At 57.5% G+C, this 66,849-nt stretch overlaps 17 protein-coding genes across 17 annotated transcripts in view; 6 read left to right on the top strand and 11 right to left on the bottom strand.

The window, feature by feature from the left end:
• Positions 1 to 1,737: 1,737 nt before the first annotated feature.
• On the top strand, positions 1,738 to 2,778 carry SPBR_06062 (uncharacterized protein; the record flags this gene model as incomplete). The annotated part of the gene is made up of 1 exon (XM_040764324.1): positions 1,738 to 2,778. One exon carries the CDS (start codon positions 1,738 to 1,740, stop codon positions 2,776 to 2,778), a length of 1,041 nt encoding a protein of 346 aa, XP_040621943.1.
• A 5,034-nt stretch (positions 2,779 to 7,812) lies between these two features.
• Positions 7,813 to 11,291, bottom strand: SPBR_05541 (protein transport protein SEC24; the record flags this gene model as incomplete). The annotated part of the gene is made up of 4 exons (XM_040763804.1): positions 7,813 to 7,902; positions 8,130 to 9,761; positions 9,829 to 10,896; positions 10,962 to 11,291. 4 exons carry the CDS (start codon positions 11,289 to 11,291, stop codon positions 7,813 to 7,815), a joined length of 3,120 nt encoding a protein of 1,039 aa, XP_040621942.1.
• A 930-nt stretch (positions 11,292 to 12,221) lies between these two features.
• SPBR_05568 (cleavage and polyadenylation specificity factor subunit 2) lies at positions 12,222 to 15,395 on the top strand (the record flags this gene model as incomplete). The annotated part of the gene is made up of 1 exon (XM_040763831.1): positions 12,222 to 15,395. One exon carries the CDS (start codon positions 12,222 to 12,224, stop codon positions 15,393 to 15,395), a length of 3,174 nt encoding a protein of 1,057 aa, XP_040621941.1.
• A 3,018-nt stretch (positions 15,396 to 18,413) lies between these two features.
• Positions 18,414 to 18,683, bottom strand: SPBR_06298 (uncharacterized protein; the record flags this gene model as incomplete). Its single annotated transcript, XM_040764558.1, has 1 exon — positions 18,414 to 18,683. The coding sequence occupies one exon, from the start codon at positions 18,681 to 18,683 to the stop codon at positions 18,414 to 18,416; it is 270 nt and encodes an 89-aa protein (XP_040621940.1).
• Positions 18,684 to 18,801: 118 nt separating this feature from the next.
• Positions 18,802 to 22,745, top strand: SPBR_05512 (1-phosphatidylinositol-4-phosphate 5-kinase; the record flags this gene model as incomplete). The annotated part of the gene is made up of 2 exons (XM_040763776.1): positions 18,802 to 21,594; positions 21,672 to 22,745. 2 exons carry the CDS (start codon positions 18,802 to 18,804, stop codon positions 22,743 to 22,745), a joined length of 3,867 nt encoding a protein of 1,288 aa, XP_040621939.1.
• Positions 22,746 to 23,880: 1,135 nt separating this feature from the next.
• On the bottom strand, positions 23,881 to 24,406 carry SPBR_06231 (uncharacterized protein; the record flags this gene model as incomplete). Its single annotated transcript, XM_040764493.1, has 2 exons — positions 23,881 to 24,015; positions 24,149 to 24,406. The coding sequence occupies 2 exons, from the start codon at positions 24,404 to 24,406 to the stop codon at positions 23,881 to 23,883; spliced, it is 393 nt and encodes a 130-aa protein (XP_040621938.1).
• Positions 24,407 to 25,777: 1,371 nt separating this feature from the next.
• On the top strand, positions 25,778 to 26,455 carry SPBR_06190 (uncharacterized protein; the record flags this gene model as incomplete). Its single annotated transcript, XM_040764452.1, has 1 exon — positions 25,778 to 26,455. One exon carries the CDS (start codon positions 25,778 to 25,780, stop codon positions 26,453 to 26,455), a length of 678 nt encoding a protein of 225 aa, XP_040621937.1.
• Positions 26,456 to 26,966: 511 nt separating this feature from the next.
• On the bottom strand, positions 26,967 to 28,313 carry SPBR_05939 (uncharacterized protein; the record flags this gene model as incomplete). The annotated part of the gene is made up of 1 exon (XM_040764202.1): positions 26,967 to 28,313. The coding sequence occupies one exon, from the start codon at positions 28,311 to 28,313 to the stop codon at positions 26,967 to 26,969; it is 1,347 nt and encodes a 448-aa protein (XP_040621936.1).
• Positions 28,314 to 29,419: 1,106 nt separating this feature from the next.
• On the bottom strand, positions 29,420 to 31,206 carry SPBR_05780 (uncharacterized protein; the record flags this gene model as incomplete). The annotated part of the gene is made up of 3 exons (XM_040764043.1): positions 29,420 to 30,655; positions 30,717 to 30,997; positions 31,092 to 31,206. The coding sequence occupies 3 exons, from the start codon at positions 31,204 to 31,206 to the stop codon at positions 29,420 to 29,422; spliced, it is 1,632 nt and encodes a 543-aa protein (XP_040621935.1).
• Positions 31,207 to 32,848: 1,642 nt separating this feature from the next.
• Positions 32,849 to 34,192, bottom strand: SPBR_05942 (flap endonuclease-1; the record flags this gene model as incomplete). The annotated part of the gene is made up of 3 exons (XM_040764205.1): positions 32,849 to 33,932; positions 34,022 to 34,041; positions 34,094 to 34,192. 3 exons carry the CDS (start codon positions 34,190 to 34,192, stop codon positions 32,849 to 32,851), a joined length of 1,203 nt encoding a protein of 400 aa, XP_040621934.1.
• An 821-nt stretch (positions 34,193 to 35,013) lies between these two features.
• On the bottom strand, positions 35,014 to 38,385 carry SPBR_05550 (major facilitator superfamily transporter; the record flags this gene model as incomplete). The annotated part of the gene is made up of 1 exon (XM_040763813.1): positions 35,014 to 38,385. One exon carries the CDS (start codon positions 38,383 to 38,385, stop codon positions 35,014 to 35,016), a length of 3,372 nt encoding a protein of 1,123 aa, XP_040621933.1.
• Positions 38,386 to 42,692: 4,307 nt separating this feature from the next.
• SPBR_05544 (uncharacterized protein) lies at positions 42,693 to 46,151 on the bottom strand (the record flags this gene model as incomplete). Its single annotated transcript, XM_040763807.1, has 1 exon — positions 42,693 to 46,151. The coding sequence occupies one exon, from the start codon at positions 46,149 to 46,151 to the stop codon at positions 42,693 to 42,695; it is 3,459 nt and encodes a 1,152-aa protein (XP_040621932.1).
• A 3,666-nt stretch (positions 46,152 to 49,817) lies between these two features.
• On the bottom strand, positions 49,818 to 52,390 carry SPBR_05632 (uncharacterized protein; the record flags this gene model as incomplete). The annotated part of the gene is made up of 2 exons (XM_040763895.1): positions 49,818 to 50,127; positions 50,196 to 52,390. The coding sequence occupies 2 exons, from the start codon at positions 52,388 to 52,390 to the stop codon at positions 49,818 to 49,820; spliced, it is 2,505 nt and encodes an 834-aa protein (XP_040621931.1).
• Positions 52,391 to 55,836: 3,446 nt separating this feature from the next.
• On the top strand, positions 55,837 to 57,279 carry SPBR_05910 (transcription factor; the record flags this gene model as incomplete). Its single annotated transcript, XM_040764173.1, has 1 exon — positions 55,837 to 57,279. One exon carries the CDS (start codon positions 55,837 to 55,839, stop codon positions 57,277 to 57,279), a length of 1,443 nt encoding a protein of 480 aa, XP_040621930.1.
• A 353-nt stretch (positions 57,280 to 57,632) lies between these two features.
• SPBR_05670 (uncharacterized protein) lies at positions 57,633 to 59,941 on the bottom strand (the record flags this gene model as incomplete). Its single annotated transcript, XM_040763933.1, has 2 exons — positions 57,633 to 59,658; positions 59,709 to 59,941. 2 exons carry the CDS (start codon positions 59,939 to 59,941, stop codon positions 57,633 to 57,635), a joined length of 2,259 nt encoding a protein of 752 aa, XP_040621929.1.
• A 1,224-nt stretch (positions 59,942 to 61,165) lies between these two features.
• On the bottom strand, positions 61,166 to 62,836 carry SPBR_05824 (uncharacterized protein; the record flags this gene model as incomplete). The annotated part of the gene is made up of 2 exons (XM_040764087.1): positions 61,166 to 62,539; positions 62,648 to 62,836. 2 exons carry the CDS (start codon positions 62,834 to 62,836, stop codon positions 61,166 to 61,168), a joined length of 1,563 nt encoding a protein of 520 aa, XP_040621928.1.
• Positions 62,837 to 65,083: 2,247 nt separating this feature from the next.
• The window catches only part of SPBR_05733 (uncharacterized protein), a gene marked incomplete at both ends in the record, with an annotated part of 1,935 nt that continues 169 nt past the window's right edge, over positions 65,084 to 66,849 (top strand). Inside the window, 2 exons of the mRNA XM_040763996.1 lie at positions 65,084 to 65,251; positions 65,312 to 66,849. The exon at positions 65,312 to 66,849 is cut by the window's right edge and continues 169 nt beyond it. Coding sequence (XP_040621927.1) covers positions 65,084 to 65,251; positions 65,312 to 66,849 — 1,706 coding nt within the window. The remainder of the gene's footprint in view (positions 65,252 to 65,311) is intronic.

Here is a 66,849-nt window from a genome sequence, read left to right as displayed (position 1 = left end):
CCTTCCATCTTCTCCTGCACATCCCTTTCGTCCCATGCACCCAATCCACCCATACCCTCCCTCCCACCTCATCCTCGGCCTAGCGCCTCGCGGCCACAGCATTCCTCGAACGGCGGGTTCACCATCGCTTGTCCTGTTCCAGCGCAGAGTTCAGGTGTGTGCCGTTCGTGCTGTTCACTAGCCCGTGTTTTTCAAAGTGTCTGATCCTCTTGAGATCCGGCGCCTCGCTCTCCGCCCCTGCTAGTCAACTTCTAGTGTCCCTTGGTGACCCTTGTCTTGTCCCATCCAGCTGGAAATCTGCTACCAAGCATCGATCGCCCCCCTGCACCCCACAGCTTGAGAGGCTGTGGGTTCTGTGAAAATCTGTGGTTTGTGGTCTGTGGTCCGTAGTTCTGTGTTTCTGTCGTGCTGTGGTTCTGTAGTTTCGGTTCGTGGGATGACGGCTAATATCTCATTTGCAACTCGCCCCCCCGCTTGTCGTCCCTCGTTTCTTTCCCGTACGAACGTTCAGCGAGATACCCTAGTTTAAACGTTCTTGCTACTAAGAGAAGGAGGGCTCACTGACATTCTGGTCGCACAAGATGTCAACCACTCGCTTGGAGACCGCGAACCGTTTACAGACAACCCAGACAGAGACAGGCAGATAGAAAGACAAGGCTCACGTCGAGAAACAAATATGCAAGGGCAAAGACCTAAAAGAGAAGACGAAAAACCTCCGAACTAACGGTCCTTTCCCGACGCTGAGGCCGTATGTCGTCTGCCACCGGTCATTTGTCGTTTGTCGTTTTTCGTCTGTTCCTGCTCGGTACGATGCTATTTCTATTATGACAACGTCCTCGGCGTGTCTGTTTTTCTCGTTACGGGTGATTACGTTGAAGTTCTCGTACGGAGGAGCCCTTGATATTCCGAGCCAGGTGGAAAGGCGGCCTCCCTTTCTAAGACTGCCCCCTCGCTTGACTGCGCAATACAGACAAAATCGAGCTGGACGGTGGAGGCAACATGGACAGATAGACAGATCAGCCTGACCCGATAAGTTGGGCGACCTGAGAAGAACAGACACACACAGTGCGGAGCAGGAATGCACTGATAGATGGTGGCAGCGTTGTTGAGGCCAAAAGTGCATCTCTTTTCCCATTTAGGTCATTCTTGCCAGCTTCGGTCTCTTGCTTCTCGGCTTTTTCTTTTCCTTTGCCGTTTGTCTTACTGCCTTCACAACACTTTTTTTATCCTTATTTTCGTTTTCTCATTCGGGATACCTCTTGCTTTCTTTGCTTTTTCCTTTCTTTTTTAAGCTCGCTCACCCCCCCTCCTTCTCTCCCTTCCACGCTCTTGTCAGTTGTCAGTTTCTTTTTCATCCTTTCCATCAACCTTCAAGTATGGCCCCGTTGTGCCTGTAGCAAAGATACACACCCCTCCTCCACCCTCCCACATTTGTCACTCTTTTATTGTCTTCTTTCTCTTTTGTCTTGCATCCCTCTTGCTTCTATTGCCAGTTGCCTGCCTTGTCGTTGCCTGGCTCTAGCCGTCTTCGTCCGTTTCTTTGATATCATAGAGGAAAGGATCATCTCCAGGAACGCCTCGTCCGCTCTATAAAGAGTCATAAAGAGCCTCGTCTTTTCCTACCCTCGCCACTTGCTCATACTCCCATGCCATCTTCTTTACCTGTCACCTATCGCCCTCTCGTCTGCTCGCCTTTACAATATCTCCTCTAGTTCTACTCCTACCTCTTGTATAGCAATGCCTAGCTCAACGTCAAAGTCTAAGCCGAAGGCTTCTGAAGTGGCCGCCGACACGCGCCGCAACTACATCCCGCTCATCAAGAACAGCTACGCCCACATCTACAAGACGAGTTCGATCCTCTTCCCACAGCCTCTCGTCGAACTCTCGCTGGAGGGCTTCGGCCGTCCCTTTGGGCGCGTGCCCGTTTTCTATGTCCGCGACGGCGATCCGGCCTCGGTAGCCATGGACTGGGCCAGCCACATGTCCAGCGACGCCGGCGAGCCCGTGGTCGTGCCGTTCATCTGCTCCGCAAACGACAAGCGCCCCGGTGGTGACTGGGAGACGGGCGTGAACGGCAGCGAAGAGCGCCTGTGCCGCCGGAGCACGTTGTCGGCCACGCTGGCCACACCGGAGCCCGGTTCGGCCGGCAGCTACAGCCAGACCAACTACCCGATCCCCATCGAGGGCGGCATCCTGTCGGACGAGGTAGTCATCTTCCGTGCCCCGCACGACCGCTACGAGAAGCTCCCGCCCACCGAGTGGGGTGTACTGCCCGTCTGCTCGGTGCCACCGGTGCGGTGGCCCAAGCTGACGCAGATGGGCACCAAGTACTCCTTTGCCGAAGAACGCGACATGGTCAAGCGCAAGCTGCGTGCCGCCCTGTACATCTGCGTGGCCCGCGGCTACACGTCCGTTGTCGTTGGCGACTTCGGGCTCGGCAATGGCTACCGGAACCCGCCCCAGGAGATTGCCGAGCTGTGGCGCGAAGTCATTCTGTGGGACGCCGACCTCCGGGGCCGCCTCGAGGCGGTGGCCTTTGTCTTTGATGATACGCGACAGAGCACCCACCAGCTCATTCTCGACGACCTTTCCAAAAAGAGCCGGCACGGCAAGGCGTCGTCTTCCAAGGGATCGTCCTCATCGTCTTCCAATTCCTCGTCCTCCTCACCCGCCGATTTTGACATCTTCCAGTACGTCTTCAGCAGCGACGAGATCGAACGTGCTGTGTCGCAGCCCGATCCACGGTATGACCTCGAGACGTTGATGAGCCCAATGTAATTGAACGTTGGCAATGGCCATGTCTTCTCTTTTCTTTATTTTCTTCTTTTTTTTTTTTTTGGCAGGGACGGCAATTCGGCCGGGGGTATAAATGAGCAATGTTCGCGGGCACGCTTTCCTTTTCTTTCACAGGGAGTACATTTCGGTTAGATTCAACGGTCTGGAATATAGGATTGTTTTGTTTTATAAATTTTGAATTCTTTTATTTTATTTTGCCCTTTTGATGTTTGTTTATGCCCCCCTGATTCCCTCCTTCGTGCCTGCCTTTGCTCGTTCCTTCCGCTTTTCATCAGTGTCGGCACGGCGCGCTCCACTCGACATTACTTGGGATGATTGACTCTTTTCAGATGAAAAGTGCACACGAAACTGCCTCTTTGATAGCACGAAATAGTTTGCCGAACTATTCTTACTTTTGAACACGAATCGCATACTAGAGAGAGCATGATCGCTCCGGACTTGTGGATTCTGTAAGCTGTCTGTCGAATAGGAAACGCACCGTCTGTTTGTTGGAAGGGGCTAGATGCGGAAGGAACGAACAGGCAGTGACCTAACGCCACAACACTACCGAATGAGCATCCTAATCGCATCCAGTAATTGCCTGCTTCTTTCTGTCCCCCACTCAATGTTTGGAATAAGAAAAGTAAGGAAAAGCAAAAAGGAAACAAAAGTGGACCGTCGCTGGTCGGGCGCTACGGGTTAGTAGCCGCTGCAGGGCAATTCAAATACAACAACAGGCAATGCAACAACAGTTCGCGAGGCTGTCAGAGGCCGAGCCCCGTCCCAGCATGCGCCTTTGGCAAAGTGAGGCGTGCAGAACATTCCGATGGAAACGGACAAGTGAAGACAGACTGAGACAATGCATTCTGATATCACTATAGCACTATATCAAATAGAATGGACCAGCCGATGAATCCATTGTGAGAATCGACACGAGCAAAACGCAGATACACTGCTTTGTGCGGTGGGCTGTAAAAATATCGGAAGAGCCTGGTCTCAGCATCAAGGCCGGGTACCCTGGGTCAAGGCCGGAAAGTCGGAACGCCACAACTCTACAAGCGGAACACTGCAGGCTTCAGACCAAAGGGAAACAAAATAAGGAAGACCGGATGGGAGCCGAGACGAGGCGAGCGCGAAGCGAGTGCGAGACGAGGCGAGAAGACAGGGAAGACAGGCACAATCCTCTACCAGATTCGCGAGGCGAGACGGACATATGCCAAAAGCGTGAAGCGAGGGCGAAAGGGAAATAGTAATACGTAGTTTACAGGCTCGGGCAGTGTGGCTAGAAGAAGGGCGGCCGTCAGCTGGGTAGTCTGTGCTTGTCTCTCTTTCGTATTCCGCCCTCATCGTTGGTCGAGGTTGTGCGGCTGCAGGTTCAGCCAAGCCTTCGTAGCACACCCTCCTGTTCCGTATTTGTTTTGGAGCAGTCTGACAAACCATCCCACGCTTTCCTGTAAGTACACACCCACACCAAGTGATCTGATGCCCATTGTGGTGCCATTATTCACCAAGCAGGGTGCAGCGCTCATCACATGCCGGAGAGGGTGCGTCGCAGAGTTGTAAAGGAATGAACGAGAAGGAAAGCAAAAGAAAAAGAAAGTGCGCGGATCCGATGCCAGAGAGAGAGCCTTCCTACAATACAACGTAGAGGGTGCGAGACATGATACATATATTCAAAAAGAGAAAAAGGATGTCACCGAAAATACGTCGCCGTAGCCGCAAACCACGGAGAACCGCACGGCTCCTCAACAAGTAGAATAACCGCAAATATGCTTCCCGTGGATCTGGTACTGCTCCTTAACCGGGTGGGGGATTTTCTGAACCTGCAATGGCAGCATGCAATGGCAGTCTGCAATGGCAGTCTGCCGAGCCTGTGAACAGATCAGAAGTATAACTGGGAAGATGGGATCACATCGGGGGGCGGACTGTTGCATCTGTTGACGGCGTCCCAGTACGGCGTCCCAGTGTGCCAACAGACGCTTGGTACTCCAAATGGGATGGTATGGAAATGGGAGACAGAGCTGAAAAGCCATTTGCGCAGCTGACTTCGAATTGTGACGTGTCATATCGACAAAGACTGGTTGGTAAAATCCAAAATAATAAACCAGTTGGAGAGAACGAGATCCAGAGAATATGTTGATCTTTACTCCCGGAGTGTTGGGTCCTAGGCAATCCGAACCAAGATCTGTACCGACAATACTTTTTTTTAAAAAAAAAACTAAAAAAAAAAACTGCCACCGCCTTTCGTTGTTCTCAAGTTTGTCATATCCGTCGAACCAGCTATTCTTACACATAAGTAGCATCGTTAAAAGTGCAAAAATGGAGTGCATTTCGCATGATTGTATGAGTGTTTTATTTACATTGTGCATCCCTTGTTGCCCGATTTTGACCTTCTCACACCCTTTCACGAGTGTAAATTCCAAATAGGACGCATGGGTTTGAGGAATACTTTGAAAACTGCGAGAATAGGATGGAAATAAGCAAGCAGGATAAAGTAGCATTTTGAAAAGGAGGGTGAGCCTCGTTTGTAAATTAAAGACATCTTTCGTCTACAGCAGCACAGGAGTATTGTTTGTTTCTGGATATTAATAGTCGCTGTCAATCTGTTTTCTTGTCACATCACATCGTTTTCGGTTTGCTATTCGCTCTTTTTTCCCCCGGGCTGTTGAATTTTACATTTTCTCGTCAAGTCCCAAAACTTCAGCGGTCGCCATCGCTCTGTTCATCCCTCCCCTTCTCAGTCCCCTTCAACCTCATCATGGTGTCTCATTGGTGCCATTCCACGACAGCTTTCAGCTTACACCCTAAAAAGGTTTCAGCCGTATCCCACCACCCCTCGTTTCCCCTTTCCATATTTAAAATTCCCAAAACAATTCATGTGTCGTTTCTCTCATGCTTCCTTTTTCTGGTCCCCACGTAGGCCCAATGGCACCCTGACCCTTGATCATCCCTGGCCGGTGCCGTTGTCTGGAGCACTATATCCGTACGATTAATATGACACCCAGACGGGCGGGATTTTTTGGGGCACAAAACAATCTCGCAGTGTTACGACATCCTCGGCCTCTGGCTCCCTATTTGACACACATGTGGCTAAGATACCTGCTTAAATTCAGAGCAACACAAGCATATTCGATAGTACGGCTTTATGCGTCATTTCGGTCTCTCTGACACTACAGTATGTGTTTCCCATGTCCCCCTCCAGTGGGAGCCGTTTTGGCGCTCGCCGTTGAATGTCAGACAAAGTTGTTGTATCGTTGTATCTGCAGGCCTGGCACATGCGTCGTACTAGCATCTGTTATTCGCTAGGATTCCATTACCGAACCAATAGTGCAGCATCGACCCGTCAGGGGTACGTACACTCGTGGTCTTAAAATGGGCGGGTACGATATCGAACTGGTTTGCTAGGGATGGTTCGTCCATCACTATCAACAGAAAATAAAAAAGGAGGCAAAAAGAAACAAACATAAAAGTACGGACGGCCCTTCGCCACCCAACAGACAAAAAAAGGGCAGGCCAGGCGTCAGCTCACAATGGTACACGGCCACGGTGGTCGGCGATGAGAAAAACGCCGCGAGCAAGTTCTTTGGGTGCGAGACACGCCCAAAGGGTACCAGGATGCTGCGGCTGAGGTAGGCTGGATGCAGCGCTTGTTTATTTTAACCTTTTATTTTCATTTTTTTGGTCTTTCTTTAATCTTTCTTTCTCCTTGCCCAATTTCAGTCTTGCCGAAAATGGACCAACAGTCAACATGCAGGATCAGCAACGGGATCAGCATTACCGGGTAACGTTCACTTGCATTCCCCGGGAGCCAATGACGGCAGCAAGGGCTCTGCATCGAGCGTGTCCCATTACCCTCTGTACCTTCCATGAACTGATGGGGTTCGTGCAAGACATGGATTCATATATGCCTAGCCCTTGATTTAGTCCATCTGTTGGTCCCTTTTGCTGTCAGTCAAAGTTAGCTCCTCGGTCGGCAAACTAACTGTATCTTGCGTTGCATGTGAAATAGTTCACATAGAGGCATACGTGGGCGTGGGGGAGACCGTGGGGTCTGGATCATTCCATTTGTTTTTGTTCTGGATTTTGATATGTTCACCCCTTCTGTTGAATTCTGCAAGCCCTACTTAATTACTTTACATCGCCTTGATTTGATTAGGTAGTGGTGGGAGTCGGAGCCAATTCCATAAGAAGGACGAGTCAAGGGGAGAGAATAAAAATAAAATTGTGCACTTTTCTTTCCTTTTTTCAAGTTCTATCTTATTTCGGAGGCCGAAAGGCTGGGAGACCCGGGCATCCCGCACATGAACGGAGCATCTGACTGGTCGGTGTCCTGCTTGTCTATCCTGTTTATGTCATCATGGTGCCAAAGCGCGCAACATGGAGCTGTTTCTGTCTTATTTGGGGCCCCAAAGGCCTTGCCTGAGCCTATTATCCCTTCTTTCCTCCCTGCCATCTCCTCAGGCCGGAGATCTCAGCTGCATATCATGTCCCAGTGGCCGTTTCGAGCTTCAATGGATTTCTAAGTAAACATCTAAAGATAGTGGAGGACGTGGAGTCTGTTCGACATTGGACAGCATCATACGACATACAATATGTGCGTGTTGTTTAACCATCTGCCGCTTTTCCGCTCTACCTATTCTGCTATAATTATTGATTTTTGACTCCCCTGACTTTTGTTCTGGAAAATCACTATGTCGTCCGTCATTTGAATATGTATCTTATTGTTTTATCGTAAAGTATGTTGCCGAGTCGAAAAAGCAAATCAGGGGTAGATAAAATGACATCTGGAAATCAAATCAACAATAGAAAATGAGGACAAAAAAAAACAGACATGATACCCGCGACACAAACACAAAACGGCCCGTGTCTAACTCCTCTTCCACTGCACCACCTCCTTTGTATCGCCTCCTTTTGCGTCCCGTAACGAAGAAAGAAAACAATGCTTCTCCTACCCAATGTGAATGAAAACTGCAGTTTTTTGTTTTTGGACATCCCTGTCTACACCCCCACCCTCACCCCTTTTTGTCGAGTATTCCCTCAAAAGTATGCCGGCCGAAGACCGCCAAACGAGGAGCCCAGCACACTCGAGGCTTCACTGGACTCGTCCTTTCGTTTCTGGCCACCAAGCTGGGACGTGTTAGTAATGCAGAAAAAAAAGCGGACAGAAAAGACGGACAGAAAAGACGGACAGAAAAGACGGACAGAAAAGACGGACAGAAAAGACGGACAGAAAAGACGGACAGAAAAGACGGACAGAAAAGACGGACAGAAAAGACGGACAGAAAAGACGGACAGAAAAGACGACGAAGAGAACTGAGAACTGAGAACTGAGAACATTACGACGTTGTACATACCTCCATCTGCACGCCCTTGTGGATGTGCACGAGCCAGTCCACATAGCTCTGGGCCTCGTTGTTGCGGTCCTCCACCAGCATCCGCGCAAACTCGAACTCGGCGCCGTCCAGGCCCTGCCGCGCCAGCTGGATCGTCAGGCCCTTGGACCCGCGCAGCGTCTTCAAAAACTCAATCATGTTGCGCACCTGCGCGTTGAGGTGCGTCTCCAGCACGGGCAGCGACGACATGTACGGGTCGAGCGACTGCAGCTTGTCCTTGTCCTCGCCAAACAGGTCCTGGATCAGGTTGGGCGAGGTCTGCTTCTCGAGCCAAATCAGGCACTGCTGTCCATTGTCGACCAGGTAGACGCCGCCCGGTTCGACCTTGGCAAACGTGGCGCGCATCGCCGGCGGCATGCGCAGGTGGCCCGTCTCCGGGTCGGGGAAGCCCTCCTCGGGTTGCAGGTTGTGCAGCGGTAGGATGCGCGGGTAGAGGTAGAGGCTGAGCTCGAGCGCGCCCATGGACCGGAGCATGCGCAGCTCGTGAACGCGGCGGTCGCCCGTCTCGCTGCCGCCCTTGAACGCGCGGCACTTGAGCAGGCTGAGCATGTACATGCAGAACTCCTTGAGGCGCTCCGGCATGATCAGCTGGCTCGGCGGTACCGAGGCCGAGGCGTGGTGCTTGCGGTAGCCGGCCAGAATGTCAATCGTCTTTTCGGTCAGCCAGTTCCGCGTGTCCTTGAGGTTGGCCGACGTGCTCGCGAGCTTGGTGGCCGCCTCCTTTGCCAGGATGCCGTACACGGCGTCCTGGTCGACAAACTTGAGGCTCTCGCGCGTGCTCTCGCTGACGCTCGCAATGATGTTGCTGCAGCGCACGCGCCGCTGGCCGTCGGCCGTCGTGTACAGAAGCGCCGACTGGAAGTGCGCGTCCAGCTTCGTATCCAGCTTGCCATCGTAGCTAAACGTCACGCCAATGGCCTTGTCCGCGTCAATGGAGCCCACCTCCAGGTCCGCGCCCAGCGTGTGCTGCACAAAGTTGCCGTGGTAGTTGGACACCTGCAGGCCGTTGGAGCAGCGCACCTTGATGAGCGCCTGGAAGCCCGTCTCGCGTGTCACGGCGTTCTTGACCTCCATCGACAGCTTGGCGTTGTCACGGCCCGCGATAAAGTTGGGGTAGTAGAACGCCTCGCCGCCCGTCGTTGATGACACGTGGCCGATCGTGGCCACGTCGAGGTAGCCACCGGCGGGCGCCGCCAGGAAGAAGTCGATGCCGATGCCGGCCGACGTCATGCGCTCCGCGGCCTTGCGCCAGCCCGGGTGCTCGGTGGTGTACAGCTTCTTGTCCATCTCGCCACCTGTGTGCTTGCCGTCGTCGCGCATGAAGAGGCGACCCGGGCCCCAGGTCGACAGCGAGGACACGGCGCAGACCACCTTGCCGCCTGTGGCCTCGAGTGCCGAGATGGCTGCATTGAGCGTGGAAAGGAGCGCCGGCTCGGGGTTCTTGATGGTCGAGAACATTTGCGGCAGGCGCGTCAGGAGCGAGGTGATGACGGCCTTGGACTCGTAGGGGTCGACAAACAGGCCGTCGCTCAGGGGAACAAAGGGGTCCTCGATGTCGGGCATGATCATCATCTGCGCCTGTTCAAGACTGGACTACAATGGTGTTAATGCGTGAAACGCGGATGGATCTGTTACATTTTTCGGCAAGGTTGGGACTTACTGCCACGTTGTAAAAGTGCACTTCCTTGTCGTACGTGACGAAACCGACGCGCGCATTTTGCGGGATGCGGCGCTTGGGCTCGCCGTTGTCGTCCACCTCGTCCTCGCCGCCATACAGCGCGCCCAGAATGCCCTCGCAAAAGGCCTCGAGGAAGCCGCGGTTGTACGACTCCTGCGTGACGTCGATCAGGAAGAGCCAGCGCAGACCGACGGGCTCCTTGGTCCAGTACTCCTTGGGCACGACAAACTCGACGGTGCCGCGCGACAGCTCGGGCCGCTGGTCGCGGTCGCCGCGCACGCCCTGCGGGGAGGTGGCACAAAAGTACTCGGGCGGCGTGTCGTTGGGGTACGTGCACAAGTTGCAGACAAACTTGTTGCCGCCGGACCGGAAGACCATGAACGGGTTGATGTACGCGCGGCAGCGCCGACACCGCGGCGGGCCAGACTCGCCAAAGTCGAGCACGGGCACGGGCTGCTCGCCCGCCTGCAGGGGCGCCAGGGGCTGCACCAACAGACCGAGCGGCAGTCCGGTGCTGTGGAGCGCCTCGGCGGTGGAGGGGATGTTGTTCATGGTGAGACGGGTGTACTTGGGCGAGGAGTTGCCCTGGTCGTAGGCGACAAAGGAGATGGCGGCAGGCGGCGGCACGTGGCGCTCAAAGGTCGGGTAGACGTTGGTCAAGAAGTGCTGCTGCAACGAGTCGCGCGACAGAGGAACGCTGGGGATATCGTCGGCGGACACCTTCTGGTGGCCGGATGCGGGCACCATGGCAGGCACCGATCCTGCCTCGGCCACAGCACCACGGGCCCCAAAGCTGGCCGGGTCGGTGGGGTTGGCGGGCGTAAAGGGGGCGCTGGCAGCGGCCGGAAACTGGTTCATCTGGGGTGTGATGGGCCCGTTATCAAAGCCAAGTGCACCGGGAACGCCTGGGACGCCTGGGACGCCTGGTGCGCCTGGTGCGCCTGGCACAGGTCCTCCGGACATGGCAGCGGCCGAGAAGCCCATAGACGAGCCCACGGGTGCCTCGACATGGTGATACGCGTGCCGGTCCTTCTTCTTCTTCCGCGTGGTCTGGTGGCCGTCGGGACCCAGTGTCATGCCACCCATTTGCGCTGCAAGGCCACCGTCCTCGGCACCTGGCCCGGCTGCTGCTTGTCCAGCGACAGGTGGCGGCGCACCAAAGCCCTGCCCGGCGGGCGACGGTGTGCCCATATACGGAGCTTGACCGCCATAGGCAGGTTGTCCCAGACCGGCTGGTGGCACTCCATAGCCCGGCTGACCTTGCTGAGGCTGCCCATACGCCTGCTGGTACGGCTGCTGCTGCTGCTGCTGCTGCTGCTGCTGATACGGCTGGGGAGCAATGGGCGGGCAAAAGTCGGGGCTGCGGGCTGTGTCGTTCGGCGGGGGTCGTTGGGGTCGAGCTGCTCGCCCTGGCCGAGGGCGTGGAACATGGCGTAGTCGGCCATGGCAGCGGCAGAGACGGAGGCACTGTCGTGTGAGGCCGACGACGTCGAGAGGTCAGGACACAAAAACGACAGAGAGGGACACGGGGAGGATCGGGAGAGCGGGCGATCGGGAGCTATGAAAGCTCACAAAAAGAGGGTGGAGAGACAAAAGACAAAAGACAAAAGAAGAGAAAACAAAAAGCTCAACAGACGGTCGACAGACGTGTTGGAGCCGGTCTGTCCATGCTACTGAAGGAATTGGATATCGCGAGACAGTCGTTGCCGAGGGTAAAGTACGAAGCAGCTCTCTTCTCTTCGAACAGCCTGGTCAAGCGCGGTGGTGGTGGTGGCTAAAATGTGGTGGCAGAAGGTTGGACACGTTGCTCGCAGAAGCCCCTTTTAGGCCGTAGGACGTGATAGTGGTGGTTTTGAGTCTGTTAGGTGGTTTGGGTCAACGGATTAGCGGACTGCTAGTGGGGGAAAGAGCGACTGAACGGCGCAAGACAAGCCCCTGACTTCAGCGCGGGCGCGCCTGCCTTGCGGAGCAAAAAAAGAACAAAATGGCTCCTTCCAGCAGGGGCAAGTGGGGTCGTCCAGCGATCCAATTCAGGGACGAGAATGGAGGAAGGCGCGCCTGGGGCCTGGCCAGAGCGGCGCTGTTCTGGACACGATGTCGTCCCGAGGAGTTAATCCGCTCCGGGCGTTTGGGGCGGGAAGGCGCGCTGGGACGTCACAGCTGCCATTTGCCTGCGCTGGTGAGGCTGCGGCAGAAAATGCGCTAACGCAGAGCGGCGACGCGATCTGCCCTTGAAGCTTCACGTCCATCGTCTTCCGCGAACCGTCATTCAACGTATCCCGAGACACAACGCACACATACATCGACACCACGTCAACCGGCTTAATCCGTCGTACTGCACCGCAGAATGAGCTGGCGGTAACCCGCACCCCGCCATGTTCACGTTCTGCCCCCTGCAGGGGGCGCGGTCTGAGTCGACAGCCTCGCAGTCGCTGCTGGAGCTCGATGGCGGCGTCAAGGTGCTCGTCGACGTCGGCTGGGACGAGTCGTTTGACGCCGAGAAGCTGCGCGAGCTCGAGAAGCAGGTGCCGACCATTTCGCTGGTGCTGCTGACCCATGCCACCGTGTCGCACATCGCCGCCTTCGCCTACTGCTGCAAGAACTTCCCCCTGTTTGCGCGCATCCCTATTTTTGCCACGAGACCCGTCATCGACCTCGGCCGCACCCTGCTGCAAGACCTGTACGCATCGACGCCGCTCGCCGCGGCCATCATCCCCCGCACGTCTCTGACCGAAGTCGCCTACTCCTACGAGCAGTCCACCGCCGCCGAGCACAGCCGGTTCTTGCTGCCGGCGCCGACGCCCGACGAGATCACGCGCTACTTTTCCCTCATCCGCGAGCTCAAGTACTCGCAGCCACACCAGCCGCAGGCCCCGCCCAACCTGCCGCCGCTCAACGGCCTGACCATTACCGCATACAATGCCGGCCGCACGTTGGGCGGCACCCTGTGGCACATCCAGCTCGGCCTCGAGTCGATCGTCTACGGCGTGGACTGGGGCCAGTACAAGGAGAACGTGTTTGCGGGCGCTGCGTGGATCGGTGGTGCCCATGGCGGCGGGTCGGAGGTCATGGAACAGCTGCGTAAGCCGACAGCGCTCGTGTCCAGCAGCCGCACGCCGCAGGTGGACCGCCCGGGGCTGCGGGACGAGCATCTGCTCGAGACCATTCGCACCTGCGTCGTGCGCGGCGGCACCGTGCTGATCCCTGTGGACTCGACGGCGCGGATTCTCGAGCTCGCCTACTTCTTGGAGCACGCCTGGCGCCACGCGGCGGCGGCGGGCGGCGCGTCCGGCGACGAGAACCTGTCGCGGTCCAAACTGTACCTGGCCGGACGCACGTCCGGCAGCCTGGTGCGGCACGCGCGGACGCTCCTTGAATGGATGAACGACAGCATCGTGCAGGAATTCGAAGCCGTGGCCGACGGCGCCAAGCAGGCGAATGGCCGCGGCGGCAGTGGTGTTGGTGACGACGGCAAGACCAAAGAGGCTGGTCCGTTTGATTTTCGACACATGCGGCTTCTCGAGCGACGATCGCAAGTGGACCGCGTTCTCAGCCAGCCTCCAGCATCCGGCGGCGGCAAGGTCATTCTCGCCAGCGACGCCTCGCTTGAATGGGGCTTTTCCAAGGAGATTTTACGGAGAATCGCCGACGACCCACAAAACCTGGTTGTCCTGACAGACGTGCCAGGCCGCCTGGCCGACGACCGGCCGCCCTCTGTGGCGCGCACGCTCTGGGAGTGGTGGCGCGATGGCAGCAACCCCAACGCCGAGGACGCTGGCGACCGACTCGTCCACGGCGCTGGCCGCCCGCTCGAGTTCCGCGACACTCGCAAGGTGGCTCTTGAAGGTGCCGAGCTCGCGCTCTACCAGCAGTGGCTCGCCACGCAGCGCCAGCTGCAGGCCACGCAGCTCTCCACAACCGGCAGCGGTGGCCTCGGCGCCAGTCTACTCGGTGAAGGCGGCACGGGCCATTTAGGGGGTGGCATGGCGGCCTTGCTCGAGGACGGCGCCGACGACGTCTCGTCGGAATCGTCGTCGGACTCGGACGACGAGTCGGACGGCGACCGCCAGGGCAAGGTGCTCAACGTGTCGACGACGATTGGCCAGGCCAGCCGCAAAAAGGTGGTGTTGCGTGACGAGGACCTGGGCGTGACCATTCTCATTAAACGCAAGGGCCACTACGACTTTGATGTGCGCGGCAAGAAGGGCCGCGAGCGCATCTTCCCCGTGCCGGTGCGCCGCAAACGCAACGACGACTTTGGCGAGCTGATTCGGCCGGACGAGTACCTGCGTGAGGAGGAGCGCGAAGAAGAGGCGGCCCACGAGGCCACCAGCGGCAGGAACAGCGACGGAGCGACACTGCTCCCCGAGATGCTCGGCCGGAAGCGGAAGTGGGACGACGTCGGTGTCTCCACAGGACGTGGCCAGGGCGACAACAAGCGACCGAATCTGGACAACAGCAACCGCAACGGACACCACCGGGGCGATTCTACCGATGGGAAACGCCGCGGCCGTGGTGGCAACGGCAGTGACGACGAGGGGGGCGGCGCCGATCAGGACGGCGGCCTCTACGACAGCGATGTGGACGGCGACGACGGCGACGACGCGGCCGAAGCGGCCACGACGGCCAGCGTGCTGGGCCCGGCCAAGCTCATCTCCACCACGGAAACGGTTCCTGCGCGGCTGCGCATCGCCTACGTCGACTACTCGGGCCTGCACACGGCACGCAACCTCGAGATTCTGCTGCCGCTCGTCGAGCCGCGCAAGCTGATCCTGGTGGGCGGCAGCGAGGCCGAGACGGCTGCGGTCGCCGCGCACTACCGCAGCGTTGTCAGCACGAACCGCGGCGTCGCCGAGACGGACGTCGACGTGCTGCTGCCGCGCGTCGGCGGTCCGGCCGTCGATGCCAGCGTGGACACGCACGCGTGGGTCGTCAAGCTGGCCGACGCACTGGTCAAGAAGCTCAAGTGGCAGAATCTACGGGGCCTGGGCATCGTGACAATGACGGGCCAGCTGCGACCTGGGCTGGCGGCGCTGCCGCCTGCTGCCAATGCACCGGCCGCAAGCGAGGAGAGCACGGCCGACGCGGACAACCAGGAAGCCGACGACGCGAGCAGCGCCGGCGCCAACAAGCGGCAAAAGACCGATGCCAGCGGAAGTGCCCACGCGGTGGCAGCGCCCTCATCTGCACCCTCGTCCGCCGCGCCGGGAGATGCTCCCAACGCGCAGCTGCCGACGCTGGACGTGCTGCCGAGCAATGTTGCTCTGGCGGCAGCACGCGCCGGCACACAGCCCTTGCATGTGGGCGAGCTGCGGCTGGCAGATCTGCGGCGCACGATGCAGGCGTCCGGCCATACAGCCGAGTTCCGTGGCGAGGGCACGCTCGTGATTGACGGGTCCGTGGCTGTGAAGAAGACGACGACGGGCCGCGTCGAAGTCGAGAGCATTGGCCTGCCGTCTGACGGCGGCCCGGCGACCAAGGTGGGCGGGACGTTCTACGCGGTGAAGCGGATGATCTACGACGGGCTGGCCGTAGTGGCGGGCGGGTAATTGAAAGACTATGAAGGGCATTTGTACTTGTACCCGGATGGGTTCTTTTGCCGTGTAATACCAGACGATAATACCAGATAGTACGATGGTGTAGGATATGAATGCTATATCAAAACGTTTTATTTCCATATATAGACCACGATCCTGAACCGGAGTTTTCCGTTGCTAGTATGTGCTTTTTGTCGGCCTCTACTTTCTCAACTTTTAACGTGTTCTCGAGAGGTGAAACAAACGCTAGGCACGGTTTCTGTATCGTGTTTCTCATGTGGCACGTACGCTCGAGTGTAAAGTAGTCTTACTGTCTTACTTTAGACATTGCGAGGGGCACCGGTGTCCTTGTACATGAGGCGCACGAACTTTACCTGCCGCTCGTGTCCGACGGTCAAGTTAAGATACCATAGGCGATGCCGTGCACGCCTTTTCGTGAGACTGTCTGACTGGTGGCTTTAAGCTGAGTGTGAGCCGCGCTGTGGTTGCGTACATACTTGCCTCGTGCAGGTGCTTTTGATTTTCGTTCTTCGGCCACAGAATCGGCACCTGTCTCCTTGCCCACCCCTGCTGTCATTTGGCCTTTACAGCCCACCCATGCTATTTGCATCTTCCCGACGATACGGGCTGGCAGATCATTAGCGATCATCAGCAAGCGTCGCATTGCATTTATTGTTTTTCTGGTTCTTGTGTTATTTCTGGCTGTGCTTGCGTGAGAAACTTGCCGTGGTGGTGGCCGTGCCCGGGGATTTCATGATTGGCCTGTGCCCTGCGGGAGACAACACAGAGAAGATGGATGTTAAGATTATGAATTCCAGTCCCCAGCAAACATGCCGAAAGTGACAACTGATAACGGACGGTTGCCTGAGACGCAGGGAGAGCAAGAGGAGCGAATTAGACGCCAATGCAGAAATAACAAAATGAAAACGTTGCAGGACGTGCGCAAGACAGGAGTACTGTGTATGCAGGGCAGCGGGAACAAGAATAGAAACGTTCTCATAGAATACGACAACGAGCGCGAAATCGGCCACAACCACCGCACACACGCGTATTATCGTCCGACTCTCGTTTGGGGTCTAGGGTTTTCTCACTGGAGCCACCCGTCTGATTGCTTGGCAGTTGTCACGGCTGGGCCGGATTGGCTGGGGGAGCGCTCGGCAGGGGCTGACCGGGAAACGGGTGCCTTGACAGTGAAATGAGCTGTGGGGAGCATCGGGGAGGGCGCTTTACTGAAGAGGGCCATTGAGGTGACAGGCGGGACGTTCGGTGGTCGATACGAGGCCGAGAGATGAAGAATGATGGGCGATGGGGGGCTTTTGGACGTTTGGGAGGACATGGGGGGAGCACCTGACAAAAGATCAAGATTAAAATGAAGAGACGTGGCAGCGCAATGTGAGCACAGCATGAGACAGAAACGATGTATCTCACAAAGACACGCAAATAGGGAATATCGAATGGGAAACAACGCAACACGATGGGACAAAACAATACTGACTACTGCGTCAGACAGACTTGCATGCTCGTTTCTGTGCCAGCTCGTATTGACTCGGATAGTGCCAACACGCCTCAGGAACACGCGAGAAACATGGCCAAGCGAACAAACGCGTCGCGGCTAGGGTCACACATCCGGCAACTTTGCAAAGGACGGGGCGTCGGGGACTTGTTGGACCACGACCGACCCCCTGTTGTATCTCATGTGTACCTGACAGACAGTCGTGACGGTGAAAGCCGTGTGTCGCTCTGCCGACCGAGCTGGCTCCTGGGATAGCCACTGGAACCACTGGCTGAAGAGTAAGTGGAGAGTGACGACAGACGACAGGGGACCAAACAGACAGTGACTGATGGTTGTGGAATCGGCGGACCAAAGCGATAGCTCCAGGGCGCCCCTAGCCCGATTGAGCTGGGATCCATGGGGCTGGTGGAGTGGGCGAGGTGATGGTGGCAATGAATGGTGAGAGATGAAAAAACAGAAGAAAGGAAACATTCAAATGCGATGCAAGGGATTGAGGGAAGAGGAGGTATAAAAAGAAAGGGACAGAAAACAGAAGGAGCGACTCGAGAAAAACGATAAACACGAGAGAAAAGCAAGGAGGAAGGAGTGATGGGCTTGGTATGGGATGCTGTTGAAAACGGCAGCAGCGATCAACGCGACGGGAAGGAGCACTGTTGGTTGTCTTGCACGGCAAGAAACTGCGATAGGGACACGCCGAGCAGGGAAGGAACACAGTGCACAGCAAGCTCTGGAACCTGCAGCTTACGATGTAGTATGGAACAGACCTTGGCGATGTGCTGTCATACATCGTCCTCGTTTCTGGAGCTTCATTTCCTCCTGTCCCCAGACCGCAAAGTATCGCAGGGCGTAATTGCATCGTACGGTGCGATGGCATCAGCAAGTTTGCGGGAAGCACCAGCGCCCTGAAGTGTCTCACACTGTCCTCCGCACCACTGCGCACTGTGATTGGCCGTCTGCGCCTGCCTTTCCAAGCCAGGCGAGCCAGGCGAGCCAGGGAAGGAACCCACAGTGGTGGCCGCAGCCAAGCCAAGCCCAGCCCAGCCCAGCCCAGCCCAGCCGCCGCCTACCACAGCTGCACAGTAACTTAGTGTGGCTCTGCCCTGGGTCCTTTTTGGCTGGCGGGCCAGCATTGCGCTTGCCAACTTTTCCGACTCGCCCTTGGCTTCCCTGCCCTTCCATTCTCTCTCATTTCCCGCTTTGCTGCCGTCTGTTGCCTCACCTCCCCCCCTAAAACGCAAACCTGTGATCGTTGCGAACCTGAATATTGCCAACCCGCACACTCTGTGTACGACGACGTCAACGACGCCGACGACGCCGACGACACGCGAACTCGCTCTCTCCTTTCCTCTCGCTCCTCAGCGTCTTTTGTATCTTCACCTGCATCTCCATCGCCGCCGACCATTGTCCATCGCCGCCTGTAAATCTCGGCATCCACGCTTTACCATCGTCGTTTACACATCGCCAGAGTATCCATCCGTCGTTGCATTGCCGGCCATCGACAGAAGCCACGCTTCGCATCAAGCTGACGACGTGCCCGCTTGCCATCGACTTCGACCAGTCTCGTCTGGGTGGCTTTCCTCGGCACGCAGTGCGTGTCCGCCTTGACGATCAATCGACAACGTGCCCAGAGAACTGCCTTGAGCTTTGAGCCTCTCGCCGCGACACCATGACGACGAACCGCTGCCGTCCTTAGCTTCTTCCTTGTTTGTCTCGACCACCCTCGTTGCGAGTGTTTTTCTAGGGGGCTCGACCTTGATCCCCAGACCCTCCTCGGCCGTCAGCGCCATACCGAGTAGTCTCTACGATTTACAGATAGCCGCCGACCACATCATATTTTCGACATAGACAGGGCCTTTGAATCGACAGAGGATAGCGTCCCGTCATCCGGCCTTCCCGTTTGCTGCGATGCCCTCCTTTGCCCGCGACGAAGAGAACCGCCCAGTCCTGACCCAATCGCTCGCCTCGGCGACGCCGACGACCGCGTCCAACGCGGCACGAGACGGCCCGGCCACGGTCTTTGGCAAGGCCGTCGACTCGCGCATCACCAACCACGCGCTTGCGTCTGTTGACGGCAACGCTCCAGCTGTCAATGGCCGGCGCCCTGTCCGCTACTCGCCTCCGCCACCGACCTCGCCGCCTCCCTCTCCGCCGTCTCGGCTGGCTTCCCGGCCGCAGCTAACCGATGCCCGCCCTTTGTTCTCCCGTCGTAAACGCTCTTCCACGTTCTCTGACACCGACGACTACGACGACGACGACGATACCGACTCAGCCGCCTCGTCGGCCGACATGAACGGCCATGGCGGTAGTACGCGTCGCGGCGGCGGGAGCAGCAGCGTCGGTGCCGCCAGCTCCCAGACGACCACAGCACCGCCTGACGAAGACCTGCGTCTCGATGGCTACTATGAGAAGGACGACAAACTGAGCGGTGGCAACGACGATGGCGAAATGGACAATGTCGACGGCCGCACGGCCTCTCTCACAAGCTCGAACGCACCCGCAATACCCGAACGAGCGCCGCCGCCTCCTCCCCAACAGACAACACCACCACTCTCCTCGCAGCAAACCGCCCCCTCTTCACCGTCTCCCCTGCCCTCTGCTATCCCGACACAGAATATGAACCGGCCTGAAGCCCCCTCACAAGCACCGCCACCCCCCCCAAAGCCAGAGACGCTCCCGCGGAAAACAAAGCCGCTTTCTAACGGGGGCCCTATCTCCGTCCCCAACCCGATGGCCGACCGCACACGCATCGGCAATCCCCACCTCCAGAGCCAGTCGCTGCCTGCTCAGCACCAGAGCCAGAACCAACCGCAGAGTGCTTGGATAAACGGAACAAGCACCGAGGAGAGCGAATTGACAGACACCAGCCCAGACGACACGTTGCCCCGGCACTCTGTTGCGTCGACTGGTGCTAGCTCCGTCCAGCCGTCCATTGCCGACGTCTACAGTGGCCGCCAGGCAGGCAGCCGGAGCAGTGACGTGCATGCCTCGTCCTCGTCTAATGGTGGTCTGTCGACGGCCGCTGCGGCAGGACCTGCATCTGCTTCAGCATCAGTACCGCCCACGACAGCCACGACCGCAGCAACGCCCGAATCGACCTCGGCCAGCCAGATTTCTGCCCAGAGCCCAAACCCACAGCTTCTGCAGGCAGGACAGCCGTCTATCCTGCCGCACAGGTTCTCTTCGCCACCTGCCTATAACCCAGCGGCTGGCTCGTCGAGCTCTGTTGCTGGCACGCACCTCTCTCCGACCGCTGGCCTGAAGCACCGGCACACGCTCGAAGTTCCCAAAGCCACGCCAGCCAGGAACTCGCGCGAGGGCATCGACTCGTCTGGTGTCTATGCCTCAGGCCGCTTTTCGCCCACAGCGGCGGGCGGCGTAGGCAACGGCAGCATCAGCAGCATTGGCGGCCGGAGGGCGTCGTTGAGCCTCGTCCGTAGGAACACCCGGTCTCTGCACTCGGACCTGCCGCGCGACGAGGTGGTGCCCGACGAGGACGCCCTTAGGTGGGCCGAGGCCTACCGCCAGAAACGCGCCAGCAAGAAGCGGCGCATGGAGCAGGACGACGACCAGGTCCTGGTCGGCACCAAGGTGGACGAGACGCACCAGAACTGGGTGGCCGCCTACAACATGCTGACGGGCATCCGCGTGTCCGTTTCACGCACCAACGCCAAGCTCGACCGGCCTCTGACGGACGAAGACTTCCAAGCGAAGCAAAAGTCCACCTTTGATATCGCCGGCAATGAGCTGGTCCCCTCGGCCAAGTACGACTTCAAGTTCAAGGACTACGCACCGTGGGTGTTCCGCCACCTCCGCCAGCTCTTCCACCTCGACCCTGCCGATTACCTCATGTCTCTTGCGGGCAAGTACATTCTGTCGGAACTCGGCTCGCCCGGCAAGAGCGGCAGCTTTTTTTATTTTTCGCGGGACTACCGCTACATTATCAAGACCATCCACCACTCGGAGCACAAGTTCTTGCGCAAGATCCTCAAGGACTACTACAAGCACGTTACCGAGAACCCCAACACGCTCCTGTCGCAGTTTTTCGGGTTGCACCGCGTCAAAATGCCATATGGACGCAAGATCCACTTTGTCGTCATGAACAACCTGTTCCCGCCGCATCGCGACATCCACCAGACGTTTGACCTCAAGGGCTCGACAATCGGCCGCGACTACCCCGAAGAGCTGCTGTCGGACAACCCGCGCGCCACGCTCAAAGACCTGAATTGGCTGCGGCGGCACCAGCACCTCGAGCTGGGCATCATCAAGAAGCGCTTGTTTTTGGAGCAGCTCCATAAGGATGTCAAGCTGCTCCAGCGTCTCCAGATCATGGACTACTCGCTGCTTGTCGGCACACACGATCTCCGGCGCGGCAACGACGAAAACCTTCGCGGCAAGATCCTGCAAGTGTTCGAACCGCGCGGCGAAAAGCAAAACGCCGACGGACTCGGTACGCAGTCCGTGCTGATGCGCACCCCTAGCAAGCTCGAGCACCAGCGCAAGACGCGCGAGCTTCGCCAGATGCTCAAATCCGAGCGGCCGATTCCGATTGGCGAGAGCAGCAACAAAATGCCAGACGAGCTCGACGACAACAAGCAGTCCATCTTTTACAAGGACGACGGCGGCTTCCAGGCCACACACCTGGACAATACAGCTGCGGAAGAGGTCTACTACCTCGGAGTCATTGACTGTCTTACTCACGTAGGCTCCTCCCTTTTTCTCCCTCCCCCCTTTTCGTCTTTTCTCGAACACTCACTAACACATCTATCTCCCCTCAGTACGGCATTATCAAGAAGATCGAGCACTTCTGGAAAGGCCTATCCAATGATGCAACGCAGATATCGGCTTTACCACCCCAAGAATACGGTGACCGGTTCCTCAAGTTCATGTCGGGCATCACCATGTCGCCAGAAGATGCGGCCCGCGAGGCGCAAGACCGTGGCAAAGCGGCGGGAGCCGACGCAGCAGCGGCCTCGGCTTCTGCTGCACCAAATGCAGACACAAGCGGTCATGCGGGCGACGGTCCCGGATTCGGATTTGACGGCGTGGCCACGGCGAGCGGCCGCGATAAGGGTACAGACGCGGCCGGCCACCACCGGCACGGCGGTTGGTCAGGCAACCTACGGCACCGCGGAGGCGCCTCGGGCAGTGGTAGCAACCATGGTAACAGCAACGGTAACAACAGTGGCGTCGATAGCAGCAACGTGACGACGGCCCACCGCGCAGCTGAGTTTGAGGCTCAAAAGGCCTCAGCAGCCAACGAGACCGAAACAACACAAACTACGGTCCCCGTTGGCAACGGCACGCTTTTGCCTGGTCTCGTGGCCGGCCCCCCCAGCTCCAGTCAGTCGGCACCGGCGCTGCCGTCTCTCCCGTCTCTCCCCTTGTTGCCACCCATGTCCGCCTCGGTCCCGTCCATGCCGAACTCTCCGCCACCACCACCCCCGCACAGCGACCGCCGCGAGTCCATGCAGCAGCCTGTCCTGCCCATCGTCGACGAAGCCAACGAGAACTCGTCGACGGGCGGCCGCAGCCACAGCAGCCGGTTTAGCAGCCACACGGCCGCGAGCGACGATCGGCCGGCCACGCCTGCCAAAGACCTGCCGGTGAGGCTCAGTGGCGGGAGTGCAAGTGCGGCTGGCAGCCATGGAGATCCTAGCCCACCCACACCGCCGGCAACCGGCTACCTGAAACCCGAGAGCGCGGATAGTGGCTACGGCGTGTCGGGCACACGGTCACGGTCGGGGACAGTTGGCACGGTGGGTTCGGGCCACAAACTGAAGATGCAGCTGAGCCGGGACAGTCTCGACAAGGAGCTGCCGCCGCTGCCGAAACTGGACGGTGCAGCATGAGGAGGGGGGGGGGACATGCGAACGAACTGTTTTTGAGGAACTGCGGACGGCAAGGAAAGGGATGAAAGGAAGGTTGTCCCTGGAGAGGTGAAGTTTTTTTTTCTTTTTTTGGAATACGCGGTTGGATAGTGGTGATGAAAGGAGACTGGGGTCGGACCACCCTTTTCTCTTTTTGTGCTGCTGTTTTCTATTCTTCCTATTTCTGTTTGGGTGATTTCGATTTCCTTGTTTTTTTGTGCTTCTCTTACACTCCCTCTTTGTCATACCGAAAGCCTACCGAAAGCCGAATACATCTCCCTCCATCATGATACCACTTTACATTTTTCTCTTTTCTCTTTCTCGTTTCCCCTTTCTCTTTTCTTTCTTTTTCTCCCTCATTGCCTCTCTTGCCCTAGTTTCATCTTTTCCTAGTGTCAATTTCTTATGTCTAGTCTTTCCATCCTCTTGTCTCTTATAAAAGACCCAGCTGCATAAACACACGAGCCTCCTTTTCTATCATTGTTCTCTTTTTTGCGGGTTCTATTTCTTCTGTTTCTTTCCTAATTGCGAGAGCGGCCCTTTTCACGTCCTCCGTTTTTGGCTCCGTCTAGCTTAACCTCTTTCTTACATACGAAGACCGTTTCTTTCGTCTTTATACTTGTCTTCTCCTAAAACCTGTACACGTCGTGCGGGCGTGTTTTTGTTTCTTCCTCTATACTCCAATGATTTGTACTTTGTATGTGCTTGTCGTGAGCTGGCCATGTACCAATTTCTTTGATTAGACTATGTTGAAGAGAACATCGACCTTGGGTTCCCTCATACAGGCGGGATAACAACAAGGCTGAAAGAAGAGGCCGTGTGTTTTTTCCACCGAGGTACCGGGATCTGCAGACCACACATACATTATTAGAGCTCGCAATATAAATATCATCACCAAGAATATCATACTTTTTTCACTAGAGTTGAATTGTTTTGTTCACGTGGCGTGTATACTATGTACATCCTTTTGCGTATCATACCATGTTTTCCACCTCCGTCTCATGCACGTTCCGTGCCGTTTCCCTCCATTTCCGCCTTTTAACTGAATACCCTAGGACAAATAATATACAAAGCTGCGCCCTTCTACTGAAGCCGGCTGTTAGACCAGCCCACGCTCTTACTTCTTGTTGGCTGGCACCGAGTCGCCAGGGCCGTTGTTGATCTGCACCTCAAAGGCGCCCTGGGCCTTGAGGGCCGCCAGCCGCTGCTCCTTTTGGTGGTTGGCCAGGCGGAACTTTTTGAAATGCACGACCTGCCAGGTTAGCATCGACGGAAGCGAGACGATATGCGACCAGGGACACGACAAAGACGACCAAAAACAAGGGGTGAATGGTGCCAAATGGTGCCAAATGGTGCCAAATGGTTCCGAGGGTTGTTTTGCTTACCCACTCCGCGGCACAGTCGCGGTCCATCTGCTGACTCTCCTTGGCGCACGACTTTTGTGCAGCCGCGGCGCCGGCGGGCTCGAGAGCGTCATAGACGTTTATGCGGTCGAGGCAGCCAAAGTAGAGGTCACGCGAGTCCCAGCACTTTTTGCGCTCGGCACGGGAGGGGACGGCGGCACCGGAGCGGATGGCCTGGGCGCGGCGCTCTTCTTCGGTGGCCGGTGCTGAGGAGCCGCCCCAGAGCGAGGAGATGCCCATCGTGCAAGAGGGCTGGGGTTGGTGTGATGGCAGATGAGGTGAGAGATGAGAGAGGCGAGAGGAAGGGTGAGAAGTGAGTGGCAGGACGTTCAGGGGAGTGCTCCTGAGAGTGTCCCAGGCTGATATGAGGGTCAATTAAAAGGCGAATATCAGTGTCTGTTAAAGCGTCATAGGAATGCCTGATTGTCGTCTTGCTATTCGGTTCCCGGGGTTGAAGTAAAGTGGCAAAGCGTGCAAAGTTGGACGGACGTTGAAGCCGAATGAGCTATTAGAATGGAGCCAGTGAGCTGATGTAATTGGGACGGCCTTGTAAAGGCTCAGAAGGCGCATCGAACGGCCGCTAAGACGTCTTGTTAGGGCGCCCCTCCTGCCTATTCTGACATGCGTCAGCGAGGGGAAAGAGCGCTGGACTCTACATATTTTTACAGACTGAAGGATATTATGAGACGCCACAAAGAGAGTATGTGAGTGCCTTTACTATCGTGTATAATCCACCACTCGCGGCATGACTAGGATGGCGGCGGCTTACGAGCTGCTGTCACCTGCCACATAAATCAAAGCTTCATGGCTATGAAAATTTAGCGATTTAATCGTTCAGATGTCATGGCAGAAAAAGGCGGTGAAGGATAGCTTCTGCTGCCAACCGCTGGTTGACTACAGCACGTTTACAGGGGCGATGGGGCGATCCGGCCACCTGGCGAGCTTGGTAACAGCGGTGCCAGGGGTGCCAGACGCCTTATTTTATCAGTCTTTCAGAGGGCTGCCACCAACCCAAAATTGCCCCAAACAAGGCAACATCATTTTCGATGTCTGCTGTTCCTGCCGTTCCCAGCCATTCGACCAAAGACAACAGCCAGACGACGCATCGGGTTTCTCTGCTTTCTCCAACCTCATAATTTCTCTCGCATTTCTCGACGACTAGCAATCTACGATACAGCGGCGTTCTAGTGGATGACACTTTCTGTCCCTTACTTTCCAGACTACCCGTTTCTTTTGCGACGCCCTTGACGGCCCCCTTTTCTGCCTTTTGACGACTTTGGCGTGGATCGCGACAACCGGCGCGAACATCAAAACCCGGCACAACGACAAATAGCCGACTCCAGAAGCTGGACGCGAACTGCGGTAGACTTGTCGTGTCTCTCTGGACTCTCCATCGACGGCAGCAGCACCCCCTCCCACATCTGACGACACCTTCCCACTGGAAACAACCCGCGATCCGTCAAAGCTTCGCACTTCTTCTACACCGACGCTGCGCGTCCCGTGGAGCACAACACACCCTCCGGGCGCGGCGCTTTACACCGTCTTGGTGGCCGGCACTGTCTAGCACGTTTGGCCCAGACACCCAGCGCACGACGCCCTCACAGAGATTCGATGGTGCGTCGTCGCCGTCCGCGCCGCTCCGGCGCTCTCGGCGAGCTGCCGCCGCTCAAAATCCTCGCACAAATCGCCATCATCCAGACCACACTGTACGCCAGCCTGACGGCCCTCATGTTCTTTACCGAGCGCGTCGCCGGCCGCGACTTTTCCTTCAACCTCGTCTTTGGCTGGAGCGCCATCCGCGGCGACACCACCGACGGCTGGCTCACGGCCTTTGTTTGGTGGCTGGCCGCCGGCCTCGTCGGCGCCGCCTCGATTGTCTACCTTGTCGGCCGCTCCAAGCTCGTGCTGGATTTTGCCGCGACGCTGCACGCCGTCCACCTCTGTGTGGTGACGCTGACGCACTCGTTCCCGGCGAACCTGGCCTGGTGGGCGACGATGGCGGTGTCGACGGGGACGGCGCTGGCGCTGGGGACGTGGGGGTGCCGGCACCGGGAGCTGCAGCCGATTTCCTTTGGCGGAGCGGCCGGCAACGGCGGCGGCGGCGGCGGTGGCGGCAGCACAACGACCAACGGTGGTTCGAATGGGGGCGGGCTCGGCGCTTCTGCGGCCGAGGGCGACGAGGAGCAAGGGTTCTCACGCGGTCGCGGCCGGGGAAGAGGCCGTGACGGTGCCGGCGAGTACGAGATGGTGCCGGTTGTGAAGACGGGCGAGAACAGCCGGCAAGATTAAACGACCAACACTGGGAATACACGGTATAGACGGGGCTTTTTCTGTTTCTTTTCATGATGCTTAGGCTTTGGGGGATGGCGCTTTTCATCTTTTTTCCTTTTCTTTTTTTTTTCCTTTTCTTTTCTTTCTTCATGTCACGGCGGGCCATGGATTTGCACCTTGTTTTATTCCTATACGTTGTTTTAATGTCACTTGTTTCTTTGCTCCTTTTAACGTCCCCTTAGCCTCTCACCAATGTTCTTTTTCGTACAGTATTACAACCAGTTACAATAGCGAGCTGGACAAGACATGAGGCGTTCATTCCACTTTGTTATATGAATTTGTTAGAACAGCTATCCAATAGACCAGTCTACTACGTACGTCAGCATCTTTTTCGTCTACGTTACGTTGAAGTCAAAGTCGGCGCGAGCCTCTATACCAATAACCATTAACATTATATTATCTATTTCATTCCAATTCCCTTCTCATCGTCGTCCAAGGTTGTTCTAGGTAGACCCATGGTTAACCACGCCTACAGCCGGCTGAGACAGGTGACAAAGCTCCGACCGTCATCAAAGCTGCTCTCATAACGTGCCCATGAACGACGTCGGTATAAAGCAGGAACCTCTGTGGCGCCGTCAACCTCAGAAATGGCACCCGTAGTAGGTGGGCCGGATCGGCACGAGCATCGAACGGTGGCGGTTGCGGCCTGAGAACCTGACTCCGTAGCATGGGGCGGCAACCCAGTCCCTGAGGTCAGGGAGAGGGAGACGAGTTGGATGAGAGACGACGGCCAGTCCTCCTCGTCCTCCTCGTCGAAAATCACAGGTGCCTCCATGTGGCCGTATCCAGAATCAACCACCGAGTTGGGCGGTGCCGACACCCCGCAAGCACAGCAGGGAGGCGGCGAGGCAGCCACGCCTAGGCCGTTTTCGTAGTAGCTGCTGGCATCGTCAATGTTGTCATTGTCAACATTGGAGGCCGCACCGTCGCCCGTCGCGGCCACCGATCCTTCTTCACCGTACATGTTCTTTGGCCGCACCCAAACACGGCCGTACTGGGTGACTACGCGAGGAGCCACTGCCGCCGCGGCAAATGCTTCTGCCTCGACGGCCAGCTCTGCTTCTGTGCCAGGCGGTCTCGGCCCCAGTGTCGCCGCTGCTCTCGCGCGAGCCTGCGCCTCGAGCTGCTGTTCGGCAGTGCGGACCGCATCATCGCCATCAAGTGGCACTTCTTCGCCCGTGGCTACCCCGGGGCCGTACACGTCCACAGACACCGATTTCTGAGCAACCTTGGCCTCCTGTTCCTTGAGCGCTTTGAGGGCCTTGCGCTGAGCTGCCTTGTCTTTCTTCGTCCGCTTCCGCTCCATCCGCTTCTCGCTGCGGGCTTTGGCCATGGCCCATTCCAATATCGTCTCGCGCGGGCTGAGGAACCACTTCCACCGCTGCGGGATGTCGGTGGCGTCTCCCAGAAGTTTGTTCGCCTTTGCGTTTTTGTTGGCTGCTGTGGACGCAGCCGGCGGTACAGCGGGCACTACAGCGGCCGGTGCCGTCGTTCCGCCGACGTTGCCGCCAATGTTGGCCGTGAGGGAGATTTGGTGGGTTGCGGAGAGGTCTGGGCACAGCTGCTGTGTGATGCTTGTGGTCAGGCCACTGGCTAAGCCGCCGGTGGCGCCAAGTGTTCCGGTGGTACCGTCAAATGAACTCTCCCATAGCTGTTGGCGCGCGGCCTGGTTTTGGCGCCACTGGAGACTGCCGGCCCAGCGCTTTGGCCACGGAACGGAGACGCCAGCAATGGTGCGGCGGCCACGCTGTGCAGCACGTTGGCGCTGCAGCCGCTCGTGGATGGCGATGTGCAGCTGGGTCACCTGGGGATCCATGTTGGTGCTGCTGGCGTTGTTTCCATCTTCATTCTGCGCCGAGCTAGTGCGATGGTTTTGAGGAGCTGTGTTATCAACGGTGTCGTCTTCGTCGGCAGACAATTCGTCAGAACCGGCGTTCTGTAGATCCTGTAAAGCGGAAAGAGCTTCGCGTTGTTCTGAGGAGAGGGGGCATCGAGCGATAGATGTAGGAGTAGGATCCGGTGCAGGTGCAGGGACGGCCGCATCGTACCCGCAGTCTATCGGCGCCGTCTAGGCACCGTCTAGAGACCGGTGTTGGCGGCGGTTTCCTCTTCGATTCGGCGTTCTAGCCAGGACTGGCATGTCTGTTGAGGAGTTTTCGGTAGACGCTCTTGAGAGCCGATGCATCCACTCTGTGACGTTTTTGGCCCGGTCTGCGGGAGTTACCACTCGGGAGAGGGCGGAGGCAAATGCGGCGGTAGGCACCAATGGTTGTGATGGTTCATGAGAGGTCATTTTGCGTCAAAAGGGGGTGGGAAGGTAATTGGAGTTGACCGTCGTAGGGAGAAAAGAACGCGATGCAAAGGCGGAGGAAAGAAGCGGACGGAGGATAATGTAAATAAAACCTAAATGATAATGGCACTCTGCAATGCAGGCCTAGGTCGGGAGAGTGCTCTCTAATTATTAGATCTAGTCTAAGAGTGCGATGTGGATTGGCATAGTGCATAGATGGAGAAGAAAAGGACGGTAAGTAAATTAAACTAACTGGCGATGATGGTGCCATTGTTTACATGACAATAGTGAATAGAAACGGGAAGGCGCAACACATGCGTCCGCACCTTCCCATGGCGGACAGTCCACATTCTGTCACATGACGGTATTTCACTTTCGCAAAAGAAAATGACAATGCCACACTTTTCTTTTTCTTTTTCAGACTTTGATTGATGCTTCTAAAGTGTGCCCAAATTTCTAGGTACAAAAGAACAGATGAGAATCGAAGATATGCAAAAACGATTACAAAAACGATTAGAAGAAACATCAAAGGCCGGCCTTTACAGAAGGTGCCTTATAGAAATCATACAGCATGGAAGCAACGGCTTTTCCAAGAGAAACAAAAGAAATAAACCAAAAACACTAACAGCCTTTTACAGCTTCATGCCGGTGGCCTTGGCCACGCGCAAGCTCTGGCGCATGCTCAGGTCCAGCATAATCTCCTCGGAGCCACCGGGGATGGCGTAGGCGCGCACGTCGCGGTACAGGCGCTCGACCTTGCCGCCCTGGCCGCCGCGGGAGTAGGACAGGCCACCGAAGATCTGGCTGGCCTCGCGGGCGCAGAACTCAAAGGTGATGGTGGACTGGGCCTTGAGGGAGGCAATGGCACCGCCAAGGCGCAGCATGGCCTCGGTCTCGTTCATGGTCTGGCACTGGTAGATCATGTTCTCGAGCCAGTTGTAGCTGGCCTCGATCTGGCGGGCCATGTGGGCCAGCTTCATGCGAATGACGGGGTGGTCGATGAGGCGCTTGCCGAAGGTGCGGCGCTTGTGCGCGTAGCGGACCGACTCCTCGTAGCAGACGCGCGAGAAGCGCAGGCACTGGATGATGATGCCGATGCGCTCGTGGTTGAAGTTGGTCATGATGACGCGGAAGCCCTGGTTCTCCTTGCCAATCAGGTTCTCGACGGGGACCTTGACGTCCTCGAACGTAATGTAGGTGGTGCCGCTGGACCAGACACCCTGGCAGTCCATCTTGCGCGTGGAGACGCCGCCGAACGAGCGCTCAATCAGCAGCAGCGAGACGCCGTTCATGCCCTCGCCGCCCGTGCGCACGGCCGTCGTGAAGTAGTCGGACCAGATGCCGTTGGTGATCCACTTCTTCTCGCCGTTGACAATGTAGTGCTTGCCGTCCTCGCTCAGCTTGGCCTCGCAGGTCAGGTTGGCGACGTCGGAGCCCGCATCGGGCTCGGTGATGGCCAGGCAGATGCGCTTGTCGCCGTTGAGAATGCCCGGCAGGATGCGGTCCTTGAGGCTCTTCTTGCCGAACTTGACCAGCGGCGGGCAGCCGATGCCGAAACCACCAATCACGTTCCAGACGAAACCACCCGAGCCCGCGCGCGACAGCTCGTCGGTCAGCAGCATCTCGTGGAAGAGATCCCACTTGTCGGTGGGCATACTCTGGACGCGGTTCTCGGTGTAGTCGTTCTGGTACGCGGTACCCAGCAGACCGGCGAGGTAGCCGCGGCGGCCCATCTCCTTGTAGATCTCGGGGGGCACCAGGCGGGCCTCATCCCACTCGGTGACATTGGGCTCGATGGCGGAGTCGACCCACTCGCGCACCTCGGCGCGGAGGGCAGCGTGGGTCTCGTTGAAGTAGGGGGAGCGGTACTGCAAACGTTAGCAAGCCATCCGTCAAACAGCGGGGAAAACAAGGATGGGGTGGACTCACGCTCTGGTACCAGCCAGGGTCGGCAAAGGGGATGATGCTGCCGAACGGCTCAAGCGGCTCGACTTCTTCGTGGGACGCGGCGGGCTTGCTGGCCTCGGCCTTCTTCGGGGCGGGCGCGGCAGGCTTGGGCTTGGGCGCCGGGGCTTCGGCCTTGGGCTTGGTGTCGAGCGAGCCAACCAGCAGCTGGGGCTGGTACTTCTTCAGGATGCCCTCGTTGTGGTACTTCCAGAACTGCTTGGACGCATCCTTGCCGGCGACGCGGGCGAGGATCTTCTTGCCACCTAGAAAATGGACGTTAGTAAGGAGGATCGCTGCGGACGTTGTGCGAATCTCAACGCAAGTCGAGCTCATAAACGAGAGGGCACATGCACATACCCGGGTGGTCATCCTGGAACTTGGTCAGATCGTAAACATCGCCGTCGACCGTGATGTACAGCGAGTCGGGCTTGTTGTGCGAGGCAACCTCGGCCTGTGTGAACGTCTTCGACATTGTGAAGGTAGGCGAGAAGATGACGATATAGAAGAGGAAGAGTCAAGATGAAAACGGAGAACGAATGGGTATATGGACGGGAAGAAAAGGTCGAGGAAAGACAATGAAAGAGATGAAGGAAAAGAAGAAAGAAGAAAGACTTGAAATAAAAGGATCCGTTGGCTTAAAGGGAAAAGGGCACGATGGCAAAGTAATCCGGACGGCGTGGTCGGCAACTTTCTTGGGCTGCCAGAGTGCACCAAGGCCGATCACATGCGAATGAATGAGCTATTGAAGAAAGCCGCTGCAAGCTTGTGTTCTGTCTGGCCCTGCCGCGCTGACGGAAACACAGTGTTGAAGACAGTGCGCAGTGCGGACACTCCTCGACACGTTTGGAGAGTGTGGGGTGCAAGCGTAATTCGCACGCCATCATTGGCTGTGGCCCGTGGGGTCCGGGGCACAGCAGCGCCTAAGCTCCATACAAACCGGCTCCACGGTCCACTAGAGCGCCAAAACTGCACCGTGCGATTGTGGGATTAGTGTAGGTGCTCCAGGCCCAAAGGGGAAACCACGCCGCTGTCGAGGACGCGCTGTGGCATTATGCTGTTTGCAGCGAGATCTGCGCACACCGAGGCGGCAGGAGCGATGCACTGGAATGTGTGGGGTGCACGCAGTGATTGTCTTCGGTTCGAATTACAGAGGGCTACAAGCGGAAAGAGCAACTGGTAATACGAAAACTTTCACAGCAGAGAAGGCGCAGACGACTTTCGCAACGGGGAAAGGGAAGGAGGCCAAAATGCTGGGGTACAAAGTGAATCATGGAGAATGGCGTACAATTGCCAGCAGAAAATAAAACTTGTCATTGAGAACGGCAATCCAAAGACGGCGAATCAGACGCAATGCAAAGACATTTCCCTGGCGCATTGAATACGTGAACACGGGCGCAGCCAGCCTGGGCAGTGCCAAGCGCATGTGATGCTCAGAATTTCAAGGTCGTATGCTTTGCGCCGGTGGCTCCTTCCCACAAGGCGCTGATGTCATTTTGTTTCGAGAAGATCGCATTGGCGTCGTGTGATTGGGTGGGCCTGCCGAGGCACGCCACAGATTAGTCTCGTGGTCTTTTGGCGTGTTCTGCCGTGATTTTGGTGGCAGGTGTCAGGCTGTGCCAAACTGTGCTCCAGACCACGCCAAACTACCAGTCCCCAAAGACGTTCTGTACCACATTCGATAGTACCAGGCCTGCCTCTATCCGTCAACAGTAAATATTCCATGTGATTTTCCCTATCCATAATATACCCCCGATGATGGAGATCCGCCCTAGAACAACGCCATATGCAAAGTCCCGTTTGAACCAAAATACCCAAAAATGAAGAGAAAGGAGACGGGCGTAACGGAAAAAGAAAAATCAGCATAGGCCATGCAATGATGGATGACCCCTGACTATCACAGGGGACCCGTCCCTCCTCTGCCGCGCTTTGGTGTATGTCTTCCGTCGCTGCGTGGGCGACCTCATCTCGGCCTTCCCCACGCCCCTCCACTCTGACGGACCAATACCCAGACTGTTCTTTGGGTTCTGAGGCGTCCAGGCCAAGCGTCCCGGCCAAGCTTCCATGTGCCGTTGTTTTGTCATCATCATCTTGCTCATCTTGCTCTCCGTGCCCCTTTACGCACCGCCCCGGGGTTTTGCCTTGGCCTTGGCCTTGTCCTTCTTTTCCTCCTTGAGCCGCTTCTTCTTCTCCTCGTTTTTCTCGTCCAGCTTGCGCTTCTGCGCCTTGACCTCCGCCTCCGTCTTGGGCACCACCTTGAAGAACCCCTCGAGGCGCTGCTGCTGCGTGCCCTTTAGGTTCTTCTCGAGACGCGCCGCGCCCGACCGCACACGGTCTTCCGAGAAGCCCTTTTCGTTGACCAGGAACTGCACGAGGCCGGGGATGTCCGGGCGGTCCCACTTGAAGTCGCACAGCGGGTCGTCGGCGGCGCGCACGTCGGGCTTGAAGAAGAGCTCGCGCGCGTCCTCGTAGGGCCAGTCCTCGGGGATGACGAATTTTTGCTTCTTGTCCGACTTCATGAACGCGACGACGTTCTCGAGCGAGCCGTGCTCGCGAATGAGCTTGAGGGCCGTGTGCGGGCCGACCTTGGGGATGGGGTCGAGGTAGTCGCAGCCCAGCAGAATGCACAGGTCGACAAATTGCGGGCGCTCCATGCCGAGCCCCTGCATGACCTTGTCGAGGTGAATCTCCTGGATCGGCTCTTTGCGCTGCTCGCTGAACGTCAGGTGGCGCAGCAGAATGGGCGTGTTGAAGCACAGCGTGTCCATGTCCTCGCTGGCGGCGGCGTACACCTTGCCAGCGCGGGCCAGCTCGGCGCATTGGGCCTCGGCCTCGGTGGGCGCCACGAGGAACGGCACGCCCATCAGCTTCAGCAGGCGCTGGCACTCCTCGTTGTGCTCGCGGGTGACGCGGACGGTGCGGCGCGAGAACTTCTCAATGTCTTCGGCTGTGCCCGTCTCCTTGGCTTCCTCCAGGCCCTCGGTGGCTTCTTGTTTGCGCATGTAACGGCGCGCGAGCTCGCCGGACTTGAGCTTGGGCGGCGCGCCGTCAAAAACGTAGAGTGGCTTGATGCCGTTGTCGACCATGCGCAGTGTGCGGTAGAACATGCCCATGAGATGCGATGTGGTCTCGCCGGCCTCGCTCATCAGCATCTGGCCGTCGGAACGCACGGCAATCAGGAACGAGTAGATGCTCATAGATCTAGGGTGTGTATTAGCGATTGTGTGTAGCGTGTACATGGAGGAGAGAGTCGCCTCGTTAGGTCGTCGTCTCGTCAGGTCGGAACGTACGCATCCTGTGACCGTGTTAGCTGCTGCCAGAGCATCTCCTTTCGAGTCTTATCATCTCGCCTGCGCACTCACAATTGCTACTTTCCGGCCAAACTGGTTCTTGATCTCCCCCTCCTTGACGGCATCGGGTGCCTCCTCCTTGACAATCTGGAAGAGCTGTTTGATACCCATGGTGGCGGTCTGTAGGCGGTGAGGGGAGGAATCGTGTCGAGAAGACGGGGAAAAGACACTAGCCGACGATGCCCACAATGGCCGTGTATTGTTTCGTGGTCGTAGCTGTCGTGGGTCGTATTCCGTAAATATGCGCAAATGGTGGTCGGACGGCGAGCTGCGTTGCTTTGGAAGTGTGCGTTTGCATGCAGCTGGGAAGCTGCAAGTGACGAAGCGGGCAAGAGGCGTGCGGTGTGGCACATGCGCCTGCTTCTTCGACGCGTCCATTGCGCGTTATGGTGTGAAAAAGTGGGGCATCAATTAAGACGGGCTCTTTTGCGCCTGCCTTTGCTGTGGCGATTTACAGGCTGTCCAGCGCTGTATTTTAGCGTTACAGTTGGCTACCTAAAGAAATACTCCGTTATGAGCCCGCAGATTTTACCTGACGATATTTTATCCTTAATTACAACTTTTACTTTCTATCTATCTAAAAAGAATCCAAACTCATGCTGCCATCAGAGATGTTGTTCCAGTAGCAGTGTCATCGCTGTCTACCTGACAATCGCTCCTTCCCGTACACAAAATGTTGCGTCCTAAAACACAAAACTACCAAACGCTCTTTCCGCCGAATATGTCGTGCTCAATGTACCTTCCCAGTCATCCAAAACTCCAAGTAAATGCGACGAGAAATCAAACATCAAACGTTCCTTCCTGAGCGAGTGCTCCTTCCCACGTCCCCCTCTAAGCCCCTTTTCTCACTTCTTTCGTCAAATTCCTGTCTTAGGTCTCACTGCTTTTCACATTTCACCTCAACACCTCTGCCACCTCAGTCTCAGCGACCTTCAAATACGACCCGCCTTCTCGTCCGACACTGGAGCGGCCGGTGGTGCGCGCAGGTAGCTCTGGCACAAAAACGCGGTCCCGAACAGAATGCCCAGCCCACCCAGCCCGAGGCCAAAGTACTGCGCGGCACGGTAGCCGACCAGCAGGTTGTCGGCGTCAAAGACGCCGGCCTCGACGGAGCCGGCGATGCCGAGGGCCAAGGAGATGGCGTAGTTGACAAATGTCACGACAAGACTGGCGGCGATGCCCTGGTGCTCGCGGCGGACGCTGTTGCTGACGAGGATGATGGCGGCTGGGTTGGACATGTCCATGCCAAAGGGCATGATGAGGATGCTGAAGAAGGGGTTGAACCAGTAGAGCTGGTCGGGCGCGGAGGTGGCAAACAGCAGGCTGCCGACGAAAAAGGCAAACATGCTGAGGAGCATGACCCAGTGGGGCTTGACGCCGCGGCTAAACAGGAAGCCGGTCAGCAGGCTGGCCAGCAGGCCGGTGACGGGCGCGGGCGCGAAGGCGGCGCTGGTCATGAGCGGGGACCAGCCGCGCAGGGTCTCGAACATCTGGACGGCATAGTAGACCCAGACGGAGAAGCAGCCCCAGCCGGTGGCGGTGCAGCCCAGGACAAAGTTGGTGGTGGAGCGCATGGCGGCGAGCGGCACGAGCGGGCAGACGGCCTGGAAGGCCTCGACGTAGAGGAACGCGGCAACAAAGAAGAGGCCCAAGATGAGCAAAAAGTACGTGTAGGGCGTGGCCCAGCCGACAATGGGCGCCTGGTTGAACGCAAAGTTGACGAGCACCAGCCCGGCGACGCCCAGCAAAATGCCCATGCCGTCCATGCGCACCCAGAGGCTTTCCTGCGTGGCCACCTTCTTCTTGGAGAAGACGGCGTCGTCCGCGTCGTCGTTGTCGTCGTCGTCGTCGAGACGGGAGGTGTCCATCGTGTGCATGGTGTCCATCGTCGCCCGCTTTGGGTTCAGCTCCTGGACGTTGACCTCGTCGGCCGGCAGCACCAGCATGCTGACGGCGGCCAGGGCCACACACACGGCGGCCAGCGTCCAAAACGCCCACGGCCACGAGGCGTAAATAGCAAACAGCGACGACATGACGGCGCCGGCCACGAAGCCCACGGGTGCCGAGGCGCCAAAGAGGCACATGACCAGGTTCTTGCGGGGGCCGGGCGGGTAGGCGCGGCCCAGCATGGCCTGTCCGTTGGGCACCAGCATGGCCGGGCCGATGCCTTGCATGGCGCGGCAGATGATGAAGAGGGTGGTGCCTCTGTGCGATGTGGCCGCGTCGGCGCCGGCGTGCTGGACGGCTGGCGTGAACCCCGCCAGCAGACTCCAGGCGGCAAACCAGACAAAGCCAAGGACAAACACGCGCCGGTGGCCAAACAGGTCGCCCACGCGGCCCGCCGGCAGCACAAATGTGCCAGACGTCAGGCCATAGGCAGCGGTGTACCAGGCAATGTTGCCCGGGCTGGCGTCGGGGAAGGAGCGGCTCATGGCTTGCGCAGGAACAAGGGCCTGGGCGATGCCGGCCAGCATCAGGACCTGCGACAAGCACACGACAAGCACAAACAGCGCCTCGTGTGTCAAGGAAAAGCCATACGGGGCATTGGGCGAGGGCTTTTTGGGCTGGGGGCGGCGCAGAGAGGGCAGCCGCCGCAGGCTGCCGGCGAGACTGCCGCCTCCGACCAGGCTGTTGCGCGTCACGGGCCGCGTGGTGTACCGGCGCGAGCCGTCGTCGCGGATCAGCGACGCGCGGTAGTCGTGGTCGCCGGAATCGGAGCGGACATATGTGTAGCGGCCGATCTGCAGGACAGGCTCCGGCTCGTGTTCGGCTGCAGCTTCGGTCGCGGCTGCGACTTTAGCGTCTCGTTCGCGTTCGCGATATCGATCCTGGGCCCTGTCGTGCTTGCGGTCACGCTCCCGCTCGACCTCGGTGGTTTCGCCGGCCGTGGCCTCGCCGTCGTCCGTCACGCCGCCCGGGGTGACCGGCGTGTAGGAGGCGTCACGTGGGATCAGCTCGCCGGCGTGCGCGCCACCCTGGTATGAGTGGGTGCGCTTGAGGCGGGAGGCAGCCTCGAGGAGGTCGATGTATGAGGACATGGAGGGGCGGTGGCCGCCGGCGGGATTGCTCGAGGACGACGGCCTGACGACTGCGGCAGGAGGTGGGACGGGCGGAGCGACGGGTGGCGTCAGGGTTAGCGACCGCGAGGGCCCGGCGCCTGGGGAGTTGGGAATCTTGGGCAGGAGGGACAAGCTGGCGTGGGAGGCACGCGAGGTGGACGGGCGCGGGACCGATGCCGAGGCGGCGGATGCAGCTGGTTGAGCAATAACGTCGTTGGCTGATGATGTCGACGCCTCAGCCGTTTGCTGCTGTTGTTCTTGCTGGTGTGGCTGTTGCTGTGACTGCTGCTGGAGAGCCCGTGGCGGCTGCTGCGGATCATTTGAGAGCGGGTGCATCGCCAGCGGACCGGGCAGCTCGACCAGCCGGATGGTGGAATTGTTGAGCATGACGGGCTGAGCGGGCGCGGGGATTCGTGCGAGTGCGGGTGCAGGCCCGGACCCGGACGGCATTGTGGCCGTCGTGTCGGGATTGACTGTATAAAACTCGGACAGGGGCACGGAAGGCATGCTGGCGGTCGTCCCGCTCATCTGAAGATGCGACGCTGCATTGTTGTTGTGGAACGAGACGGGCGGAGCAGGAGAGCCGGTGCTGCCGCGGGCGGCGCGGTAGGTGTGGTAGGGGTTGCGTGGGCTGAGTTTGGTGTTGGGATGGGAATTGGGGTGCGGCAGGGAGTGGGAGTGAGAATGGGTGGGTGTGGTGCTGTTGTTCCGGTGGACGGACGGCGGATAGGCGTGGTTTATCTGCGAAGCACCGGCGGCCGAGCCTGGCCTGGACACCGCCGCTACCGCCGCTCCAGCCGGGGCTGGAGGGTAGACGGTGCTTTGCAGAGCAACGTCGGTCGAGGGCGGACGGTACGGCTGGTAGGTGGTGGTCTGTTGCTGATAGGACACGGCCCGCCGCCGGCCCGAGGCGGTTGTACGGTTGGAGGCAGCCGAGGCGGCGCGGTTGGCGGCGGAACCGGAGATTGTGTTGGGGCTGGAAGCGAAGCCGGAACCAGACCCAGACCCAGACCCAGACCCTGACCCTGAACCTGAACCAGAACCAGAACCAGAGCCCTCGCTACTCTGAGAACCCTGGCCGGTGGTGTTTATGTCCTGCTGGTGAAATTGCTGGCGGAACGACTCGGTGGCGGCAATCATGGCGTCGGCGGCACGCTGCATGGCCTCGGTGGCAGACTGGAAGTCGACGGTGGGTTCGGAGGCGGCGGGCAGTGGCGTGGACCGCCGTCTCTCGCGGAAGGACATCTTGTTTCGACGTGTGTCTGAGGGATGTTTTGTTTTGGTTCGTTTTGTTCCGTCTTAACAATCACTGGTCAAGGTTCCGGGCAAGTGTGCCGAGCCATATCAGAGATATTATGACAAGAAGGCGAGAGGATGCGGAAGACGGAAAAGAGAGGACAGAGAGAAAAGGGAAGACGCTCGGTTGCAGAACCCAGGAAGGCGGATCTTTTATGATGTACCGCCTGTGGACTGGGACGTGCAGATACGGACAGCACAGCTGCAGGACGAAGGCAGCAGAGAACAACAAGACGGATCCCTGCCACCTGCTCCTCCGAGGCGTTGGCCGGGTGGTCGTGCTGAGGTTGGATGTGCTGCACAAGTCTTGTCCGTGACACAAGCAACAGCCAGTCTGGTTGGATGGGAGACTGGCGTCGGAGATGGACAGGAGAGGATGCGAGGAGTAGAGAAGCCACTCTTGTAACCACCTTTTACAAGAGTGGAGTTGCAAACGACTGCGGGCTGTCTGTTTATGTGCTCGCGATGTGAGCGAGCCACAAGCCTGAGATGGCGTTGGAGGTTTGGTGGCCGGATTCTGTCTATAACGGGCACGGTGGGCGGGGCACGACAGGATGCAGAAACGAGGGTGTGAGAGGAGGCGACGATGGTGATGTTGCGAAGGGTGTATGTGAGTGTGTTTGCGATGAGGTCTATGGCCTTTCTTTGTTCGTGGGGGTGTTCCCTTTCTGGCGTTGCACTCGGGGCGAAACGAACGACTGCGGCCGTTGAAGCAGTTGGCTGCAGGCGAGAGCTGATACGAGTTGATGGGCGATGAGAGATGAAATTTGAGAGTCGGCGAGAGGATGATGTGAGAAAGGTCATACAAACGTTCACAAGATCGATATGACACGGGCCTCTGGAGATTGGAGAAAAGGAAGGCCGGCGTCTCTCGAAAAATAGGCAAGGCTGAGGAGCGACGTCCCTGTCCCGGCCTCTGATCATCACGTTTCCTCCTTGTTCTTTGATTTTCTTTCTTGCTTTGCGTTGACGGTCGACCAACCATCCAGACGGGAGGATCTACGAGGGACCAAACGGCCCAGCTACAAGTGTGCATTGGCCGACGGACCGACCTCGAGTGTCTTGTACGGGGGCTGCACGGGGCATGGACAAGAAAGGGGAGAACTTGGAGAGTGTACGTGAAGTGGTGCTGGCCAGGCCTGTGACGGCCTCTTGATGGATTTGCAGTGCAGACGTGGTGGTGGTTGGTACTCCATGGTAAGACATGGGGTCGTTGCGGTTCCTCCTGTCGTCAGTAAAAAGGCTGCAGCGCAGGGTGTGGCTCTGCCTGGAGTGAGACAAAAATGTGAAGACCCACGGGTCCGAAAACAGTGTCTCGCATGGTGTCCTGGCCGGCTGAGACTCGGGGACTTGGATGCACGCCCTAGCCCTGTTCTGGATGCCACCAACCACCGCCAGCTATTTCGGGCGCACTCGCGGAGAGAAAGAAAACGAGGTCGAAGCAGGTAGTACCTTTGACTTTTCTTCCTTCTTCTTTCTTGCTACTTGTCTACTTGTCTACTTTCCCGTTCCACAGTCTCTCCACGGCTGGCCAATCTGTGGCCACAAGTCGACCTTGGGGTCTTCTACCCTCGTCTCTTCCTCCGCCAACCGCTTCAGGTGTATTCTCCGTACTGTACGACAGACGTCCGTGCTCCGTACAGTCTCACTTGCTGTCTGCTCTCTGCTTCCGCTCGGGACAGTGCGTGCGGCTGAGAACCAATAATAGTGACGGGCACGAGTATGACCACCAAATAAGGAAAGACAAAACAGGCGACGTCGGCGAAGTTGGCGAGGATGGCGAGGATGCGAGGATGGCGACGACGTACAGTGTATACAAGAGTGAGTAACGTACATTGTATGTCACAGACGCGTGGCTGGCAATGCTCCCATTGATCCGCACTCCTCCACCGGCGATCGACTCAAGGGTTGGCCGGTTGAGCGTTGCGGCTGAGTGGCCGTCGATCTGCTCGTTTCCCGTGGCGCGGATCACCCGTTCTGGGGTTGCGCGGGACGTCCTTTGTGTAGAAGAGTGATAAAAAAGGAAACCTTAGCAAACGAAAGGAAGACCAGAGTGCCTTGGCGGCAAAAGCAGCGATGTCCTTGGGTCGAGGGTCGATTTGTGCACGTCATCGTTGCTTGGATGCATTGTGCGCTTTGGCCTCCTGGAAGAGCTGCGCCGCCATCCTTTGTGTGAAGCTTAAAAGACAGAAACGTACGGCGCAGTGTACAGACGTTGGCCGTCCGTTTTGCATTTGCATTCCTGCGGAGGCAGCGATGTGGGCGAGAAGAGGAAAGGATCGTCGCCGACAACTGTTACTAACCGCAAGGCGACAGCACAGCATCTGCGGCATCTGCCGTGCATCGACAGTGCATTGACAGTGCATCGACGCGAGGCGGCACATGTCCCCCAAACGAACCAAGGAAATCCTAAACTGGTTGACAAAACTGTAAAAAGACTGCCTCGCTGCATCATCCGTAGCTGCGCTCGTTTATTTTGGTTTCTTGCGTAGACCAATGCCGTGTTCACAGCGGTCCACGATGCGAGGGGGAGATAAAAAAAAGAAAAAGAAAAAGATCTCCCCCCCAAAACATGCCTCGTTTTTGGTAGACAGGGAAACCACTGGACCGGCGTGGCAGAGCAATTTCGAATTTGGCCGAGAAATGGATCGACAGGTGGGATTGGCTTTGGGACGTTCCTCCGACGTACACGCCGTCACCGCCGCCATATACAGCCCTTTCTTTCTGATTTCCGTCTCCATGTCTCAGACGCTTTTTATTGTGTACCGACCCCCTCGCCCTTTTTAGCAACGACCACTCTTCGTCATTTTGAGCGCGAGGCGAAAGATGCAAGGTGACCATTAAAACGAGTTATTCTTGCATCCCTTCCGTCATGATAATTTTGTGGATGTCGTGATTGTTTACTTTCCATGTCTGTGAACGAGAACGCAGCAAAGTACACTTTGAGAGTACAGCAATTAATTCGTACATGTGAACCTAACTGTGAACCTAACAGAAAAAAAAAGAAAAAACATGCATAAATAGGCGCATCTAGTGGGTATGGTGTCTGTGGTTGGTCGTTTTCTTCGTACGACGTCGGGCAGAAGGAAGACCACAGGACACAACACACAACACACAAACACACGTCAGGCCAGGGGCAGATGCTTCTCCCCCTTGGTAATACCGTTTCTGCCCTTCGATTGGCGTCTCGGACATCCCCAATATTGAGACACGAGCTCACGAGCTCACAACCTCACGAGCTAGGGGAGGTTAGAAAGTACGACGAAAAAAATCGGCGCAACTCGCGAGGACGGACTGCACGACTGCTGCCAACAACGGACAAGCCATGCGCGCTACCCAAAATGCATTGACCGCCTTGACGAAAACACCTACCACTCTCTCGGCTTCTAGACTGCTCGCCCTCGGGGATTGTGCAATTGTGAACATCGAGTTTGGGAGACACAATGTCGAAGCATCCATCAGCAACACAAATGGTCTTCATCGTCACGACACCGCTGCATCTGAAACTAAATATAAACAGAGTCACGTTCAGCACGGACACAACCACAAGCACAGCACGGTCCTTGATCCTTCCGCCGAGACTTGTTTATTTTCTGTCGTTTTGAAAGGGCCAACCACAGCAACCACAGCAACGCCTCGTATATGCAGTCCAGACCCCTTCGGTACTTCCGTTCGTATAAAACCAAGAACAGATAAACGAAAAGGCCGTGGAACAAAGAGGTGTCCAAATATTGATTGACTGCAGCAGACATGCACAGGGATGGCTGGTCAAGTTGCGGATGGATACTTGGATGTTGGGGGGGGATGTGAAAGCAGTAGTATTGTTGTATATCTTGGTATATGTTTCTTTCTTTGCTTGGAGCTGGCCCTCGGTCTTGCTCGCTGCGTGTGTTTCTTTCTTGTGCCGACACGAGGAGTCAGCCCCCAAGCCCCAGAAGCATCGAAAGCTTCCATTTCCTTCTTAGCTCCCTGTCAAATGCAATCGCAGGCAAGACACAGAAACGTACAGACCAATGTCTCCTCTAACCAAAAAAGACCAAATATCAAAATAAATATAAAAATACCAAAAACGCCCTGTATTTCATAACCCCCTGTGACTCCCTCCTCCAGGGGGGGTACAGACTCCCTCCTCCAGTCAGGGTACTTGATGCAGCAAATACAAAATGACAAATAGACAAAAGACAAAAACCAATGAAAAAAATGCATTGTGCAAGAAACAGGCATGACCTACGAGATCAACGACAGACAGCCAAGGGTCAGCGGCTCTCGGTAGACGTCTTGGGGAACTCGCCGGGAACGTGCAGGTGCGACAGTGTCGTCCCGGTGCTGGTCGTCCGATCGGCCAGCGACGGCCGTGCACCTGCGTTCGTCGACTTGGTCGGATCAGCACTGCCGTTGCCAACAGCGGTGACCCCGGCCGATGGCTGCCCCTGCTGTGAGTTGGACCGGTAGACCTGCTGCTCGCGGGCGACGCCGGTGGAATAGCCGTGGTCACCAGCAGCGCCAAGAGCGGCACCACCAAGAACACCGCTGGCCGCGCCGCCTGTCACACCGCCTGCCACACCACCCGGCACGGCACTGCTGCTGTCAAAGGCCTTGCCGCTGTCGCCTGCCGTACTACCGCTGCCCGTTCCCGTGGCGGTGCCCGTGGCGGTGCGGTCGGCCGAGGTCACTGCGTTGTTTGTGTTGTCTTTGCTGTTGTCGCTCTTCTCGTTGACATTGACAAACATGGGAATCACGGGCGCCACCGTGGCGGGTGCCTGCTGGGCCTGGGACGCCAGGGCGGCTTGGGATGTGCCCGCAGCCGGCTGTGTCGACTGTGCCGGCCGTTCTGTTGGAGCAGATCGCTGCTGCTGCTTCTGCTGCTGCACCAACAACAGCTGATGCTGCTGCTCTTGCTGCTCACGCAGGCGCTGCTGGTCCAGGCGGAGCTGCTCCTGCTGGTCCCGCAGTTCCTGCCATTCCCGCTCGGTCTGCTCCTTCTGCGCCAGGAACTCTCGCTGCTCTTGCTGCTGGCGCTGCTGCTGCTGGGCATCGTAGGCAGACTCGGCACCGTAGGCGGCACCAGCACCCGCCAAAGCCCCCGCACCGGCTGCGGCACCATATGCACCATACGCACCGTAGTTGCTATTGTAGTTGTTGTTATAGTTGCCCGGAGCCATGTCGTGCTGTTGACTGCCCGGGACCTGGCCTGCCGCAGCGATCACGCCGTAGTCGGAGCCCGGCGCGGGGGAGACGGCAGGGACACCCGCCGTCGCCGCCGTATCAGGCAGGCCCAGGTAGCCATAGGTGGAGTCGGCAGCGGTGGCGGAGCCGCGCTGCGAGCCCGAGCCACCGGCGCTAGTGGGTGAGACTGGAATACCGGCGGCTTGCACCTCCAGGCCCCGCTGCGCATTTACCTGGAGGTCCGACGGAAAGCGACCGCCCTGCGATGGGCGGCGGGAGGGGCCGGAGGACGCCGCCGACTGGGACCGATACTGGGAGGAGGGACCCGTAGCCGCGGTCTGTATCTCGTTCGCAGCGCCACCAATGATGCCAGGATCGGTCTGGTCCACCACGGACGCCTGCGCAGGGGGCGCGCCAATGCCAGCAGCATTGTTACCCGATTGGTCGGCAGGGCCGGCCGTCTGGCCAACCGTGGCATCCTCGGCCGCTTTGGCGCCGGCTGCGGCCCCCGCCATGGCCGCCGGCGAGTTCACTGCAAAGGGCTCATCGTCGTCCTCGTTGACGACGCCGTCGCTGCTGTAGGTGTGCTGGGACGCGCGGCTGATGCTGCGGGTGTGTTGCATCTGGTGGCCACGGGCAAAGTTCTCGCGCTCCTGTGGGGTCTTTTCGGTCAGGACGTACAGGTCGTCGAACCAGGCCATCATGGTGTCGAAGCTCTCGGCGCGGAAGACCCAGGTGTGGCCGCGGTGCAGGCCCCCGGTCTGGCGGCCCTTCAAAACAAACTTGCTCGACGAGGCGCCCTCGTTGGAGTGCGAGCCCAGCTTTTGCTCCGGGAGGTACAGCGACATGACAGGCGCCTGCATCTTGTCGGCAGACTTGAACTCGTGCAGGTGGGTGGGCGAGAGCACGTACCACCCCGCGGTGTAGCTCTTGAGGTACTTGCTTTTGCGCTCCAGCAGACCGGCGCGGATCTCCTGGCAGGCAAAGTGGTTCTGGCCGGGGTAGGTAAGGAACTGGAAGGAGCGGATGGGAATGTCCGGGCCGATGAACTGGTCGCTGCCGCGGATGAATGTCAACCACTCCTGGTCCTTGGGCATGGCAATGGGCCCCTCGCGCAGCTCCTCGGTGGTGTTCCAAGTGGCGTCGGCCTCGCGGCGCAGGATGCCCACATAGGCGTTGTAGGACTTTTGGATCTCGCCGACGACAATGGACTCGAGCTCGCGGCCCGACTTTTCCAGATTGAGGAAGGCTTGGTGCAGGTAGTTCTCTTCCTGGATCTGGCGCTCCAACTGGCGATCGGCCAGAAGGCGCAACAGGTACGGGTCCTGGCGGCCGGTCGTCACGGACGAGTCGAGCTCGGCCTGGCCCAGGTTGTCCTGGAGGTTCTTGACGGCCTTCTTGGTGGCGTCCATCTCTTTGTCGACGTTGTTGCGAAAGTCACCCGAGATGTTCTTGATCTCCTTGATCTTCTGGCTCAGGTCGGTGCGCAGGCCCGTGAGCGCGAGGATGACGTCCTCCTCCACGTCGCGCGCCTTGACGGCCTCGGCGACCGCCTGTTTGTGGAAGTTGCGCAGCGTCTGCGAGGCATCATCGAGGCCACCGGTCGTCATGAAACCGGGTGGGAGAATCGTGCCATTGAGCGTGGTAGCCAGTCTCTGCACGGACTTGGCGCGCTGTTCGTAGTGGTTCTGGATCTCGCGGTGGTAGGCGATGAGGTCCTTGAGAATCTTGCGCCAGGCTTGGAAGCGGCCGGCGAGCACCTCGGTCGGGTTGCCCTTGGTGGGGACGGGGCAGTAAAAGGCGCTGTTGGACTCGTCGCCGTCGCTGCGGCTCTGGAGGGCCAGGCTGCGCACGCTGCCAGCCTTCATGCTGCGACGGCTGCTGCTGCGGTGCAAGCTCGACGCGCGACGCAGAGACGACTTCTTCTTGAGCGTGTTGGACCGGGTGGGCAGCTGCGTGCTGGTGCCGCTGACGCCGCTACCGCCGCCGTCGCTAAACGCGCCGCCGTCTCCGTCCAAGATGGAGCTGCCGCGCTGGCTCGCATCCCAGTTCTCGTTGAAGCGGCCGTTAACGGCGGCCATGGTGCTGTGGTTGTGGTTGGCGTTGGCACCGCCAATGTCGCTGGCGCCGTCGATGGCGTTGCTGGCGCCGTAGAAATGCTGTTGCTGTTGTTGGGCGGGCGAGTCGCGGCCGCCGGTTGCGAGGGTCGAGGAGGGGTTGTGGTGGGTTTGCGATGCGAGCGTCGCCTGGGGAGCGACGGCCTGAGCGTTGGCCAAGGTGTTCTGGTAGGTCTGGTTGTCGTCGGGGGACAGCGCGTGTTGGGTGGAGGGCATAAAGTTCTGGCTGTCGGTGTAGGGCGAGCGGGCGGGCATGTGGGACGGCGCGGCGTACGAGTGTGGTTGCGCCTGTGCGGCTTGCAAATACGGCTGGTTAAAGTAGCCGCTGGCGTTCGGACCCGCGCCCAAGGAGTTTGCGGTTGCTGTCGACGGGCCAGGCGCACTGCCCACGATGGGACCCGCGCCTGCGCCAGAGCCACCTGGGTGGGCCATTGCTGTGGAGGAACGGTACGTGGCGAGCAATTGCGACGTAATTGCTCCTCAGGCAGCAAAGTAAAAATCGAGAAGCGACGGAAAGAAACGACAAAACGACAAAGCGAAACGGAAACGAAATGACGACCAAAACAAGAAACAATAAACAGCGCGCCAGTTCCCAAATATAGATTGCTTCAAACAAGCCTGGAGAACGGAGCTTTTGGGTGTGGTTCGTTTACCGGGAAAGCGAAACTGACTTCTGCCTGGGCCGCCCTGCGTTCGAGAGGAGTGTTTATTCGGTTTTGCAGGGGTCGTGCGGAGCGAGAGACGCCTCGAATTTTCCGCAATACTCGTCAGCTCGCAATGGCTGACTTTGCTGTGTCTTCGGGGACGAATCGATTAGTCGAGCAATGGCAATGTACAGCTTGAGAGGCGGTCAAAGGGTAACAGGCAAAGTGCAATTGGGATCAGGAAGAGAAACAATAGAAAATGGGCGAACAAAAGTCGCTCAGACGGGACGGATGCCAGCAGCGCGGGAAACAGCCGAGACACGAAAAGAGGAAGAACGAAAACACCGACCAGGGTGTGCGAAGGTGGATGACGGCAGAGACGGTCGACGGTCGACGGTCGACGGTGGGTGTAAATGAAAAATGAGAGAAAGGGACGGCGAGACGCTGCGTGAGATAGAACGTCGTGTTGTGGAGTGGAGGAGGGAAGACGAAGAAGGCAAAAAGGGGGAATCGTCGACAACGGATAGGGAGAATGGAATACAAGTACAAAAAGGACGGAATTGGCCTGCAAGGGGAGGAACGACGGAAGTTGAGAAGAAATCGGGAAAGAGCGTAGACCAGAACGATACGAAAACACCAGAGGGGCTATGATGTAAATTGAAGGCAAGAGCTCTTGGAGCAAGTTGTGTGGGTGGTGGCTTGTGTGTCGTATGTGAGTGGTGCAGAGGAGAGAGGGTACCTAGGTACATATCCCGAGTAGTGTGTGCGTCGTGTCTGCGTAGGCGCGGACAAGACAAGCTGACAAGTTCTCGGGCAAGAGCGATGGGCAGATGTGGGGTTCTTTAGGTCTACGAAGTAACTGCCCAACACTTGCTCGCAGAGAAGGCGCAAACCATCGAGAAAGCTGGAGATGGCAATGGTTGCTGGCGATCGCAGTTGCCTCTTTTGCTTGTGCAAGCTGTGCTGGGCGATCTTCGGATGGGGAAAGAACGTCAAGTAGACCAGCTCTACTTACCCACCAAAGCCAAGTGCAGCCCAGCAAGTGCCCAGCAAACCGAAGTCTGGCATGCCGACGAGCGCGTTGGGTTCTCCTGAGTCGTCTCAATCGATCGGCTGGGATGTTGTCCCTCGTCCGGGGAGCTCAGTGCATACGGCGGACGAATGTCTCGTCGGCGTACCTTTTATTCGTAGCTCCCATTTCCCCCCTTCTTGATAGTTGGTTCTGATTAAGCGGACTTGCGGGGAGTTCCTTCTGCGACGACTTTTGGGGGCATTAGGGCCCAGAGGCATAGGCCCGAAGTCTACTGACTGGGCTGGTGGGTGCCACTGAGGGGTCAGAGGCACGAGAGGGTCCAGCTCTGCATCCACTAAGACCTAATCCGGTCGCTACGAGAGAGGCGCATCACTGACGTCTTTTTGCTTTTCTTTTGGCTTTTGCACACTCCGAGAGCATCCGTGAGGTACTTACGACACGAGCCTGGGAGCTCGCTTTTGACGATCGCATGCAGGAACAGGTGAAGAGCACGAAAAACAACAAGAATCAAGTGACTTGGCGCTCTTCCTTGACCCGGATCCGCCATCATCCGGCGACTTGATGTTGTGGACGTTCGCAACACGGTTGCAGAGACGCTATTCGCGCGCGATGGCAGCAGTGCGGGTCGCCGGCCTGCCAAAGCCCACAATAAAAAGGACGGAAGACCAAGGAAACAGACGAGACAAACACGACGACAAACCAGGAAAAAACACACAGCCACTGTCAATGACGTTATTTTGCGACTTGTTTTCGGGTCTCGTCGCTTTCTCTCTTCTCACCACAGATGTCCCCAGAGAGAACAATGAACGCGGCCCAAGCTGAATTGGATTCTTCTTGCAAAGAGAAGAGACAGGAAAGCCAAGTTACCGTACGGATCCGATGCTCGCGATCAGGGTCATTTGGCCATAGAATGGTCCACAGCCGCATCTCTAGAAACGGGAAGCAAGGGGACGACGCCGGTGGAATACGACTGGCATCAGCTCTGGGCCGTTTTGGAGAGCTTGTGGCAACCGGCAGGACATCGATACAAGAGCCACGTAACGGCCGCTCTGCATGTGTCGATGCGATTCCTACCGATTCGAACAATGAGCATATTGTCTAGAACATCGCATCCTTGTGGCCCCGTCCTGTTTCGGGTGCGACCCGAGAAGCCTCTCTGTCCTTCCAAAGGCTATGACCTCATTTTCAATATGGAGAACGTGCAAAAACGGCGATCGTATCAGGCACAGCCCAACCAGCCCAGCTGAAGAACAAGTACGACCAGACGACGTAGCCAGTAGTAATTACACACTGGGCGCAGCGCTCCTATCCAACAGGCGTCGTGGCGTATAAAACGTAACCAGGAACTACGACGTATTGCAACGCGAGCTGGTTCCATGTTCCGTCTTGCTCGGCTCGGCCACTCCCTGCGAGGCCAGTGTTGCCAGTCAATCCAGCGAATGCTCATCCTTCTCGTCGGGCTGTTCTTGGCAGGCTGTCCTCGCCGAACTGCGTAATCATTGTTTGGCGGCTTTGACGGGTGGCGAAAATTGGAAAGGCCGCCACAGCCATAACCATATCCGGGTTTGGCATTGCCGTCATAATTTGCCTTGTATAAAAAGTAAAGAAAAGAAAAAGAAAAGAAAAAAATTGTCCTACGGCGGCGGGTGGCCTCGCAGCGTTCATTAAACCGAGACAGCAAAGAAGCACCAGCGTTGAAGACTGCCTGTTTTTACTGGCGATGTGACCGCGACTTCACAATATGCATTCCGTCAAGTGTAGCATCAATCGGTTTGGTCATCCAAGCAGTCAATTGTGCACTGCTGCAATTTGTGTGATTTTCTGTTGATTGTTTGAATGTTGATTGTTGTTTGATGAAGCCCTACTCCGCATGCCCGGATACAAATGCTGCCCAAACCAAAACACGAACACGTCAACACAATCAGACCAAACCAGGCTGTGTCTCTCCCGTCCAGTCTAACACCAGTCACGCCAAAGCAAAACAAAAGAAAAGGTTCCTCGCCTCAAAGGACACACAAGAAATGGCAAGTAAAACAGCTTTGCCTCTTCATTTTCTCCTTAAACGCCGTCACAACAAAATAATCGGGCAAGGGATAATCCGTCGTACAAAATGCTCCGCTCAAAATACAAAAGAAGGGGCCAATAGAAACCAACAGTACCGACAAAAAGGGACAGCACACAAGCGGTAGCACGCTATAAACCCCCCACAGAAAGGATATTCCCATCCCATTCAACCGTGTCCACAACCGGTGGGTTGGACAATGCAATCATAATGTCATAGGGCAGCCCGTGCCAAAGCACAAAAATGGTTGCGCTGAACAAAGAAAATGATACTAAGCTATAAAAATGAGGTAAAGGAAAGACGAAACGAAGGAGCGCAAGGCAACGTTGCCCTGTTCGCTACCAGACAGCCGAGTAGCACTAGAGATCAATAGCCATGCTGGTCGAGAACGGCGAGCTCGTGTCGACATTGCTGTCCGCGGCCGCTTTGGCCGTCTTGGCTGCCTTCGCTTTCGTCGTCTTGGTGCCGTCTTGTTCGGCCTTTTCACGATCGCGCTGCTCCTTCTCGACCTTGGTCATGCGAGGACGGCGGTATGTGGTGCCGCCGCGCGAGCCTGGTCCGCCGCCACGCCCCGTCGTAGACCGGCCAGCCGCAGAACGACCAACGGCAGACCGGGCACCGCCGCGTCCTCCGCGGCTGCCGCGGCCGCGCTTTGCGGGTGTTGTGGCTCTGTGCAACGTTAGTATCCTTTGTATAGGAAAGAGACTGTAAAAAAAAATAAAGAAAAAAACACATACCCTTCCTCAGGCTTCTCTTCCTCGGGAACAAGAGGGCCGGAGTACACGAAAAAGCCATCACGACTGGCGGCTGCCTGCTCTTCCCACAGCATCTCGGAGTCGTCAACAAAGTCGTCGTCGCGGTCGTATTCATCCTCCTTGAAGGTGCGCTTCTTGCGAGCAGGCTTCGCAGGCGCATCTTCGATGCCACTGGCATTAGCCGTGGCGTTGCCATTGTCAGCGCCGGCACCGTTTTCCTCGTTGCTGCCTTCGTCGCCCGACTGCATGTCGTCCGTCATCTCGTCGCCTGATTCGCGGCCGGAACCGTTTCTCTCGAGGGCGGCTGAAGCGGCGGCAATCCGCAGCTTGCGATCCCGGTGGGCAGCTAGGCGCGGGTGCAGGGCATCCCAGCCGAATTGATTTTCGGCCAGGCGCATAAAGTTGATGTACGTGTTGCTCTCGCCCTGGACCAGCGGGATGTGCAGCACAATTGACGGAACAGCGTTTTCTTCGCCAGGCATCGCCTTTCCAAAGTCGAGAATCGACCGCTCCGGCTCGCTGCCGGCAAGCAGAGGCGAGGCGTCCGGAACAGCGAGAGCACCTACAGCGTCACCCTTTGCAGCGGCGAGCTTGGGAGACGAGGCGGCACTCTTCTTTCCGCCTCGCTCTTGCTGGAGGATGGAAGCAAACTTCTTGATATGCGGGGCACTGTTGGCAGGCGCCGCGGTCTCCGTGCCGGACATCACAACATCCTCTGAGTTCGCCACCGTCTTAGGGTCCGATGCCTTAGATATGGTTGACGTTTCCGGTGAGCTTGGTGCGGAAGCCTCTGTGGCAGCAGACGACTTGGTGCTGGCTTTGCCGGCAGCCTTAGCAGCACTCTTTGCTGTGGTCTTGGCTGTCTTAATGGCGGCCTTGGCAGCTGCTGCAGCCTTCTTCTCGGCCGCCTTTTCGGCCGCCTTTTCAGCCTTTTCAGCGGCTTTCTCGGCCTTTTCGGCGGCCTTCTCGGCGGCCTTCTCAGCGGCCTTTGTCGTCATAGGCTTCCCAGACGCCGTCTTGACCGCTGTAGGAACAGGAGGCGGCGGAGGTGGCTTGCTGGACTTGCTCGGTCCTTGTGCGTCCTTCTTTGTGGCCGATTTAGCATCCGCAGAAAGTGCTGCATCCGAAGGCGGTCTCGAAGCATCTGCCAACGATGATATCGTCGCCATAGGAGGTGCTGCCTCTGACGATGCAGATTTGGACATTGGTGCGGCCTGAGGAGAAGGCTTTGAAGAAGATGAAGGTGTTGGCACGGCGAACGTGCGCATCGGAGGTGCCGGGGATGGTGAAGGAGGAAGAGAGGGGACGTTTTCCCTGTACCGGGAAACTGGTGGGTTATTCGAGGAGGTCGTAGCAGCAGCCACCGACAAGGAAGGCGGCGAGTGTTGGCTGGCTAAAGCAAACTGTCCAACGGGTGAGCGATGTGTCAAGGGTGCCGGGTCGACGAGACTGGCAATTGATGGCGATGCGCTAGCACGGTTTGTCGTGACATGTGACGGGGCACGCGGTGAGCCCAGTGGCCCAGTGCCGTAGGGATCGCGCGACATCATTGTCTCACGAACTGGATCGTACGTCGAAGATCGCACAGGGTCATAGTTTTGTCCGATAGATCGGACAGGCGTTGTAGATGTAGCCGCTGGCTGGGATGGGCGCGGTGGCGAGTCGTCGGCATTTAAAATGCTCATCATTGAGCTCGGAGGATGCTCCCGCTTCGGCATTTTGTCGATCATAGTCAATGGCGGCTGGCGCGGTTGCTGGTGCAGAATAGCAGACGGGCCAAGAGAGCGTGGTGCCGGGCGAGAGTCAATGTCCATGCGCATGGACGTCAGCTCGTGCTTAGGCTCGAAGTGCATGTTGGCTGACGAAGACCGCGAAAGGCCCGTCGAGCCGACAGTTTCGTTAGCATCGGAGCCAGTTGCGCGCTTCTTGCGAGCCATAGGTGGTGCGCTCGGGTCCCGAGGTTTGCGAGGCCGCTTTAGCTTGTCGACACCGGATCCAGAAGCAGTCGCTGTTGCCATTGCGGGATTTGTTCCGTCTGCTGCCTTTTTTGCGACGGTGGTGCCTGGCTTCCGGCCGGGCTTTTTCCGAGGCACGCCATCTTTGGTGAGGCGAACGCCTTCTAATGAAAAGTCTTGAGCCTGGCCGCCAGGCTGCTGTGGGCTTTGTTGAGGAACCATTTTGAAGCTGGCTGCAATGGGGGCGTTGAAGGAGGTGCGTCGTTGATCCGGTCTTGGTGGCGAGCCGGGCTCGGACGGGGAGCCGGAGGGCAAGGAGGATAAGTCGGGCGAAGAGCTATATTGGGCTGTGGACATAGTCAAATCGCGGATGGGGGTGGCCATAACCGTGCAGCATCCGCCGCCTCACAGAGAGCACTGTGCGCAATCGGAGACGCGACGCGAACAGCTACTTTGGAGCTGTATGCGGCTGCCTCGGGGTTACTGGGCGTCGCCAACGTTTGTGGGCAGAAACCAGGAGCGTTGGTGTCTTCGTGGCCAAAATACAAGCATCAACGAGAAAATGCTGCAAATTGGCGGTCGGCAGCGGCCTGCTTGCTCCGCTGGGGCGCGACGACGAGACAAGTGCGCAGATGGCGTTTTGCGTTTGGCGTTGGTCGAGATTTGGCGATTTGGCGATCTTAGTTGTGGACCAATCAGAATTGAGTATTGCGCTAGACAGGTTCGCGATTTGGCTTCGTTTCAATCGCTATCTGCCAGCTTTCTCGACCCTTTCGTTGTCCAAAAAACAGTTGAAAAACGCTGTTCTTTTAACGATTGCAAAAAGGAAGGGCCAAAAACACAAAAGAGTCGGACAATAAGAATAAAAGAAGACGCGTGATAATATCGCACAGTCAATGAATAGGGTATGTAGTGATAGTCGTAATTGAAATTGGCGACGAAAAAAAAAATCGAGTGCAAAACCGGTGGTGGTTGCGGGTAGACGCTGGTGTGTCTATTTCGGGAAATGTGGTGGTGCAAATCGACTTGCGAATAGCTTCAAAAGAGCGGGCAAATGTCGGTTTGTTGGTGTGGTGTGGGAAAATGGCCAAAATCAGCTTTAACGTTGTAGCGTGGCGGGTGGAAATGGCGTGGAGCAGGTGATGGAATCCGACGTAGACGAATTGCGGCAACCGAATGGTGATGTTTTGGTGATGGTTGCGATACAAAAAAGGGTGCGAATCGATGAGAAAAAGAAGCCAAAAGAAGAGCGAAAGAAGGCAAAAATCGATCTTTTGGGCGGACTTTGGGTGGTGTCGATGGAAAGGAAAGTTGGTGATAGTTGTGTGGAAGAGAGAGAGAAAGAGAGAGTAGGAGCGAAGGAAAAGAAATGTGGTGAGAGGGGGCCGAAAAAGTCAAGAGGCAAGGGGACAAGGGAAATTAAAAGAGAAAGCGCGAATGCGAAAGGGGGCACGAGTCGGGAATGGCAAGGAAGGGACGTGGGGATGAGCTTCGTTTTGTGAGAAACGAAGGCATGAGTGTCGAGAAGAAAGGGAAGGAAGGAGCGGAGCACGGAATCCAAAAAGAGAGACAAGGAGAGCCACAAGACGGACGAGAAAAGAGGGCACGACAGAGTAGAAAAAGAGGCAGAGGCAAAGGCAATGAAAGGAGAGGCGGGAATGGCGGTACAGCTAAGAAGATGGGCGGAGGCAAAGAGGAAGAGAAAGACAAACAAGCAGCGGAAGGAGCGAAAGATGAAAAGGCAAGAGCATCAGAAACGGGGATGGAAAGAACGAGGGACAAGAAAATCGGGGCACATCCCAGACTGCATCGACCAACAGGTGACGAAAAAGACGAGCAAAGGGAAGCAAGGCCATCATGCGAACAAACGGACGACCAGGGCCAGGCGAGAGGGAAACACGCATGCCGCATCCGCGGTCTAGACATTGAGACGGGGTGACGGGGGGGTACCAGTGATCAGAAGTGATCAGAAGCACATCGTCTCACGGGGCATGCGTCAGTTCACTCTACGGGACAAGACATGCATATTGTCAGGCAGCGGGCAGTTTCCCAAAGGCACGTTTTTAGATTTCCGCATACGCAGGGGCGCTGCAGAGGCAAGACCATCAGCATCAAAAAGTAACGAGCCTGGGCACAAAGGAAAAACGACAGTCGTGCACGAACAGGGGTGGAGAAACATGGAGGTCGTAAAAGGATCCATAGCAAAGCACAATAAAGCTCTGTTTCGTCCGGCAGTATGGTGATGAAAGTGCGTTGGTGGGTGGGTGCAGTTCAGCTATGGGATCGTTCGTTGTTGGTAACGTGTAATGTATGTTGTATCTTGTAGTTATCGTCGACGGAGTATATTTTGTGTGTCAGTCCTTAAAGCCTCCGAGCCCACTCGAAAGAACGATGCGACAGGGGCGTGTCATTCGACAGGGGGGGTGCGCAATACCTAAGGTTGATGCCAGGCCGACACTAAAATGGGAACAAAAAACGACAACCGAGCAGGCAAGGCAGGAGTACCTCTAGGCGGGAAATACGGAGGAATCTACGCGGAACGGGGCAGGCACGACGTGTTCTGCAGAAATAAGGATGGTGCAGTGGGCAAAAGCAGGTGCTCTGGGGGAATGTGAGGGGTGTGGCAGCAGGGCATTGTTACGAAGTAGGTATTAATATGATACGTCGTATATTTCTGTTTTCGTCAATTTTCCTATTTATTTTGTCTTTATCTTTATTCCACGGCCGGTTCCAGGAGACCAGCCGACGTGGGGAAGGCGCGAAAGAAACGTCGTGTCCAGCCCAGGCAATGGTGGTTGTCACCGAGGTACTTGCGCTACCGCGACGCAGTGGCAGAGGTACATTGCGCGGCGAGTACCAAAACTTATCCCTTACCCGCCGTGTGGGCCCGTGCCAACCGCGTCTGTGCAAGCGTGCGGCAGGTTTGGACAGGGGTGCGTCTGGATTGGCTTCTCCAATTGTTCTTTCCTTCCGCGCCAAATTGCGGTACGTTTGATGCGAGGCAAGCAGGAAGCCACGATCAAGCCAATATTTGTCGTCGCTGCTTCTGTACCTTCCAATCCGGACCTTATTTGGGGCAGCGATTTCCTTTTCGGTTCGGATGGCCGATTACGAGCGATCTACCCCGTAGACAACGATCGTTCTCTATGTTCCACGTGACCCTGCTTCAAGGTGGCATCTGTTGAGAGTGTTCCGAAAAAAGGGCGCATCCATCACGGTACCAAAGGCAAAAGGACATGCCCTAGCGAGCCAGTGTGCGACCGTCAAGAGACTGATACAGAACTTGAAAGCTGAAAACACATAGTTACGGAGCAGGCAAAATGGGACACAGGGAGCAGCCCCTTGTCAAAACGAAACACAGAACGTCACGGCACTCTGTGATTGGCTGCTCGGCTCTCCCAAGTTGGGACGATTGGAGAATCTCTGGCCAAGGCTGCTGATATGGATCGGCGCTAATGCACAAGCTGACGCAGTTGAGTCACGTGTTTCTAATTTGAGCCACAACCTTAAATGGGTGGCGGTGCAAATTTTGGCGTCAAGGACCCCACTTTATGACGGCAGCCTTCTCTTCTGTGACTTTCTGAAGGCCATCGCAGGGGCTGACGAAGAACGCACTCTGCACATACTGCGACGACAACTCTGCGCCCGTATCGCAGCACATATTTACCATGGACGGCTCGTTGCGCGTTCTCGACATTCAGGAAAAGGAGGTCGGCGCTGCTAAGCCCCCGTCGTTCCCTACACCCCGATCAACGGGCTTCCCAGAGCCGAAGAAACGGGCGCGCTTTGCCTCTGCGTTCAAGCAGCAGCGGCAGGCCGCCGAGGCTGCTGTCGCAGCCGGGATTTCTGCAGATCCTCCAAAGGCCACATTTGGTCCGGCTCCTCCCTCGTTTTCCGCCTCTCCCTGGTCCTCTTCCCGTCCTCCTGCTCCGACACAGTCCAAAGATGTTAAAGATGTTGGCACCTTTGACGAAAAGGCCGGCATCGACCGCGAGAACCGTGAGATGCTGGCCAGTATGGCGCCCGACGAGATTGCCGAAGCTCGGAATGAGCTGCTGTCGAACCTCGATCCGGGGTTGCTGCAGATATTGCTGCGGCGAGCCAACCTCGACGACGGCAGCAATGCCGGCTTGCCAGGCGAAGTACCGTCTCAACCAGAGCAGGCAGCAGCACCACCACCACCAGAGATCCGCATAGAAGAGAGCAGTGCGTCCACGGCCGAAGAACCCAAGCAGTCTACCAACCCCAAGAAGAAGGTGCTATTTGCCTCGGTCGAGGATGCCGAGGAAAAGGATGACACGCCCGCTGCCCGCAAGACAGGCGACGAGGCGCTCTTCACAAACGACGAGAATGTGCCAGCGGCCAGTGACCTAGCACCGATTTCGTCGGCTGAAAAGGCCCATGACCACGACCACGACCACGATCACAGTGGCCCCGGCGCCATCCACTTCCCTCACGCGCCGGCCATGCCGGACCTCGACCCCAACGACCCAGACTTCCTCGAGACCCTCCACGCCAAGTATTTTCCGAACCTCCCTGCCGACCCCGCCCGTCTCGCCTGGATGGCGCCCCTCCCCACCGCCGACAGCCCTGCCGACCGCGAGTCGCCCTACTACCCAGGCCAAGAGTCTGTCGCCGTGTCGCAGCTGCGCTTTGATTTCCGCGGCCGCCTGATCCCGCCCAAACTGTCGCGCAAGATCCCCGTGTCCAAGGGCCTGCACCATCACGGCGTGGCCCCCGAAGCGGCCGGCTACACGATTGGCGAGCTGGCACGGCTGGCGCGGAGTGCGGTGCCGTCGCAGCGGTGCGTGGCGTTCCAGCTGCTGGGGCGGCTGCTGTACCGGCTGGGCAAGGGGGAGTTTGGCGGGGGCGGCGGAGAGAGCGGCCAAGAGGGCACAGGCTCGGCGGTGGACGAGATGACGAGCGATCCGCGGGTGCAGCTGGCGCAGGGCATCTGGCGGAGCTTGTCCGAGGGCCGGGTGTTGGAGACGCTGCGGGAAGCCGCAAGCGTGGAGGAAGGGCAGGGCCACCGAGGCAGCCGGGCGTATGCGATCGAAGCGATCTGGCTGTACGAAAAGGGTGGCTGGAAGGAGCGGTGGCAAGGTCGGTAGAGTGGGATGTGACCTTGTAAAATGTATAATGACCACACATATGATCGATAGATGCAATGAATTAAAACAATCATATATATACTACACACATATTCTGGGGTTGGTGCTTAATGACAAGACAGATTACGCTGTAAGGCTTTATCCTTTCATATGGATGGTTTTATTCTTTCATTGCCATGCTACGATAGAAATTAAGCAAAAATATAGGATTGTTGAGAGTTGTACGGCAAAACAAATGGAAAGCTGGGGATCAAAAAGGGAAACAGAAAACACCGTGCTTTTCAATAAGAGAAAAGGAAATAGAGGAAAACAAGAAAAGGAAATGCACGACAATATACGCCATCCTTTCTGCTCTAGAACAGCCCCAGCAAATCGCCATTGCCGCCGCCTCCACTCGACTGCTGCTGCTGCTGCTGAAGCTGCGCACCGGGCGGTGGAGGTGCCGTGGCACGGCCAGCACCATTCAGGTCCAGACTGCCGAAGCCGCCCAGGATGTCGTTCATGCCAGGCGGCGGCGCCGGCGAAGAGGCGCTGGCGGACGGTGCATCAAAGAGGCCCATCATGTCGGCGATGCCACCGGGGCCGGCGGACGGCGGTGGCGGCGAGGCCGACGGCGATGCAACAGAAGGGCTGCCGGTGCGGTCGGGCGTGCTGGCGCCGCCAGCCTCGGCGGACGCCGGCGCGGCGCCGTCAAAGTCAATGTCCAGCAGGTTCTCGACGTTGCTCTGGGGCGGTGCGTGGCCACCGTTGGCGGCGGCGGCGGCAGCAGCGACGGAGGCGGCAATGGGGTTCTCGGCGGCGTCCTGGCGCTGCTCCTGGATGGCGGCACGCTGGATCTCGTCGGCACCGAAGCGGCCCTTGCCAACAAACGACTCGGGCGGCTTGTGGTAGACCGACGCCAGCGTGGACAGCTCGGCGAGCAGCGATTCCAGCAGGGCCGGGGGCAGGGACGTCATGGTGGTGGAGATGGCGGGCTTCTGCGACAGGACAATGGACTTGGCGACGTCCAGGTCGCCCGACAGCAGGCGCCAGTAGACGTAGGCGCGGTCGCGAATGTCCGGGTTGTCGTTCTCGGCGGTGGCCATCTGCAGGACGCGCTGGACGAGCGACTGGTTGGCGCTGGGCTTCTTGAGGAACAGCTTGACGACGGCGGTCAGGATCTGCAGCTGGGTCTGGGTGAACTCCTCCATGAAGCCGTCCACAAAACCGGTGAGGATGTCGTCGGCGTTGCTAATCTTCTCGGCGTACTCGCCGACAATCCATATTAAGGAGCCGCGGGCGTTGGGCTCGTCGAGCTCGTCAATGTGCTCGACAATGGAGCGGATGACGCCCTCGTAGCCCGGGTACTTGCGCAGAATGTCCTTGATGACAATGACAACCTCCTGGACGACGTAGTTGACGTTGGTGGCCATGAGATCAACGAGAGCGGTGACGCACTTTTCGCTGGCGTTCTCAATCTTGATGGCGACCTGGCCAATGGCCTTGATGGCGCGGCGCACAAAGTCCATGTCGACCTCGAGCGCGTACTCCTTGAGCTCGGCCAGCAGCTGCTCAAAGTTCTTGTCGTTGGCGATGCGCACCATGATCTCGAGCTTCTGCAGCTTGACGTACGGCGGGTCGTTGTACTTGCAGAAGAAGACGCGCATCTCCTTGCTCAGGATGTCGGGCTTGGCCTGCAGCAGCAGGTCAATGTTGCGCAGGGCGACGTACTGCACCTCGGGGGCGCTGGCGACCAGCGTGACGAGGGGCGGCGCCATCTTCTTGAGGTACTGGCGCACGAGCTCCGCGTTGATGGTCTTCATGTGGATGAAGACGACCTTGACGGCCGCCAGCACGACGCTCGGGTTGACGTGCTGGAACTGCGGCGCGACGCGCTCGCAGATGTGCTCCGACTCCTTGACATCCTTGGGCGGGTAGTTGGCCAGGGTGCTGAGGATGGTGACGCGGCCCCACTCGGTGCACTCGTTGAGGGCCATGAGCAGCTTCTTGAGGGTGGTCGGGGTGACGACGAGGGCGTGGGTCTCGGGGGCGGTTTCGGTGATTTCGGACAGGGCCTGGACCGAGTTGGCGACGACCATGGGGTTGGGGTCGCCGATGAGCTCCTGCAGGATCTCGAGGAAGCCGTTGTCGATGCACATGGACGGGTTGAGGTCGAAGAGCTTGGCGACGCAGATGGCGGCGGTCTTGCGCACGTAGGGCGACTCGTCACGCAGGGTCTTGCGCAGAGGCTCCTCCATGTAGTCGACCATTTTGTCGACGCGGATGCAGCCCATGGTGCGGATGGCGAGCGCGCGAATCAGCGGGTTGGGGTCTTCGGAGTCCTGCACAAAGGTGTTGACGGCGAGAATGCACAGGTCGGGATGTGATTTTGCGTAGTTCCTACGAGGTTAGAACGGGGAGGCGGCAAGAGGGAGCAGGGCGCGACGTACATCAGGTACAGGTACACCAGCTTCTTCTGGTCCAAGTCGCTCGTTGCAATGTTCTTGAGCACATCGGGGAACAGCGCCGACACGTCCTTGCCGAGCGTCATGGCCATGATGGTCTTCTGGATGGCCTCCTTGCGCTCAAAGGCGTACTGCGAGACCAGGCCAGCGCGCAGCTCAAACGTCTCGCCCTTGCGGGGGACGGCAAACGCCCCGCGTATACGGTTGACGGCCTGCATTGTGTGGTGGGAAATGTGCGGAGTCGGGAAGCGGAGTCGGGAAAAGGAGAGGAGAACAAGACGGGAGGCTCGTCGGTAGATTCGACGGCCGGTGGCGGAGAGACTGAAATCAACGAGCAACGAGGTGGGCGGTCGAGGAGGACGGCGAAAAGGGGGTGAGGTGAGACGTCGACCGCCGCGGGTACGTGTCAACGTGCGCTCCCACAATCAATGTCGTCGAGGTGTGGGACGAGTGTCGTGGTGGCCGTGGAAGAATGATGCTGCCTGCGAGACAGGGGTGGGTTGTGGATGTGGTGGTGGTGATTTGGGTAAGACAGGACACGGTGAGGTTCCAGAGGTTGACCAGACTGGTGGGCGGCAAGAAGGAGCGTTTGGTGTCCCGCTGGCGGGCTGGGTCTACGCTGATTGGGCTCTGTTGGGGGCCTTACCATCGATTCGCCCCTCACTGTCGTACACCAAATGGTCCCCTCGGTCCCCTGAGCGAAGCCCCCTGGAGCTCCCCAAGTTTCTTCGGCGGGGTGCATTGCACGTGACTGGCTTCGATGAGCTTTTGCCCCTTCACCGTTCTTCGACTCAACATCATACAAATTACAACGCACCGCTCCCAGGAGACAATTGGCGCTCAGCAACATTCTCACGCAATGGTAAGGTGTCACCTCTGCTTGGCTTCATACGGAGCACAGAAGGCTAATCCGCGCAGGCCAGCTTCCCCAACCTGCGGCGTCTCTTCATCGAGGCTCGCAACGACGACGAAGAGCGCGAAGTCTCCCGCAGAGCAGTACGTGGACATGGGCAGCGGTGGCTGTGCGCGTGTACGCAGAAAGACGACTGACGCTCGTAGTTTTACAATGCGGTCCTTTTCATGGGCTCGGTGGCCGTCTTCAGCTTGTTCGCGCAACGGATGAACGCTGCCAAATGAGGGTCGAAGGCATGCCCAGGCACTCCAAGGCACTCTTTGCTTTTCCTGTGGCGATGACGTGATGAGTGAACAGTTGGTTGTATTACTTGCTGGATCTTGGGGCCAGAAGGCCTGCCGCAACTCGATAACGCCGCAAAATCAAAATGAGCACGGCCACGAAACAGCCGATGGAAAACGAAGATGCAAGATGTACATAACGCCACATACCATGCCCGCCATCATCCGTCACTGGTCATTTTTGTCGCTTTTTGAACGAGACATCCTCCGCCTTTGACACAGAGCCTCAATGAGCCTGGCCATCACCTTCACTCCGAGTCGGTCTCGCTTTCGGATCCTAGGAACGCCAGGTCGCCGAACCGACTCCTCCTGGCCGTCGTCTTGGGGGCATCGTCGTCGTCGTCGTCGTCGTCGTCGTCGTCGTCGTCACCGTCATCTCTGCCGTCATCCTTGTCGCCGCTCTTCTTAGAAGCGCTGCCCTTGTTGTCGGCCTTTGTCTCAGCATCGTCATCATCGTCACCCTGCTCGTCACCGCCGCCCCCGGCCTCATCGTCCTCGTCTTCGGAGCTCGTCTCCTTGAGCGACTTCCTAGGCGCCCGGCTGCGCGAGGGCCGTCCGCTGCTCGAGTGCAGACCCCAGCTGCGGTCCATCTCCTGCACGGCCTCCAGGTCTGCCTCGAGCTCGCGCCGCTCCTTGATCTCGCGTGCACGCGACTCGGAGAACCGGCCGTCCATGCCAATGTCGCGCAGCATGCCCTTAAGGTGGCGGATCTTGGCTTTGGTGTCGTCGCCGTACTTGCGCAGCTCAAACGCCCAGATCTTGCGCAGGCCGCACTTGACGAGCTGGCCCTGGAGCTTCTTGACCTCGGCGTCGTCGGGGGAGACGCCTGCCGCCGCCGCCGCCGCGGTCGCTCCCTTCTTGCGCTTTGCCGGGGGGTCGTCGAGCACCGAAGACAGCGAGCTGTCGGAACCGTTGTCGCCGTCGTCATCGGCCTTTCGCTTCTTTGGTTTCGGTGCCGCCTTCGACTTCGATTTGCCCTCGCCCTTCTTTGCTCTCTGCCTTGGCGGGGTGTCATCAATCACATCCGACATTTCGCTCTCGTTGTCGTCGTCGTCGCCATCGTCCTTGCCATCGGCACCGCCACTCGCGTCCCTGTCGACGTCTTCGCTCTCTTCGCTCACGAGCTCGCTCAGCGGAGACGATGCACCCGACTCGGCCAGTGCTGCAACCGCCTTACTCTTAGGCTTAGGTTTGGGCTTCGGCTTAGGGTTAGGCTTGGCCGACTTTTTGTTTTTGCTGCCGCCGACTTTGGCTTTCTTGCGCCGGCTGGCGCTCTCCCCTTCAAACTCGTCGTCCTCGTCCTCGTCCACGCTGGCGCTGTCGCTGTCGCCACCGTCGTCGTCTGATGACTGTGCATCGCTAAAGTCGTCGCTCGCGTCGTCCCCGTCAAAGTCGCCTTCATCCTCGTCCTCGTCCTCGTCGTCGCTCACAACCTTCCTCTTCTTGCTGGCGGCCTTTTTGGGTGGGGGCCTCTTCTTGCTGGCGGCCTTTTTGGGTGGGGGCCGCTTTGCTTCTTTCTTGACGGGTTGGGCTTTGGGTTTCCGTTCGGGTTCGGCAGCGGGCTTCTCCTCGGCAGCAGATGCCGGGCCTACAGTATCATCCTCGGCGTCGAGCAGCTTGTTCTGTACATTGTATATACACGTTAGCAATCCAGCGACCATTCTTTGGAACTTGTCATGTGCCATTCCCACAAAACCACAAAACCACAAAACGAGGTGGACACTACGCACTGCTGCTGTCTGGATTATGTCCTTGCTCTTGGCCTTCCACTCGTCCGACTTGAAAAAGCCGTCGGCGAGGCCCAGCTCCGCCTCGACCTGCTTCCGCACAAAATTGACCGTCAGGTTGCTGCGGTCGCTGCGGAAGACGGTGTCGGCGGCAGCCACCAGCGCCTTTTCGAGCTCGTCGGTGGATGCCATGATGAGGTGTGGGTGGCGAAGCGGTTGAGAATTGGCCGTAGTCAGCTGACAACCAAAGGTCGTGTAAGCCGATTCAAGATTCAATGCGTCCAGAACACGTAACAACTTCACCATGCGTCGGGGAGAATAACTTCGTCACAAAAATACAACTTCAAAATGCAGCGTCGCAAACCACAAACCACCCTACAAGGTGGAGACGAGAAAAGGCGGAGAAGGGGGGGGGACAATTGGAATTGGGACCGAAAAGTCGCGTCGGCGCGCGACAAAGGAAGGCGCGCCCTGGCAAAACAGACCTGGGGATGAAATGGGAAAGAGCGGGGCCATCGTCAGACATTCGAGGAAAGTGGCATTGACGAAGCCGGACACGTGACTTTACTCGAAGTCAAATTTCAAAAAACAAACTTTCAAAGAACAGCAGCTTCACAGCAGCTTCACAGCAGCTTCGACAGCTTGTCATACCATGGATCTTCCATTTTAGGATGCATGTGATGAAGCTGATTGTCGGTCACTTGGCCGTGTCTCAACAGCTCGGGCCATTAGGTCGGCAGGGTCTGTGGCTATAAACATATGCAGTAGAGTCGCAGTCCCGGGATCTCGCATCAATATAGAACCTAGAAACCGTGTAAGTGCGTTGCAGCAGTGCCAGAGTCTACAGGGAACTTTCCGAGTATGTTGTTTGCGTGTTGGCTTTGTCTCCGCCTGTTAGTTTGCAAGTGTTCGTGGTATGTCGTTATTGAAGAACGTAGCAGTTGTTGACTTGAATTATTCAACAACACAAAAAATAACAAAAAATAACAAATAATCATAAATACAAACATAAAACATAGAAACATAAAACTAAAATTAACAAGATTATCTCCTTGCCTCACATGTCCTCTCTCCGCAGCATATCAAAGTGCCCAATCACTCGGGTGCAGTTTCGTTATCACAGAATTCGCTAGTTAGCAATGAATGGTCGTCTGATGCAACGAGTCAACGGGAAGATGCGTGCAACGACAGCCAACCATACTCCAGGGACTCCAGTCCGCCTATTAGCTCCCTCCCTGTTTCTTCTTCTGTTATTTACTGTGCTCTCTGGTATCTTGGCGCGTTTGCAACGGTTCACTGTATGCTTCAGTGCCACTCCGGTGACTCACTAATAAAACCAGTCAGACAGAGAAGAGGCCAAGCACCAAGGCATTCTCTGTACGGAGTACGACAAAACATGCCATAGTCCGTCTTGTATCATACAAAGCTTGCGGAGTGCCCTTGAGGTTCTCAAGGCTTAGACGACAGATGGGGCGAGGCGGTGTTTGTACAAAGTGGGAGGGGGCGGTGTTAACTGCAGGGCCAGTGGGGAGAGTAGTCTTTAGCGGCCAATGACAATGGCCTGTGCCATTTTACGCTGAAAACGGAAGACACGCAAGGCTACAAAGGGATGCACACAAATACAACTACACAAAGACCTAACAAAAACGATGCGACTTCTTTGAGGGAACGAGTTCATTTCGTCGCTGTCAATCTTCACAATGCATCTCTTCTATGGTTCACGGCGTATGGAGCACTTCATCTCTCATTCGCTACTCATAAACCCCAGTGACTCAACAGGGGAATCCGTAGTGACCAAGCATGGTAGGCCTCCACGACGATCACGATACCAAGCACGCATTGGCCTTGGTCACCGATCTGATCCAGCCATGAGCGTGACACAAAAGGAAGAGGGCTCTTTTGAACTGCATGCTCTCTCCTTCTATTGGCAGACCTAGTGGAGCGAGGCAGAAAGGTTGATCGCAAGCCATACAGAGCAGGATTGGACAGGAAAGGAGCGACTGGAAGTTGTGTTATGCATCGAGGACGGAGATGGAGGAAGTGACGTGGGATGAATGAACTGGAGCGTGGCTGCCCAGCCAAACTCCTTTTGAAATAAATAAATAAATTCAACAGGCCCCTACTATCATCAACTTGTATTTACGTCTCGCTTGTTTATTTATGGTATACCAGCTCGAGCGTTGTCTTTGTCTGATCCCTTTGTCCTGTTGTCTTTGCGAGCCGCCTGGTCGAAAACAGCTTTTTGATAACCCCCCTTGCTTTATTTTGGTTCCCTGGAGAGCCGTTCGAGGCGTTCATTATTTTCTTTGGTTGGTATTTTGATATTCGGCCCAGTTGAGCTTTTGTTTGATCGTTCATCAGCTTATATACTCTCCGCCCAGTTCTTCCCGTCATCTTGCGATTCCACACCCGCTGGCACTGTTTACACACTCAGCTATCATGCCTCTCAGACGCCAAGCAATCACTCTTCGGCGCGAGCCAACGCCCCCCAAGGGCTTCTTCCGACTGCCGTGGGAGTTGCAGCAGCACATTTACGAGCTCAGCCTGATCGAGCTACCACGGTGGGAGAAGATTCACAAGGCCGACTGCAGCCTGATTGCCTCAGATGTACGTCCACGCAAACGTGCTGTCCACCCGCATCTGTTCCACATGAATGGCTAACCGTAGAAGTCGTATTCGTGCGAGCGGCCACCCTTTGTCGACAAGGACCTAATTTACTCGCCACTCGACAACTGCCACTGTGCAAAGCGCCACAGTCTCAATGTCCTTCTCGCCAACCGGCAAGTCTACCGCGAGGCGGCACCTGTCCTGTGGTCGCGCAACGTGTTTTGTTTCCACCGGGGCGACCATTTCGTCAACGACGTGGGCAAGAATCTGCGGCCAGCGCACCGCCTGATGCTGCGGCATGTGTCGATCTTGATGTACACAAACGACTCGCTGCCCAACGAGAACGAGACGAGCTTCACGCAGACATACACCAGCAATATGTGGGATACCATCCTGCAGTGCAACAGCCTGCGCACGCTCGAGGTCAGCCACGTCCTGTGCGGTAATCGGCAGGCGGACCACTTCAACTGTCTGCGAAAACAGCTGCCCCAGCTCGAATCGTTCCGTCTGACCACACTCATGGCCTACCGGGTGTGGCCACGGCGCGACCAGAGCGAGCCTCTCGGCCGCCGGCCGTCGCCAAGGGAGGCGGCGACCGGCGACAACAACGGTAACAACAACTCGACACCTGCCGCTGATCAGACCTTTATCCCTTTCCACGACGTCACACCCGCACCGCCACCGCCACCGCCTGCCGAGCACTACTTGGTGCTGAACCCAAACCTGGCCGGCTACGACTACAGCTACATTCGTGACGTGTCGCGGACGTTGTGGTTCAAGGCGGGTCTGGAGGTCGACGTCGACACCCTCTGTGGCGCCCTCGCCACAGGGCCCGGCGCCTACACTGACCTCCTACGGAACTTCCGCACCAACTTCCTCGTACACTTGCGCTTCGCGCTGGCCCGGCTGCCCGAGGCCTGGGCGCGTGACCACCCGCCCGCCCGGCCGTACCAGCCGTTGCCCCGCCGCGCCGCCGACCAGCGCGTGGCTCCCAACTCCGACTCGGACAACCCCCGCCTGTTCGCCTGGGACCCCATGCACGGTGCCTCCGTATACAACCCCAAGGCCATCCGGCTCGTGTCGGCGCGCATCCCCGAGCACATGCGCGACGCGCCCGTCCACCAGACCGTCACGCTCCGCGACGGTCGGTCATTGTCCGTGCAAATTATGGGTTTGCCCGTCAGCAGGGCCTTCCGGATCCAGCGGTTCCGGGAGCGCCAGCGCATCGTGCACCGGGCGCACGCCGCCGGGCGGCTGACGGCCCGCGAGGCGGCTGTCGAGGCGGCCGTCGAAAAACTGGTCCAGGAGCGCCGCGCCGCCAAGGCAGCCAAGAGCCAGCAAACCATGGAGCGCGAAGTGACAAACGAAATGGCCGACCGCTGGTGGCGCAAAATGGACCGCGAAGCGACGCGCAAGGCCGAGGCGCGCGTGGCGCGGGCGGACGCGCGGCTACGTGCAGCAGAGCAGGATGAGGAGTTGTTCGCGCAGCGGATGGCGGCACGAAAACGCGTCAGCTCGAGCTTGAGCTACATGGACGGCTACGGCGACAGCGACGACGACGACGACGAATCCAGTGCCAACGAGATCGGCACCGAGGA

Source organism: Sporothrix brasiliensis (assembly GCF_000820605.1).
Source record: "Sporothrix brasiliensis 5110 chromosome Unknown Cont15, whole genome shotgun sequence".
NCBI classification, from domain to species: Eukaryota; Fungi; Ascomycota; class Sordariomycetes; order Ophiostomatales; family Ophiostomataceae; genus Sporothrix; species Sporothrix brasiliensis.
Note: the sequence above shows the minus strand (reverse complement) of the source record. Positions and strands in the feature narration are given on the sequence as shown.